The sequence below is a fragment of the Cynoglossus semilaevis genome, chromosome 9, assembly GCF_000523025.1.
Source record: "Cynoglossus semilaevis isolate Cse_v1.0 chromosome 9, Cse_v1.0, whole genome shotgun sequence".
Classification (NCBI taxonomy): Eukaryota; Metazoa; Chordata; class Actinopteri; order Pleuronectiformes; family Cynoglossidae; genus Cynoglossus; species Cynoglossus semilaevis.
Genome location: NC_024315.1, coordinates 15,054,618 through 15,126,706, shown reverse-complemented (window position 1 = coordinate 15,126,706; position 72,089 = coordinate 15,054,618). Strand labels below are relative to the sequence as shown.

The 72,089-nt window shown below is 40.6% G+C and overlaps 1 protein-coding gene across 5 annotated transcripts; it reads right to left on the bottom strand.

The window, feature by feature from the left end:
• Nucleotides 1-13,441: 13,441 nt before the first annotated feature.
• add3a (adducin 3 (gamma) a) lies at nt 13,442-69,928 on the bottom strand. Of its 5 annotated transcripts, none has more exons than XM_025058237.1 (16): nt 69,810-69,928; nt 62,952-62,986; nt 36,093-36,340; nt 28,807-28,945; nt 28,192-28,343; nt 28,011-28,091; nt 25,747-25,896; nt 25,396-25,539; nt 24,919-25,017; nt 24,584-24,760; nt 23,322-23,579; nt 22,536-22,640; nt 22,337-22,423; nt 20,708-20,831; nt 17,879-17,971; nt 13,442-16,133 (listed from the first exon to the last, which is right to left on the bottom strand). In XM_025058237.1, exons 3-16 carry the CDS (start codon nt 36,288-36,290, stop codon nt 15,883-15,885), a joined length of 2,058 nt encoding a protein of 685 aa, XP_024914005.1. In that variant the 5' UTR covers nt 36,291-36,340; nt 62,952-62,986; nt 69,810-69,928; the 3' UTR covers nt 13,442-15,882. The 5 variants fall into 5 exon arrangements, with proteins under 5 accessions (XP_024914005.1, XP_024914003.1, XP_016890854.1 ...); XM_025058235.1 differs by having other exon boundaries at nt 62,946-62,986; nt 69,810-69,927; XM_017035365.2 differs by lacking the exons at nt 62,952-62,986; nt 69,810-69,928 and adding an exon at nt 58,319-58,643.
• Nucleotides 69,929-72,089: the final 2,161 nt, after the last annotated feature.

The following is a 72,089-nucleotide window of genomic DNA, read 5'->3' as shown; positions in this document are numbered from 1 at the left end:
CCTCTTCCCCTGATCTCCTGTTGACACCACAGATAATGCTACTGTTAGTGTGTCAGTGTTCCCAGCAGTCCAAAGCTGTGCTTAGTCAGGGCTTTTCTAACGAGATAATCAACTGTCATCCACCAAGACTCTGATCTACAGAACTACAGCCTCTTCAACCACAAAGACATTTTTCTTTTGTCTTTGTTCTAAGATATATTTGTTGTTTTTTACCTTTAATAAAGTATAAAAAACACAATTGTCTAACAGAGACAAACAGTCTTCCTCGAATCACTGCTAATGTTTATACTGCTACTTTTTTTGCTTTTTGCCTCTAACCTTTCATAAAATGTACCCTCAGTGTCCTGGGATGACAACAAATACTCAAACTACTCCCAGCATTTTTTTTCTGCTGATGAAACACTAGGTTGGATGAAACATAAATCTGTTAGACGACAGACTGGTTTTGCCCCTCCTCAGGCGTTTGGCCTTTGGCTCCTGGTCACCATTGTTTGCCTCTGTTCCCAGGCACTGACATCTCATGACAATGGCCGCAGCTTGAAAGAGGAAAGTGAGAGCATACGAGCACAAATCCATGTATCCAAACATGTACACAGACATGAGAAACAAATAAATATTGGGTGTGGACCAAACTAAAACAAAGAGCAGAGGTTAACGAACCAAACACAAAATCACGGATCATACATACATACATACATACATACATATATATAAATATATATATATATATATATATACACACACACACACACCGCTCAAACCTGGGGTAAGGCAAGACTCAATGTGACTAAAGGAAACTTACTCATAAACACAATGAGAGAGAGAGCCTCATTGAATAGTCAGATTCTGACATGATTATAACAGAGTTTAAAGGCTCACACACACAGTGATGTCACACCCAGGGCCAGACCAGACATTGACACGACTGGTTCTGCATGGTCGGCCAACCTTAACATGTGACAGTGGACAAATCAGAAGGCTAGACCAAGCAAGCCTTCTGATTGGCCGATGGTGCCTATTGTCTGGTGGTAATGACCCAATTGCAGCACAATCAACAGGATACCAAGACTGACTTCAAAGGCAGGTAAAGACAGTTAAAATACAGTTAAAATAACAATCGAGGTCGTTGTGAGATACTGATCTTCTCAAAGATCTTTCAGATTGGTGATCGATGTATAGTTCAGGAGACTGTCACAACTGTTGCTAAAGCCACAGCAGTCCGTCATCAAACACAGAAATAGAGATCTGCATGATGAGAAAACAGGACAAGAAACCAACAAAGGGAACAGACAGGAAATGAGGAGGATTGAAAGTCCAGAGTTGGGACAGATGAGAGCAGAGACATTGACAAGACGTCCAACAGGTGGCAAGTGTTAGAATGTCTTGATCCACAAAAGAATAATAAGGACTTCCATCATCTTTTTTGGATACTCTACCCACCAGGGCGATCATACCAGCACCGTCTTTTTACACCCGGTCAAAGCAGGACAGAAAGGGCATGGACAGGGAGAGAAGGTCTTATACAGACAGACAGCGTGGGAAACCCTAACAAGACACAGTTGAGGAGGATCAGGTGATCACAAGGGCAGGAAACACAGGAGGGCAGGTGTGGACAGGCACATGGGCGTGGATCACAGGGGCAGGAAGACAAGGACCTGAGGGGGAAAACAGGAGAGGTGAGACAGGAATAAACCAGGAAACAGACAACTACGAACCACCAGTTTCCATCTGAAAGGAGTCCATTGTAGTAGAGTCAGACAAACTTGGGTCAATAAAATGATTAGCCTCCTCTGCCTACACTCAAGCACCAGGACAGTAGGCCATTTAGACCAGCGGTGCCCGCACTTCTGTGGCTTTGGAGCTGCTTTTTCAGATGACCAGCCTACATTGTAAACTAACTGTACCAGTATAACCTGAATGTGCTTTATATGTGCTCTATATGTTGGATGTTTCCTTGATTAAATGCATATAGCTGTATGGCTACTGATTAGCATCTACAGTAAAAAATAGAATTAAATCTATATTTTTATTTTCTATTTTTTTAATTAGTAATAATAAAAATATTTTAAAAATATATATTTTATTTATTTGACTTTCAACAGTTGGACCAGCAGTCCCTCTGTGAGTTCTTCCTGCTCTGCGGCCACCTCTGAGTTAGACATTAACTGTCCATGTACTGAGACACAGTGTGATGACTCAGAACACACTCTGTGTCTGTGTTAACCTGCCATTTATTCACAGAGGCCCGAGACGGCCGTCTCCGTGTCTGTGCAGCTTCACTGGGATCTTGACATTAACTACTCCCCTAAAACATCCAGATACGCCCTTCGCTTCCTCCCACCTGCATACTGCCACTCTTATGTTGGGAACATGGAAATTAGCACGTGGGGGTCGAGGAAGAATTATTGAAAATTAAAGAGGAGAGTCAAAGGAGACTGGGGACACAGCGGAGGGGGTGGGTGCTGCAGGGTCAGGGGCGGCTGACCTGGGAGTTGTATAGATGAAGTCAGTGCACAAACAGGACAAGAGGGAGACATGACCTCATTTTCCTTGACTTTTTAAGCGTGATCATAAGAAGGTTTAAATATTAAACATTCTACAGACAAAGTGAAGGGTTTTCATGGATCTAATATGTCTGGAAAGGAGTCTTTTACTCACTAATAATAACAACAATAATAATAACAATTGTGTTAATTATTTTTATTAATAATAATAATTACTATTACTGTGTTGTTGTTGTTTATTGTATTATTTATTTTTTTGTAATTGCTCTAATGTTTCCATCCAGTTTCAGTTGCAAAGTTTCAAAACAAAAAATAGATTTACATAGATCAACAGAGGACCAGACGACTGAACAGTGGGTAATGTCCTTGCCTTACATTTAAGTTACAAGACATTCAGCATACAATAGTAAAATAGCAATAATACATTGATACATTTTTGTGGATGCACTACTATTATTACGACTTTACTTCTGTTTAAATTAATACACACTTATTACAACCTGTTTTTGTTGTTGTTTTTCGCAGCAGACAACTATTGACGGAGACGCTGCGTTGTGAGATGTGTCCATTCAGGATGGAGAGGTTCAAAGAAGAGCCAAAGAAAAGGAGGAACAAGGAAGTAGCAAAGAGAAGAAGAACAAGAGAGGGCTGCTGAGGGATTCCCGTCTCTGCGTTCTTTTTGTTTTGTTTTCAGGCCAACTTCCTGTTGTCACTGCTCCTGTTTCCTGTCTCAGAGGAACTGTGCATGCTTTGCATGTCATTCTTTTCTTTGTTTGTGTTTATCCTATGGTCGAAGCTTGTGCACTAATTTTTAAACACGAGTGATAACATTTAGTGTATACTGTATCTAAACTTGTTTATTCTTGGTTCTAGACACACAGGCATACGGACATCATCAGTCCTTGGGATAGTTTATCCAGCAGAGATCTGAGAAGTCTGTACTTCTATAGAGCTTTTCTAGTTACGTGTGTGTTAAGTTCTAGTGAGAATTCCTTTCTTTAATTGTCTGTTTTTCCATTTTTCCCCCTAATGTTCTGTGGGTGGAACTGACCCACTCCATGTTACACTCTTAACAAACCCCTTTTCTTAAATCCCTTCTGTGCTTCTGTATTCACAGACGGGCTGAGACTGTCAGACTGATTTTGTTTTCAGCTTAGGGAGCGTTTACCTTTCTGTTGGTCTTCCACCACGGCAATCCTTTTAGGATAAGGCAGGGCATAAAAGAAAAGGGCGTGCAGCCTGGGCTGCTGTGTGTCTCGGTGTGTCTCTGTGTGTATTTTAACAACCCAAGTCAATGTGTGCCATTGTTACGTCTGAAGACCTGTAGCCATGGAGACCAAACCCAGATCCCAATGACACAAAACCCAATTTCTTAGTTTCTGGTTAAAGTGATAATAGACATGTGACAAACCACCAAAAAGACTTGGTTTTTGTCTTTCTATTATCTGTCACTGGATGGACTAAAGTGTGGTGTAATACACGGTTGTTGCGTGTTCACTCCGTGTTCCCTGTATTCACCCCTGTTGAGCTACAAACTGATTTAGAGAACCTCCTGTGGACACACTGACGTCCTGGTGGTGGAACACCTCTTGACCTCTCTGTCAGTGTGCTGGTTACAGAACCTGACCATTACATAAAACACACTTACATTTAGATGAAAATAGTCTTTAATGGACCAGGTCCAGTACAGTTGTTTCTGGGTGTCAGTGGAGTCTTCTCCAGTAACTGCTTTAAACCTTACCTAAAAAAAACCCATTTCCTTTGGTTTTTGGTGCAGTGTGGTTTGATGCTGGAGATATTACTGCATCGCTAAAATGGAAAATGATATTTTTGGTATATATAAAAATACCCAAAGTGAAAGACAAGCAGTTCTTCTTTAATGACTTTTACACACTCACCCATCTGCTGCTCTCAGCTACTGTGATGATGTGAAGCTAAAGAGTTTTTTACATTAGCAACGTTTCTTTTTGTCAGAAGATTCAAAGAAAACCCTTTGGTTCGGCTGTATTTGACCTTTGAAGCTACAGCTGCCGTTCAAAGCTGGTGGGAATCTGACCGGCTTTCAAGTCTGGAGCCCTGTAGGTTGGTTCAATAGCTGTAAGTTGGTGTTCACTGAGGCTGTGATCACTGCACAGACACTCACACCCAGACAGCACTGCAGCTCCATTACTGCCTCTCAACAGACGGTGGGGAAAAAAAAAGGGCGAAATGTCAGAAACACACACAAACACTCCACGTGTTCAAGTGTGGCTCCAGGTTAAAGAAGTTTAGTCGGTCTGAATGGAGCCAGGTGTCACTTTAGACCCCTCCGCCCCCCACCACCACCTCAAAAAGGGATGAACGCTAAATTTAAATTGGCCTGTATAGGTTAAATATTGAATGAATACAATTCTTACGGAGAAAGCAATGGAACCCCTAAAAATATTCACAGGAGTGGCTGGTGAAAATTTGAGGGTGGCACACCATCATGATCCTCCTTGTAGTTTGGTTCCAGCGTTGTGCCAGTTATACACTCCTTTACTGCCTCCTTTGCCTCCTCCCATGCCTTTCCTTTCCACCCACGGGCCTTTTCAAGTAACAAGTGAAAACAATTGATATTTTCCAGACTAGCCTGGGGGCACAACTGTGGGAAGAGCAGTATAATATGTGTCAGGACAAATTAGTCTTCAAAATCAAGTCTATTCTTTGCTGAGAGGCCTGAACTCGCTGACTCTCACAAACAAGAGATTGAGAAAGACTGGCGTTGTGATTATGAAGAATGACTAAGTGATGATGTAACACATCCTTTAATATCTCAGCTGTGGTCACCAGCCACTATATTTGTGACCAAGCTCTAATATACAAAGGTCATTTATTAATTGATCTTAATTCATCTTTGTATCAAAAAAGTAAAGATGGACACTGAAGAGTTTCACTAGTGATGAGAAGTATTTATGTCCCACAAAGAAAGAGTGCCACAGACGTTTAACTTCTACTTAATGCATAAAGAGGGCCAAACAATTTTGCACCTCGATGTGAAAGAGTACAGTGTCCTGATTGGTGTTCCAGCGAACGGAGAGGGTAAAGTGTGAAAGCTAACCGCTAACTACTGAGTAGCTAAGGCAGAGAGCTATGACCTGTTCTGGAGAATGACAGCCAAAAAATAAAAAAAAACCTCTATGCTAATGCTACATAGCATAGGTTGAAGCTAAACCTTTGTGTTTTCAGCATGCTTAAATGGTTACAAGTAACACTGACTTCCTAATCGGTTCTAAGCATTTACACATCGCGCAACAATAAAACAATGATTCTTTCCTTCGTTCCTCCTTGATTCCTTCCTTAAGGCTAACACAGACCTATCATGTCGATGATTAAATTAAAACGTACTAGCTGAAAACACTCCAGCCTTGTACGAATCTTCAGAAGTTGTCCACGTCTCAACATCTCTCTGCTCAGACAAAGGGCACAGATGGTCAGCCCTCCTCAACTTTGGGGTGGGGCAGTTTGGGCCGACGCCTGCGTCGGAGCGCCGTGCCCTCCCACGGAGTTCATTTCAGTTTCTCACTAAGAAACGGCAGACAGGGTAGCACCGCTTATAACAAGAAGGGCTTAAACCCCCCTCCAACGCCCTCACCACTGGGCCGTGACCCTTCCTCCTCACTAGGTCACATGCAGTAACAAAGGTGGGAGGAATGCCAACAGCAGAAATGGGAGAGAGAGCGAGTCAGAAAATGTTTTTTTACTTTTAACAGACAGAGAAAAACCTGATCAGGAAACCAAACAAAGAATTTCCAAGGATCTCCAACAAGAATTTATGTGACATGATGTTGAACTTTGTCGGCCATCTTTCTTTAATATCTATTGTTGACAGGGATCTTAATGGTCCTCATTAGTTTTTTGTTTAGTTCAAGTATGCACAGTCCATGACTGCCGTCCAAACCTGTCAGCATCAGACCTCGTACCTTCATCCAGGCAGTGTTTGATGATCCCTTCACTGAGGGATAATCTGCAGGTGATTATCTGAGGTTAAGAGCAGAGAGGAGCAGGGATGCACATTCATAATTTCTGTGTAATACACAGCACTTAGTGGCGTTGACCTGCTGACCCATATCCTGTCTTGTAGCAGGGGGAGCCTGTATATTGTGATAGTGAAAGGCTTACAATGGCTGATCTGGAGGGAGCTCAGGCACAGCGAGGCGCTTGTCAGCCCACTCCTCATCCAGGGGGATTTGACAATGCACAATGTGTGCGTTCTAATGGGCAGTGGGCTTTCTGTAGGCCCTCCAGCAGATGTCCCATACACTGTACGGAACGTATAGCAGTTTTGTTTGTTAATGGGGCGGGAAAAAGGGGCGAGAAGTGACGAGCAGGGTAGCATTGTGGCGCTGCTCGTCTGTAGGGGAGCTCGGACTGTGCCGTATGTTGTGTGCCTTTTCACTGCATACACATTTGTATAATCTAGGTCCTACAGAGGCGAGGCGCGAGGATGACAAGCGCATAAATATTTAGCATTTATGCAAATGAAGAGTTTTTGCAATTCTAAGTATGAACACACTCTGTGTGTGTGTGTGTGTGTGTGCATTGTTTAACAGAGTGGCAGAGATAGAGGGCAGATTGTAGTCAAGGCTGTGACGACAAAACACTATTTAAAAAGTGTGGCAGGAGAAGAGAGTTTTCTCTCTTTTTCTTTGTGCGCACGTGCGTCAAGTGTGTGTGTGTGTGTGTGTGTGTAGTCCCAGAGCGTGGCGTTACAGTGCGTAGGGGTGGCTCCCTTGTTAGTATCTAGTGAATAGAGGTCAGTGTGACTCTTGAATGGGAGGGATGAGAGAGTAAGATAGAGGATAACCTTCTCTCTCTCTCTCTCTCTCTCTCTCTCTCTCTCACACACACACACACACACATCAGCGTCCTTGTACGTAGTTGGAGAACAGTAACAGGGAGCCCATATTTACGAAAACAAACATCACAAAACACAAACTGTAAAGACCATCAGTCTATCAAGGACCAGCGAAGAGTCAAAATTAAAGCAAAACACAAATTAAAACAACTTTTAAAGTCAGTCAACGCAGCCACGTACCGTTGAATTCCTCCGGTTCCAGCACTGACTCTGTCATTTCAGGTTCGGGTTTGATTCCATCTCGATGCTAAGGATCGCTGGCCCCTGTAGAAAACAGTGAACCGCAGGACATTGTTGTTTTATGATTTTTATAGCAAGAACGTGATGAAATATTTGAAATAAATCATCTGCTAGTGATGATAGATTCTCAAAAGAAGCCAATAAAACATTTTATTTTATTATTATATTTGTTTTTGTTTTATTGTGATGTGGAATTCTTTTGCTTCCTGTCACATATTTTATGGCTGAGTAGTTCCTGGAGCCACTAACAAACAAGTTCTTCATGATTTTCTATTTAAAAAAAACATGTTGTTTCTATTTTATCTGCATTTAATCGATGACAGTCAGACAGACAGAACCTCAGCTCTGACACCAACTGACACCTGACCCAGGTCTGCTGATCCGGCCTCAGACTGTGTTCTATGTGGGTCACCTGCTGTAGGTTGATACCTGTGATCACACACTGGGTGCAGCAGGTCTGTGTGAACGTGGTTTAGGCCTCAATAATAAACAAAGAGCAAAACAGAACATTTTTCACACTCTAAAGAAACTTGTGATTGTGATTTCCCTCTTGTTATGTACATTAGCCAAAGTCGATGTTGCAATAATATTATTTTTAAACATGTACTGATTGTACAATGATTCTTAAATTAACTCCAGGATGAGAGGCTTTACAGTGGGCCTATGTATCATTTTTATAATATTAATAACAACAATAAAAGTAATTAATAATTATTATGTATCATTTTTATAATATTAACAACAATAAAAGTAATTAATAATTAATATAATTTCCTCTCCTCTCTTCTTATCTTCTCTCCTCTTCCTGTCCCTTGTGTCCTTCTCTTCCACTTGTAGCTCCCAGTTTCCTCCTTTTCTCACTTCAGCAAAGAGAGACGGCCACTTGAGAGTAACACTCCTCTCTTTCCTCCCTCCCTTCTTGAAAACTCCCCACTGTTGTTGCCCTCTAAATCTCTGCTGGCAGACAATGCAGAGAGCAAGTGGAGGCAAACAGATCTCCTCACCATCCCCCACTGGAGCTGCTGCTGTCACACCTCCAAATGATGGTTGGCAGGCTAAAGTATAAGAATTAAAAAGACTGGGAGGGAAGTGGTGGGAGAGGCAGCTCCTGAAGGCCACGGGACAAAGGAAGCGCTCGTGATAGGAGGAGAACATTTTTGGTGATCTGTCCTTAATACCAGGTTTGGGGACAGTGGCAGTGGGTGAGGAGCAGAGAGAGGAAAGACAGAGACAAAAGAGGGAGCCCAGCCAGACACACCGATCGGGGGCTCCCGTGGGGACCACTGGGTGTCTGTGTCTACTTAAAACACACCAAGTGCTGAAAATAAATAGTATTATGCAACTCAGACAGATTGTTTTGGCTTCAGAGAAACCACAGAAATAGATATGATGAATACGAGGTCCAACAGCCACAGCTCTTTAATTAGCAGCTCATTATTTCCTCTCTTTGCATTTTTTCCTCATTTGGCTCAAACTAAGACCAACAGTTTTTTATACAACATGACTCGACAGAATCAATTTTTGAGACATCACTTAGTTTTTAGGACATTAATAAACAAATTGTTACGTATCTTAAAAAGATACAGCTGACAGGTGAACACTAAGGTAGGGAGTGACAGTTTGCAACAGGAGGGGGCAGTTAGCGAGAGGCTAATTCCAGGAAGCTGGTGAGTACGATCAGGTGAGGAAGTGCAGTGAACAGTGAACACACAGTAAAAGGTGCAGGAAACGTAAAACAAGAGTTACTTAGAGAGCAAGACACACCAAGAGCTTCTTGACCACATGGACCGAGCAAACACTGACTCCTCGTGGAGCTGGGCCTTAAATCCTGATTGGGCGGACACGCCCTCAGGTGCGCTGCTCGTCAGCCCTGAAATCAACGCAGCTGTGAAATAAGAACACAGGCTGATGTTCGTGCTCACATACAAACATGTACACACAAACAAACACAAACAAAACACACACCTCCTGATCTAACTGGTAAAACTGCCAGAATATCTACATACCTGTGAACTACATAAATAAAACTGAATTATTTGGATTAATTATACAGACTTTCCTGAAGAATTATACAGACCAAGACCAGGTGAGTAAATAAAGATTGCATGAATAACAGCTAAGGTGGAGTTAAAGAGTTGGTTTTCTTCTCTTTAAAAATCGAATCAGTTCGATAAAAAGTCCCATCATTTCTTTAAGGTCACCGGCCGTCCCGTACTCCAGAGCTACATCAGTGAGGACTTGGACTAATGAGGCAGACACTGAACTTCGTGCTCAGCCATTAATCACCAGCACTTAGTGAAACTCTAGCCTCCATTAGTGTTCCATTGTAGAGAGAGTAGCTGACACAAAGGAGGAGGATCAGTCCACGAGACACAACTCACTGCAGCCTCTAAAGTCTGAGCTTCTCTACGGCAGACGCGGAGTGTGGACATCTGCCTGGACCGTGTTCAGTCAACAGGGAGGTGGAAGGAGGAACCAAAATGAGATACAGAAGAGAGGAAAGGAAAGAAGGAAGGATGAGAGATGGGACAAAGAAAGGAAGAAAGAGAGGAGGAGAGGAGAGATGAAAGAAAGGAGGGGGAGGAATAATAAGAAAAAGAAGAAGAATAGAAGGAAACACTAACACAGGAGAACATCTCAGTTGACCAATGTTCCTGGTCTTCACCGAGGAACCAGGCCAGTCCGAGGGAGCCCTGAAAACCAGCCCTGGGTGACGAAGGCAGTATCAGTCAAACATTTATCAATTGTTATAAATAAAGGAACTCAATCTTCAGGGGTCGTCAGTAATAAAAAAACATCTGGGAATTCAAACTTCAGGAAACATTTTTCATTTTTCTGGTCCTTTCAAACATGGCTGCTATAAAGAAATCCCAGCAACCCTTGCATTTCCTCTGGATTCTAAAAAATAACCCCGTGAATTTGAATTGTTGTTGGTGTTCTACTGAAGTATCCGAACAATGTGTGCTCTGAGACTTTAGTTCTGCTTCCTGTGTGTGTTTTTGTGTAAAGGAAAGTGAGGCAGGAGCCTTCTTCTTCTTCTTCTTCTTCTTCTTCTTCTTCTTCTTCTTCTTCTCGTGACCTTGACCATTGCTGGCAGCGGCAACCAAAATATAACTTCAAAACAGACTGTTGACATCCTGGTCGGCTTCACTTTGAAGTGACTTCAAGAAAGTTTCACAGGTCAATAAAACACACACACACACACACACACACACACAGACATGCACAGTTCAATCCCCCCAAAATATTTTAAAACCATTCATGTGGAGAGACACGCAGAAGTTTTTGTCCTTAATATTTTGTTTAATTCTCTCAAAGTCACGAAACTTGACTGATTCTAATTCTATTTTTATTTTATGCAGTGAGAACAACAGTTACAGTTGCTCAGTGGAGCCGCGGAGTAAATGTGTCATATTGGGGGTGTGGTGCTGCCCAACGCGGGGGTGGGGGTGGGGGGCACTACTCTCACAATGTAAGTATCAAGTACTGAACAACTGACGTGACGTCATCTTATCTGTCAGTAAACTATTTTTGGCACCAAAACCCAGTGACACACTCTCATCATCCTCCGTCTGTCCGTCACTGGACCACTGCCACTCTATAACACACTCCTGCACTATGGAAACGTACTGGAGTACTTGAAGTACTTGAAGTACAGCCATGTTGTGTAAAATACTTGAATGTCATTCCACGGACTGAAACAGTGTGTAGTATGTGACACAAACGGATCATTGTTTCTGACTGTGAGTAACTGCAGTCCTACAGTGTTTCAGTTTCAGATCAGCAGAGATTTTCTACCTTTATCTTCCACTAAATCTTTTGTTGTTGTTGTTGTTAAATATATCAGTCATTGTGTAGATCCAACAAATTAGTAATGGACAATAAAACTCAAAGATTTATCAACCAACTTTTGTTTTAACTTCAACCTCCTGGCAGATTAGAACGGTCTCAACCAAGTCTTTCAAGCTCAGTTTTACGACGGTGAGGTTTAACGACGCATGTGTCGAAGCCACAGAGCAGCACTTCAGCCTGCCTTCTCCCTTCCTGAATCCCTGGCTCGTGGCGATAAGGAGGCTGAAGAGCTGTGTGTTTGTGTGTGTGTTTGTGTGTGTGTGTAAGTGACCACAGTTCTTCCCCTCTTTTTGCTGAGAATGCCAAGGAACTCTTTTCCATCATTTACAGGGCAGTGAACTGTTCTCACTGGAGTCTGATGGGGCTACAGCCCTTACCTGGTTAGGGTTGAGGGTGCAATTCCAGGACTTTGACTTCAAATTCCAACCCAGGGTAGATGAAAACCTGACCAAGTCATTTTGAGAAACTGTATCCCAGCAGAAGAAAGAACGCAGTCCCAGAATCACTTCTAAGCTTTTATTGTTCATATCAGGAACTCTGCCAGATAAAGTGCCGTTCATCACATTCTTCAATGTCAGGGCTACAGAGATGTTAGTACCGAGTATGGATGCTACGCCAAGCTCAACACGTAAATGATTTCAGAAAAAGTAGACAGATGAAGTAGACTGAAAAAAACAACAGCAGTTCAGCATTTATTCACCCAAACAAAAAAAAAAAGGTTTCTTTTAGATTTCTGGGCGTTCATAAAACCTTATTTTCAGTCATTTTATGTTTGGCTAAAAGGTTCCATTTTGAACTAGCTGAACTGAACAGCTCTGAATCAACATCATTTTGTTGACATTTAAATGAGACATCATTAGAACAGACAGAATGTGCATTAAACTGTCTGACAGCAGCTTCTTATTATAAGGCTTTTTCTCTAAGGACAACACAAAGACAAAGTGTTGGCCAAACAGGAATAAAAATGTCAAAAATATTCGCTCATCTGTCCGACCGAGGAAGAGGGTCAGCACACACTGTCACAGCGTGTGTGTTTTGCATATTTACTTGTGTGGTGTCTGAGAATATCGGAACAGTCAAGGCACGCTGGCTGTCCACAAGGTCGCCTGCTCGGTCACTAATGTCCAGTCCACGCTCGTGGGTGAAGACAAGTAAAGTGAAGACAAGTCTTTGGTGAGAAACGACAGTCACAACAAGACGTTAGTAAATGTTAACCACGCCAAATACGTATACGTGTATGAGTGTGTGGTCACTTCAACAGCATTAGACTTTACATTTATTCATCTTTTCAGTTCAGACGGTGGGATAAGTTGACACGACTCTGTTCATGCAGTTTGGATATAGTTTGTAGCGCAGCCGTATGTGTATATTTTCATCCAAGGCCGTATTTGTTCACTGTAAACGTAAAAAACCTGTTTTTACCACGACAGTTAGAAAGTAAAAGACGAAGCACGGATGAAACCTGGACTAATAAAAAAGATGTATTGATTTACAGTTTTTTTCCCGTTCCCTAAGTTACTAATTTTTGCTCCCCAGCTGTACAACAGAACATTATGATGGTAATTTGTTCTTTTTTCCGTTCCCTAAGTTATTTCTTTGCTCCCGAGCTGTAAAACAGAACATTATGATGGTAATTTGTTCTTTAGAACTCACTTTCATTTAATTTTCTTTATTTTCTGTACAGTTTAAACCCATGTTCCTGGGCAGCATTAACACATCTTCCTGATCAAACTCTTTTTTCATGGGTGAAAACACCAAAGGCACCGACTCTGTTTCTTTTCCCTGCTCTCCAAACACCACAGTATTTTAGCAAAAGTCCGTCGACGTCAAACTGTGCGATTATGCGACGTCATAGTGAGAAAAGCAGCAGCGACTCCGATCAAACTTTTGATTCACGGCACAAATCAAACTGATGGTGCATGGATTATGCATGGAATGACGTCATGCAAAAAGATGAAAAAAAATGATCTCCCTTTCTTAAAATACAGTTTTATTTGTGAATTTACACCAATTAGTAATACATCTATAAGCAACTCCATTAGATAACCATTTATATAGGATTTTCACAGGTCACAAAGTAGCTTGGCTCACACTGGCAGGCCCAAGCAAAAGTCTTTTTAAAAAAACAAGAAGGAGGAGAAGAAAAGAAACCGATGATAGAGGCATTAGTAAAGCAAGGTGCAAAAAGTTGGAAAACAGATGAGAAGAAAATAAAAGGGAAGCGACGCACATTCAGTTTATCTGGGAGCAAATATGTTATAAAACAGTTCATTAAAAAAAAAGGCTACGTCTCTGCAGACTACAAATAATAACTCGTACTGCAATAATAATGAAGAATGAAAAAAGACAAGACAGGAAGTATGAAAAAAAAACAAAACAGTTGGTGTCATTAGAACATAGTGCTAGAGTTGGGTTGCCAGTTGGAATCTGCCCTGACTCGACCAACCCACGTATGCACCCTCCTTCCTAAACTCACACCTTTCTGCTCCCTCACTCTGCTACGTGACCTCAAATCGCCTTGAGCCAAAAGCTATCATTTGTCCACCAACCTCCCCTCACCCCTAACCCCTCACCCCTCTCTCTCTCTGAATCCAGTCGTTCACATTGTTAGCTGGGATATTGATATATGGGACTCAGCTGCGTGGAGGGGTTTCAGCTGCAGCCAATCAAACTTTGGTTTTGCCGACTTCACCTGTAGGTCATCTGACAGTTGGAATATAAAATGTGTTTAGAGGAGAAATAATATCAGAGGAGGATTAAAAACTGCTTTAGGCAGGCTCACATCTGAGAGCTCAGATAAAAACATGACCACGTTCAACTGCCAGCTACAGGCACAGCGGCTGTGAAGAAAACCACCGGAAAACAGGAGAGGATTTTCAGGAGCCTGAGGAGATTTCAGATGCAGTCACTCGGGTGATTTTACAGAAGGTTCTTCATGCCCAGGCAGGAAGATGAGAAAAACAACCCTTGTCTTATTGTTTAAAAAAATAAAATTAAAAAGTCAGGGCGGGCAGGGGTGGGGGTCATATGACTAACACACAAAAGACACCACATGAACATGTCCCGACCCATGATTCTCATTTCCGTGACTGCACCGCGATCCTGGAGTACATTTAATTATTTCTACTTCTACATTGAAGAAGTACAAAAATAAATCCTCTACAGTGTCACCAATCCAACACCCTTCATCCCGTCTTCACTCCACTCACTTACCGACCCCCCCCCCCAGAAACACTTTTCACTGTATGATTCCTGCACCACTCCAACCAAATACTTCACAATCTCCTTCGCCGTGGCAACCACCTGCAGCAAACTCAGACACATACTATGAGAAAAGTGCAGCGCAGCAAAACATGACTACATATAGTTAAAAATCTATAGCCAGCATATCCAGTTTTCACATGTCATATAGTAAATGCGTCTACTCTGAAGGATAGGATAAAACATGGGCATCTGTATAAACGCATGCATAACATCTGACTTCAGGTCAGATCTTAGGAATAAGAACTAAACAGTGGACTAACGACACACTCGTCTGCACAGACAGAGGATCAGATTTCATGAGATGACAGACCAGACGCAAACAGAGATGATTTAGAAAAAGGAAAATAGTTTCGTGTTATTATTTCTTCCAGTTTGGCAACAAACACAAAGCTTGTGAGAAAATGCTACATAAAAAAATTCATGTCGAGGGTTGGCAGCATTTTCCCCCGAGGTGATGACAGACCATCGGTTCTCTCTCTACTGTCCAGTTACATCAGCCAGTAAAAACAGTTTCAGATTCCTGCACCTCAACAATCAGCTGCGAGAACATTTCTCTTTCCAGTACGACTGATTTTCTCCTGTTACAGGTGACAGGCCTGTGGAGCCTAAAGTAGGAAACTTTTACATCGGCCTTTGGAGTTTTACAACATTCGGGTTGCCATCCAATCATTTTATAAAACTGGATTTTGAAGCAAAAAAAAACACAAACAAAATTAAAATAAAGCAAACAAAAATGCCGTGTGTTTTCAAGTTCTGTTTCAAGAGCAGCCAGTTCTGCAGGTTGTAATCAGGCTGTAAGGATGATGTCATGCCATCGCAATGCAAAGGTGAAAGGGTGTCGACACCCAACACCCCTAAGACACACCCCGTCTTCTGCAGTTTCATTGGCTGACCCCCCAAGGATCTGTTTTTTCTTCTCTTCCCGTCCTTTGACTCACTCACATTTTTGATTTCCTCTGTGCTGCCTTTTCCACATAAAGAATTTTGTTAAAAATCTCAAATAAAAAACATAATATAGAACTATGAAGACAGTGACAAAGTAAAAACACAGACAGTTAGCAGAAAGCGTGGCCAGTTGCCCCTCTTTCTTCTTAATATGCCCAGTATTTCCTGCCTGCTCTGCCCCCCCCACCTGCATGTTTAACTCTAGGCCTCCGTCTTCTCTTTCTTCTTGTTCTTCTTCAGGAAGGATGGTGTGCGGAACTTCTTCTTTTTCTTGGTGTTGGGGGACTTGGAGGGTGAGCTCTCCGGAGACAGCGTCTCCTCTATCTTATCTCCCGAGCGCACGCTTACTTCCATGCTCTCCACGCTGGTGGTCAGCTGACTGACCCGCTTGGACAGGTCCTCCTCCACATCAGTGTGGTTGTCTTTGCCGTTCATCAGGCCGGTGTGGTTCTCTGAGAGGAGGAGGACAGAACATTGGTTATATTGTGTGGTTCGTCTGGTTCTACCCGTCAGCGGAAACACTCTCCACAACCACCAGGATCTACTGCACATGACCTGCCTTATACGACAAAGAAAAAAACGTGTCTGTAAGAATAAAACCAGGGATATCTGATCATATCGACCCAGCGATGTTATTGGTCCCATGTTAGCATAATTATGTAATATCTGTAAGAATCATTGTCGTTTTTTTCTTCGATAATAAAAACGCGATAATACAATGCTTGGGTTCTGCCAAATGATGTGTGGCTTAAAAATCGTTTTGGGGAAAAACTGCAGTATATAAAAGTGAAAGTCCCTAGATGGCAGCATAGCAGCTCATTGTGTTAATCTATTTTAATAATCAGGGGATTGTATGCCAGGAACTCATACAGTGGTTTGTACAGATAAATAAAACCATAGAGTGTTAATAACAAATGGATGTAGTTTCCTTGTCTCACTGCGGCTGCATGGTGAGCCCATCATTTCGGTTTCTGCAGTAAGAGTTAGTGGACGCGTTACTGGAGTCTGTCTGATTCCCTCGCAGCTAAAGTGTGTTTCAAACAGCTGCTGACGTGGACACTCGCTGTCCCCGTGCTGCATATTTCATAACAGAGTGTGTGAAGACCCAGTGACCTGATAGCCCAGAGCCTGTCCTCCTTTCAGTTCAACAACAACAAAATAAAACGGCAAACAACACCCACCACCCTAATGGCAGCTCACACAACAGACCTACTAGTGTCATATCCCCTTTATCTGGGTCGCACAAGGAAGTTGCCCAGGGAATGAGGGCCGGTGGTTTTGTGTTACCACACTGGAAGACAAACACAGTGACAACTTCTCTTGACGACACAAAATAGATAAAAAGAGTGGCATAAAACAGAAGCCTTTAGAAGAATTGACCTGACCAGAAAATGTGGGTCGTCTGAGCCGATGTACTGTCATGTGTTAATAGTTGGGCTGTGACTCGTTGTGTTGGTTTTGTGTGTTTGTGCAAAAAGGAAGGCAGACAGGAAGTGAATCCCACTGTGACATCACTCACAGCCAACATCAGCTCTGCTGTCGTCGTCCGACTTCCTTGGCTTCAGACGTCAGCGGCAGCATCAGCACAGACGGGTGTTAATGTTGCCTGCTGTTCTTAAACCACGCTGGGACATTTAAAGTTTTTTTAAAATTGTTCTCCTGCCAAGTTCTGGAGGAGATGACTGTTATATTTTCATGTGTAACCTTCAACTGTGGACCAGCGGATGATGACCAGAGCCAGTCATCATACAGGGATTCAGACAACATTTTCTCTAGCCTCTTCGCTAACTCGCTTTTTAATAATAAATCATTTCTGAATCACTGATGTAAACTTTGAACATTTGACATTTAGGTGGTGGTAACAAAAGACATTTTTCTAATTTGCACTTTCCTAAATGAAAATTAAGTCTTTGAAAAAATTAGAACGTTTTTTTGGGAATAAAACTTACATGTGTTTGTAACATTATCCACCTGTTTTGACAAGACAATAACTAAAGCTCATTGAAGACACAGTTAGAGTCTTATAGATCATATATGTATCTGATGTCTCCACTGTTAGTGCCAAATAAGACCTAAAGCAGCAGAGAGGTTAAGTTGTTTCAGAACACCTTCATGCACACGCACACACACACACACAGACCACACACGGGGACACAGAGCAGGACACTGAGGACACGTTCAGGTGAGTTGGTGATACCTTCTTTCGCTGGAGTGCTTTGCGGAGACTGGGTGAGAGACAAAGACTGAGAGAGAGTGGAGCCGTCATCCGAGGTTAGCTCGTGATCGCCATCTGTGGGGGGAGGGAGTTGCAGGGGATGCAGGAGGAAGTGGTTGGACGACAGCGTGGTTGAGTTGGAAAAGAGGTTGGTGGGGGGAGGGAGGGGTGGAGTAGGGGGTTATGGGAGGATTTGGAGCGAGGGGTCAGAAAAGAGTGAGAGAGAAGGAGTTAAGGAGATTAGTGTTAGGACACATGTTAGAATCAGGCCATGCACAGCTGCTTTACACACACTGTTTAAGTGCCATCAGTCATCTGTCAGCTGGTTAGTGACCGCACTGATGTGCTGAGCCATGACAACCAACCAACAACATGTGACTGACGTGGACACAGGTGAGGAACCCAGAGTTTACACAGGGTCAAACTAGCCTGAGGAAGTAGTGTTCTACGACCAGGTCCTGTCCAGTTCACTTGGTTGATTTGGAGGGATTTTAAAGTACGAGAGAAAGAGAGAGAGAGAGAGAAAGAGAGAGAGAGAGAGAGAGAGAGAGAGAGCATTCTTATTTTTTGTTCTTTTTCAGTTTTTGTTCTAAATTAAGCTTGTGTTGCTGCCTGGTGTATTTCACTGACCCAGTTCTGCCTGAACACAGACTGTAAACTAAAACAGGACGTCAGCTTCCTGTTGGGAAACATCGTTGACTTCCAACGGTGGACATCCGAGTGGACAATGTGTAAAGATGATTATATGGAAAAAGCTGGTCTTTAATAGTGCTGAGTTGGCGTTTACCAAACACGTGACTGGTCGTCATTTGTTGCTGCGTTCGTCAAATCCTTCTCTGGTGTTTATGAATCAGTTGACAACACTCTCCATCTATGTGAGTTCTGTGTGTGCGTAGGTGAAGGAAGTGGGGAGGAGGAGTCATGTGACATCAAATCAACCCTCAACATTGAATAAACATTAGGGCAGGGGTATTAAACATCTGGCTCAGGGTCACTTTTGGCCCAGAAAGTCTTCACATCTGGCCCATAACCAGATGTCATTATAAATGATGTGATTTTGCTAGTAATGAAAATTATTCATTTTAAACAACAACTGTTTTTCTGAAATATCCGACTCACTTAATCTGGCCCATAACTAGACGTCATTATAAATATGATTTTGCTAGTAATGAAAATTATTCTGTTTTTCTGAAATATCCGACTCACTTCTTCAGAATGAGCCTTCAGTGTTATTCTTCATGATTTTCTTTTACTCTGTAAACAAAACTCTCATCTGAAATCCTAATAGATGTTAATGTCTGTCGTTTCAAAGGCACAGACACAAGGCTGAAACTTTGTCTCTTATTTTTTTTATACTGAATTTAGAACATTTTAATTAAGAACTAAAGAGGGATTTTCAGTTGCATTTAACTGATATTCTTGCATTAACATTGTAGATGTTAAAATCATCATTTACAGTAGGTAGCATTTACATAAAGTGGAGTGTGTGTGTCTGTGTGTGTGTGCCTGTGTGTGTGTGCCTGTGTGTGTGCCTGTGTGTGTGCCCGTGTGTGTGCCTGTGTCAGCTGAGGCATGTATCAGGACATTTCAGATGATCACCAGCTTGCATCCAGATTGGTCACCCGGGATTCATGGGGCTGTGGGGGCAAAGTGTCATAGCAACGGGCTGCACTCATGTGGCAGGTGTGAAGCCTTGCTGTCTGTGCAGACTGCCGTCTCAGTCATAGCAGCCTGGCGTTTGCTGGCAACATATATGAACGTATACCATGATCCAGTGAACAAGTATGGACCAGTGTTAATCTCACCGTACACACAAACACACTACACACTAATGTGTTTGGAGGCAGAACAACAGGTAAATAACTCTGTGTAGTCTGTGTGATGGTGGAGGCGGAGGTTCAGAGGGGCCGACAGGAATACCACCATGTGTGTCACAGCCAGGTGAGAACAGATGGAGGATGACTGTATAAAAACCCTCTACTGCAACATTATGGATGACAACCTGCATATAAATAAACAATGTGAGAGAAACCCTAGTGGCCAAGTGCGGTAGAATACCAGAGCGTCAACTGGGGACAATATTAGAGAGCAATGTTGATGAAGAACTGCCTTCACTACAACTTCACTGAGAAGATCTGTTAGTTAGGTTCAGTGTAAAGCTGTGCCAATCATCTAACTTCACTAGATTAGTCTGATAACCATAATTATTTCAATGCAAATAATTTGTCTTCAACTGTCCATGAGACATTGACAAGCAGAACAGCCAAATATACTTCCACTAGGTGGCAGCAAAAGGGTCTAAAAACTAAAAAAAAAAAAAAAAGAAACTCAGAGCTGTTAAAGGAGATATCCTGGTGTTCTGCAGATGCTACAAACCAATGTTCCACACTGAGGAAGTAACTCTTAAGTCAGCTGCAACTAGAAAATCATTATATTTGATTTCTTATACTTTTCTGACTTGTTTCTTTGGTGGTGCTCTGTGGGATTTTTCAAATGCCATTGGCTCAAAAAGTGTTAAAAGGGTATTTTTTTTAAATTGAATTAGCATCATAAATATACAACATAAAAATCTGACAGAAAAACTATCTCTTAGTCCAGATTGTAAAGAGAGAAGGTGAAAAAATGTCAAACATTAATTATTAATTTATTCCTGCAGAGCAACAGAATTTTACCATTCAAATTTTATAAATTACTTTTAATCCAGAACCACTATAGGGAACAGTGGGATTTAACCCCATGAATTTCCTGTATAGAAGACACTGATGAATCACTTGACAGTTTTGAAGTATTTCTGTACAGTGAATGTCATACCACTGAGGCCCAGTTGTCTCTTTTCCACGTTTTTATGGTACTCCTCCAGGTCTTTCTCTGACAGCTCACTGAAGGGGTTGGGAGGCAGGGGAGCCATCTGTTCCTCCGATGTGGGCACGTATGGCTGAGGGGGAGACGGGGGAGAGATGAGCACGGCAGCACACAATTACAGAAGTAAACGGTTATAATTAATATCAAGCCAATTAATTATTTGTATTTCTTTGTGTTAAATGTGATTAACCACATGCTAGCTGTGTCTTGATCACAACCATGGGATGATTTCTAATGTAAATGATGTGATGTGGTTGGGAAACATTGATTCATTCCTTAACCCCTCAAAAATATTTCATGCCAAACTGAGTGTTTCACTGCCCCCTGGCCACATCTGGACTTTTGGCCAGCCGGTCCAACTGGCACGAGGACCTAAATATTAAACTCGAGTTTACTTTGTGGCACCTTGAAGGGCTGCTTCAATTGTTATGATTTGAATTAAAACTACGTAATCAAACATCCAGAAAAATACGACAACTTTCCTGATTAACAGAGTCATAGTAATCTGCAAAACCAAAAAGATTTTTATTTACCAAACCTCTGAATAGGTAAAAACATGAAGCTGAAAAACATCTACACTGTTGTTTCTGTGTGTATTTACTGAATGACTGAATGAGACTGATGCAATTACAAACCCGAATCAAAATGTTAGATCTTTATAAATTGTAAGAACATTGTTACAGGTTAAAATCTTTAAAATTGACTGAATCTTACAATTAAATAAAAGTAACAAGCAATTCCTTTCTGCAATTTTTTTTACAAAATAATTGCATAAAAAATTGCAAGAAAATGTATATCTAGTCATGTGTTTGACGTCACATCTACTGTTTAACATATTCAAACCAGACTACCAGCCACACTCATGCAAGAATTGATCACAAAACAAAATCAAACCAATACTGGAGCTCATTGACTTAAACACAGAGAAGAAAAAACCGTGCGAAATCGACTAACAACAACAACACCACAATCGTTTCACTATCGTTTTAGTAGTGACGTCACGTGTGCAGTGTGTTTCGTGCTGAGCAGGCAACATTGTATAAATAATTATACAATAATACTACAGCACATACGAACAAAAAGTAAACATCCAAAAATATTTACCATAACTTTTATCTGCACATGATCCTTCTGGACAAGACACCAACCACAGCATTAATATGTAAAAATGACTGAAGGTGGCTCGATGACGAGCAATCACAATCACAAAATCCGTTCACTTGACTCCCTCTAGTGGTCAGACCAGTCATCACACTGGCTGTGCTCGTCAATTTTCCAAAATATCGAATTATATATATTTAAATATGTTTCAATACAATGTCACCCATATTATATAATGCAGAGATATATATTTAAATATGTTTCAATAGAATGTCACCCATATTATATAATGCAGAGACCTTAATTTATCCATAGTCCAGGGTCCGGATATATTAAATATATTTTAATATATTCATAATTTGTTAATTTACCACTACTATTTTATTTACCATTTGAACAATCACTTATTTTTCTAAATAAAAGTTCAATGTCAAAAATCACCAATTTAGAAAAGTCTTCTTGAGAAATTATTCTTGCCTTTCGTGGTTCATCAATAGGGATTCCAGCAAGGTGTTGAGAGCGTGGACCAGATGACGTCACATCAAACCGGTTCTGCTCTCTGATCTGTGGGACAGCAAAATGATGAGGTCACAACACAGGAAATGTTTCTTGTCAAACTTGTCATCATTTTCTTTACCACAGCTCCCCATTAAACGTAGAGATGACCGAGCCTCACCTTGTTCCTCTTCTCCAGAACCTCAGTGGGGTTTGTGTTGAGAGGGACAAACTGATTTGGGTCCTCGATTCTGATGGGAGTTCCTGTATCCTCTGCCTTCATCCACTGCAAAAGATGTGTAAAATAACAGTAAAGATATTATATATATAATTATATATATAAGATGGTGGGGTGTTTAATGTTTACAGAACAGGGAAAAGTTTTTAATCTTTTTAAAAACTTCCTGGTCCACTAATAGACAGATGTGACCGATTTCATGTAGTTCTCTGCTCTGCCAGTAGATGGAGATCGACTACAAGGGTCCAAAACCCACGCAGAGTCCAGTGAATACAAACTGAGGCTCTTTTTCAGTCTGGCCTAAAGCTGACTAATACGTGTTGACACTGAACTACTAGTCACACAAAAAAAATGCGTTCGTTTTCAAGAAAATTGTGACATAATTTCACTAGAAACATCGTTTTCAACAACAGCAAAGTTTCGTTTTAAATGTTTGGCAGTAATTACTCACTGGATCAGGCAGGGCCCACACTGGACGTGGCCCACAGGCCTTCAGCTTCAGACTCTAACTGCACATTAGCAAGGTTAAAATAAACAAAAGGTACGTGGACAAACTATAATTATCCAAATGTGGGCCGATCCAGACTCATCTGGAAGTAAACTTTTCAAATGTCAGGCTTTAGTGAGTCCCTCTAACCTACAGCCGACTGCTGTGACCTTACAGTCACAGCTCATTGTCAGTGTTACAATGAGGAGGTCAGGCCTCATCTGTATGAGTGTTGTGCTTACCGTGGTTGTCCGGCTGTTGTAGCGCTCTTCTCCACCCTCCACATTGACCTTGGTGTAGCTGTTGGGAGAGGTGAGCCAACGCGTCTTCTCCCTCTGCTGCCGCTGCTGTAAAAACTTATATGGCAGACGCGTGGACCCGGAGTCCATGTCTTCATCGAACATAAACGCCGTGACGGTGGCGGGGATCTCCACGTCACTTTTGTGTCGGGGCTTATCCCGGATGATGGGCTGCCTGTAGGTGTGACCTGTCCTGTAGCCCTACAGCGGAGAACCAGATCAGAAGTCATTCTGTGTTTTTATTTAAATAATATAGAGTTTGATAACGGGGGAGAATCTGACAGAAGAAGAAAACAAGAATATAACGTCATGACCCGACAAGAACTCATCAACTGAACCTCCCAGCGCTGGGATCCCGGGGCCCCCCCTACCCTGACAGCTAACCCCCCCGGCCTCCACCGACAGCCCTGGTACAGGGTGTTATATAAGCTGCTACACAGAGCTGCGGCTCAAAGAACGAGCATTTATTTTTCTGTGACATCTTCTTCCTGTGATTCCGGTGGAGCTGACAGCATCCCACCAAGTGAATGGAAAATCCGGACAGAAACAGAGCTGTGACTGCAGGGTCTCTGGCAGCACACAGGAAAAATCTGTGTGTCATTTCCTGTTTGACCCTTTCTTTGTTGCTCTTCTCCCTTCACCCCCCCTTCGCTCTTTGACACATCTTCCTCTCTCTCCCCATCCCCTCACATGGCTCCACTGTTTTTGTTTTATTTTCCACACTGACAGGCCTGGACTGCCAGCTACGTTTAACACCAACATTCAGGCCATCAGTCAAAGACTAGTAAAAAAAAAAGTATTTTAAAATACTTCAATTAAAAGGAGATTTATATTGTGGTTCAGCACTAAATTAATCACGGCCCTGAGCTGGTCCAGGGGCCAGTGGTTGGTGACCCCGATGGTAATTGACCTATGTGGACATGCTACATAAAATTCATTGATAATGTCACTGCTGGCTGATGATTGGTGCTAGCTTTCTGCAAAGATGAAGATTGTTTAATTAAAAGGTCAAGGGTCACGGACACGTTGGTAACAAACTGTGGATGTTAGTAATTTCACATCTACCATTAACACGTGTGTAACCATGTGTGCACACATCTACTGTTCATCATGAAGTCGACAGACAGGGTAAAGAACTGCTTCAGTGTTAATGTTCTGTCCACATCAAGGCTCCTGTTTAGTCAACATAATGTTTGCTGACTCACCAGGTTGTCCAGCATCCTCATCAGAGACTCAAACTCCAGCTCGCCAATCTTCCACTTGTACTGACATCCCATTCCGATATCTGCTGCCGAGCCAATATCAAAGACCCGGGATTTGAACTTCTCTGCTTCCAGTATGATCAGGTTATCCACGCTGCCAGCACATGAGATTGCATTCACCTGAACCCATAAAAACAGAGAGAGAATGAAGCACAGACAGAGCACATGGGTCACACACAGTCAGCAACACTTTCTATGACAAATGTAAATGAAAATAAAAAAAAATCTTTTGTAGAATCCCAGAACCAAATGGTCCACAGCCCAGTGGTTTAACGTACCTGGATTTCACAGGCGTACTGGGCGTTGTAGATGTGGTTAAAGGCTTCTTCAATTGTTTCTCCAAGAGCAACCACACCATGGTTCCTCAGCACCAGAACCTACACACACACACACACACACGGAACAGAGCCAGAAGATCAACTTGAATGTCACTCAACAAGTCGTTTTAAAACATTTTAATAAACATCACAGAGTTCTTGGAAACCAAGGGGTTTTGGAATTCCCTGAACTCCTGCCAAGATAAATTCTGTGGGCTGTTAATAATTATAGTTAAAGGACAATCAAAGTTACATGCTGACAGCAGGGTCTGCTGGTTGGACTGATGTCATATATCACACCTGCGTGATGACATCAGTCTTCTGTACTTCACTTCTTTACTGCTGTGTTCCAATACAATTCAAACGTTGTTTTCATTCCATCTGGTTTCTTAGAATATGACAGTGGTGCTGCTTGAGTTTTGTTTCTTGTTTTCTGACCTTCGCTGTCGGCCCCAGGGCCTTCTGCAGATCCCGGCGCTCCTCCTGGTCGTCCAGGCTGCCCTGGTAATTGTAGTAGGCGATGTCACCCAGGAGCAAGGACTCCTGGGAGATGGGGAGGATTCCACACTTCATAGATGAAACCTAAAGCATCAGAGCAGTGGAGAGAAGACCAACAGGTCACATGAGTTGGCTACAGCGCTGACACCTGGAGACAGCTGTTCACCTGAACCTCTGTAAAGTCTCTGATGACAAGCATATGTGTGCACTTCACACACCATTAACACTGATACACTTCACTCAAGTCAACCACTCCACAGCTTTTTGAAGAAAACACTCAAACAGGCTTACAGCTGCAGTGGCAGGAGTGTGCACGTGCACGATGCAGCGTATGTCGGGACGCATGGAGTAGATGGCAGCATGTGGGCTGAAACCAGCGGGGTCAATCCTCAGGTTGGTGGAGCCCTGCTCGATTACATTCCCAATGATGTTGACCTTGACCTGAGAAAAGAAAGCAGAGAGATATCGCGACTGGATTTTTTTTTTAAATGACAGTTTACACTTTCCATCAAAGATGGGAAGAATCCGCAAGTGAAAATGATTCCTGAAAATCGTGCTAGCTCTCAACTGATAATGACAACAAAAACATTTCCAAAAAGTTTTTTCTTCTCAATTCATAGTAATGCAGATATTACAAGAGGTAACCCCCCACCCCCGCCCTTAAATTATTAAGCTCCAGTCACATGATGACATTCTTTTTTTTTTCAGGAGAATTAATTAGAACATTAGCAGTCAAGCTAATTGGGTCAGAGACTGAACATGCCTCACCATGTCAACTCGATTACCATCCAGTTAGCAGTTATCAGATTACACAACGGGAGAGAAGCTAAACAGGAGGAAACAGAGAGAAAAAAAAAAACAAAACCCCAGAGGTTCTCGAAGAAGGAAAAGGACAGAGACTCTAAGACTGCAGCAGTTAAATATAGCAAGGTTCAAGATGAAAACACTGGTCTTGTTTTTGTACACTGCAAATAACATGTAAGTCAATTTTGAATTGTGTAAGAAACATTGAACATGTGTATGACAAACATGAGGATGTTGGATTCCTGCCTCCCAAGCATGAATAAATATGAATAAATAAAGACAACATCTCTGTAAGACAGCCATGCTGCTGGACCGGTACATCCAGGGCACGAGGCTCATGTATGGGTCGCGGGGATGACAGGTACCAAGAATCAGACTTAACAACCGCATAAAAATGTTTACTTTTAAATTATTCAAACTTGCCCCCGAGTAGGCCAGGGTAGCTGGATAAATGAGGGTGGAAGTGGTAAAGGGGTATATACATTCAAAGTATACAATGCTGCACCTGTAGTTGTACAAAATATTGGTATACATTTTATGTATATTGTAATTTATATTGACAGAAGTAGAAAAAGTATTCCAATAACTATAAAATAAAAATCCAATATAATTATATTTAACCAGATTCACACACAGACATTCACCTAAATAAAAAAGAGAAACACAACAACAACAACAACAACAACAACAAAATCCAATGTAAATGATGTGTGTTTATGCATGACCCTGATGACCTGTGATCAGTGACCTGCACAAACAGGTTTGGCAGCTTTTATTTGAAATAAAATTTCCCTTTATATGTTTGCCAAGATCTATGGAAAGTTAAACAGTAAAATGAGTCTGTCAACATCCTGCAGCAACACAGGTGTGTGTGTGTGTGTGTGTGTGAGTGTGTGAGTGTACCTCAGGTAATACATCAGACATGAGTTTATGGAAGTTATGGAGAGGATGATCTGCTGAACACTTTTAGCACATTTATAGGCCAAAGGATTGGAGAGAAACATACACCTGGAGTCACACAGCGATGTCACTTCCTGTTTAAAATCTTATGTCATTTTGTCACACACACATTAAAATAATAATTTAAAAACAAAAAGGAGACCGGATAAGTCTGGATTTCATTGAGGAAGTGATGAGGAAGACGTGAGACTAAAGTCAACGCTGCACGGCTGGAGCACCCACTCACTCAGAGGCAGTATTCAAATGTAATATAATATAACCTTAATATGACTTAGTAACCTTTGCATTAGAGTCTGTATTTTCACCATGATTGGACTTTGTTCTTTTTACGCTTGCATTGCCGACTAGTTGGAGAACAGGAGAGGACGATCACAGGTAGAAGCTAGCATGCTGTTGAGCCACAAAAACTCCAAGCTCCCCATATTTAACACAGGTATCCCACTTTCATTTTAAACACTGTTATCAGGCCGAACATCCACAGTTCAAAGAGGCTAACAACATTACCGGGACGTTCCTACGTCATTTTGAGCCACATTAAAATGGCCAGTAGTTTTATAACTGACCTTTGGACAGGTAGTGTTCAGTTTACTGTCTGTGCTGAGTTTAACCACTGACAGGACAGAGAACCTCTGACTGGGTGCAGTTTGTGGGAAATTATATTCACTTGTTATGAGAATAAAATGTTTACTTTTTGTAAAAAGCTGTCATTAATCAGAATCAATTAAAAAATAAAAATCCAACATAATACCACCAAAAAGTATGCATATACTTCAAATGGCTGTTTCTCCTACCAGGTTAGATGCAGATGCTTCGGCAAACGACAGTCCTTTGGGAATAATCAGGATGTGGTCCTGCTCTTTACTGACTCGGGCCTTAGTACAGAAAACATCAAGGAATGAATTCAAACTCATTTGAACATTTGATCAAAACTGTAAGAGCTCTCGCCGTCGCTGTGATGCTGCGGTTACTTACTGTGATGTAAGAGCGGGAAAATCGTGCCCAGCTGAACAGGTCAATCAGTCTGTACAGGCTGGCCAGTTTACAGCGTGTCACCTTTTCACCTTTAACCAGCGTGGTAGGTTCCACTCCATACAGGTCATTAATAGGAGTCACCATCCCCAGACCTACACAGAAAAGCAGACTTGGAGTCAAAATGTGATGCAAAAGATACAAGGAATTCTATCTGTATTTCTAGTACTATCTGTATTATACTGTGTATTTATTTGATATAGAATGGATTCATCTAGAAAGAGTTCCTCTGCAAACTAAAATAAATAGGCAGCGTTGTTTATCCAGAATTACTGCAGTTCCACATGTTCATTATCAACGTTTTTCAAAGAAGAGCTAAGCTAAACTATTACATGTTTCCTTTGACGTGTAATTTAGCATTAGCTTTGCATTCCAGCGCTCTGATTGGAAGCAGACTCCACACATGCAGAACCGCTAACGGATGGAAACCTGGAGAAAAACGCGAGGCTGTTCCTGAGTCTAAGGTTACATCTTCTAAGGGCATTTTCGCCCTTAAGAAAAGGCAAAATGTCAGAGCCTGGTTGCCGGGGCCAGTGGGAAGAGAGCGCCCACACTCACTGAGAGGGGAGGTGTTGAAACCAGCCACTGAGCTCGCCATGAAGAAGTCTGCAATCTGTCGGAGGGCAAGAAGGCCGGTGGGGTTGTTTCCTTTCAGTTGTTGCTCCTGGATCAGACTTTCCAGCTCGTCCTTGAAGGCCTGGGAAAAAGAAAAAACAAGGTTTGTAAAAACAACCTGAAAATAAAATGGACACACGTTTTTATAGCTGCAAATTTCTGGTGAGAAAACTGAAAGCATGAAACCATGGGAACATTCAAGATGACGAAAAGTACAGAAACGACCGACGGGAGAACGTGGAAGACGTGTTTATTCAGACGACACCCGCTGTGTGATTTGTGATGTGGTGGGTAAAAGTGAATAACGGCAGACTGAGAGCACAGCCAGCACTGACAGAGTCAGGACGGTGTCGACAACCCTACCGTCCATGACTATAGTCACCAGGAACAAACACAAACACACATGGGTTTTCATGAAAGAACTGGTACAAACAGGACCAGGTGATGTTTGTCACACGAAGCTCTGTTGAAAGTCACAGGCCACAGGTCACAGTGTGATCCACGGACAGTAATATGCAGGTGTTTACCAGCAATTGCACTGCCACAACTATACATCGTACATGGTACCTACTAATGTGCATCATCATGAATTATTTTCTATTTAGGAACAGAATAACAGAATAAAATACGGGAGCACATTCTGTAAAAACAAAACCAACAAAATGAAAATCTTTAACATGTCTATGAATAAATTGTTATTATTAGGAATGGCTCGATACAACTTTGTCCGATTCTGATACTGTAACCTGGAGTCTCTGCTGATACCGATTTCTCAAAGTTAGGTTAAGTATCTGATCAGATGGGATATGGTTGTTTTTTCAATGTTCGATACTGAATTTTTAACCAAAATGCTCTGATCATGAGTATTGGATCGAGCCATCTCTAAATTTTATTATTATAGTTTTTTTTTATTTATTCTTTTTACAACAGGCACAGTTGCACTGCTGCTTCTGGACTGCTTCCCGGACATCAATCAATTAGAAAATACCATTTCCTTAATGGAGTCTGTAACACAGAGCTACGAAATTAATATTGAAAGAAAAAAAAAATAACCAAGAGCTAAACAACCAGAGACAATAAAAACTGAGCAAGACAGATTGAAGGAGATGTGACCCGATGCTGCAGGAAACAAACAATATAATTCTATTAAAGCCAACAGAGTGTGTAACAAGCACAGAGCCACCACTGAACCAGCTGTAGATGCTGTGTATCTGTAAACAGAAACTCCTGTGCTGCCTGTGGATTAAATACTGTCCAAACAGCGTGTTGATTCAAACCACCTTCAACTGTTATGTGTAAATTCCTGCCCACACCTGAGCAAACTCTGTCTTCTGTTGTCAAGAGACTTATTTTATAGTACATACTGTACAATTCTGTTAGAAATGACGCAAATCCTCACCCTCTCACTAACATCACAGAACACAGTGACAACGCACTGTTCCCCCAACCAGCAGGTTCCACTGTACCACCGCGCGGACAGGCAGGGAGTGTTTGGTTGGCCTGCTCCTTATTGTTGCTGACTCATACACAGAGCTGTAGGTCAATTCTTCAACGAGTGAGTGCATGTTTCTTTTTCTTTTTTTTTTTCGGTCGGTGGTGAAACTAATGCTGCAAGGTTTTTTTTTAACAAACAACACAAAACATTTAGTTTCACCAAAAACAGCTGAAAAATGTGAAAATAATCCTCCATGAGCAATCAAAGGGAATGGTCCAACAGAACCATCACTCACAACAGCAGACATCTGTGTGTGTGTGTGTGTGTGTGTGTTCACATACAGATTACAACTGCATGGATTTGATTTCCATCTTTTAAAAAGATTAACCATGGGACCGAAGCAATAATATTTAGGCAAATAAAAATAAAAATCACATGGTGTTTCTTTTTAACAATCATAGACAGAAAGTCGGGCAACATTAAATCATTGATACAGTTTCAGCACAACAATCTGAGGTGGAACATTACTGATGTAACTCACGAAAAAAGAGGCGGGAAAAGTGCAGGAAAATATGTTCTGCTCAGAGAAATAAGACTAAGCCGTTTTTAGCTTTTTATTTTAAAATAAAGGCCAGACAACAGACAAGTCTTGTTATAGTTGTTAAATTGTTAAACGGCCACTTGTCAGCACACAGTTCTGTTTACGACGTCTTTGACCTGAAGCATTTCGTGGTTACATCACCATCTCACATTCGTTTATTATGAGAGTCTAATTCCATAATTCCAACGCACGGCGTTAAAACTAATTTTGCACGGGAACCAGTCGATGAGTGGACAAACTCGTTATCCTGCATTTCTAGTTAGTACCACATATCAGTCAAGTCAAACTAACCCCAAAAAAAAGCAATTTAATTTATAAGGTACAATTAACAAACTGCTTTTTCTGAAATCTTAGGAAAAAAAACTTTAATTGAACAGATCTGCAGAATGCCCCATAAATCACGAGAACTACATCAAAAGAAGCTGATGAGACTCTGACCACATTTTAACACCATCCAAACACTGGCTGATGAAAACGTTTATATTTTGCATCATTTGATTTTCGTCCTCCAGCGGCCAAGAGAAACTTCCTCATTCCTGTAAAACAGCTGTGGTCATCATCCTTTTGAACTTATTTTGTTTGTTGGAGAAGAGCTTGATCAAGTGTGTGTGTGTGTGTGTGTGTGTGTGTGTGTGTGCAGCTCAGATAGTTTCCTGATGTCTCCAGCATTGCCTCATAAACACATTTTGTTTGTCATCTTGTAAAGTGACCCTGCTACAGCTTCATCTGTCCCACAGCAGCAGAGCTCAATCAGCCAACACAGAGAAACAAAGCAGCAAACTTGACAGATTAGTTTGTTTATAGAAGTTGAATAAAATCCATCTTCAAATCTACTGCGAAGCAGGAGGCACTTGGTGGTAACTTCAGTCAGGGATTTCACTGTAGAGCTGCCTTATCAACCCCACGTCCCACCGAAGAGGAAGAGTCCAGTGTGTGGTTGGCTGAAAGCCCACCACTGCTATTGATTGCTTATCTATCCTCAGATTACCTGTGGTAATGTGGCCCCCTGCTGGGAACACGGTGTTTAGACAGCATCAACTTCCTGAGTCCACTGTTAGAGCCTCCACTTTGACCAACATTGACTATTGAAAATAATGCAAAATAATAACAAACCACACATGCGTTAGCGGAGGTTTCCACCTCAGGTCAGAGGATCGGCTCGTGTCAGTTCACCTTCACTGAGTCAGTCTACAGCTGATGAGCTGATCGACACAGTAGTGATCGACTGTAGACTGATTAATATTGTTGAGGACAATGACTTCACTTTGGTTTGGAACGTAACTCTCTGTATGTTCTACAATCCACCGCCAAGATGCACAATAATGACTGAACTCCACCAAGTCTATGAAGCTAGAGTTTGGAGTGAGACTATTGGAAATAGTTCTTGACATTTTTCTTTATTAGTACTGCCATCATTTGGATTAGTCACAAATTACAACAGATGTGAAACACAAACATTTAACTGCAGTTATCTGTTTTTCTTTTCCACCAATTTACCACCAATTAAAAAAATATCTTTTTCTTTCTCGTATTTAGGAATGGATAATCCACAGCTACAAATGAGGAATATGATTCATTTACAGCAGAAATATCTAGTTATAATTGCAATATGTTGACAAAATAGCAGTCTACAGTAAAATTAGAGTTTCTGTACATTTCTGTCCTCAGATTAAATATAATTTCTTCCTACCAGCAGTTATCTGTAGCCAAGTCAAAAAGCAGTAATAGAAAATAACAAAGCTACGTCATTTATCGAGTTTTGACGGCTGTGTATGGCACAACCTGCAGAACTTGCAGAAAATGTGGGTACTTTGGCAGAACCTGCAGAACTTGCAGAAAATGTGGGCTAAACCTGATGGCAGTGGAGGGACAGACACATGCAGAAAACGATCCACAAACAAAACTCACTCTCTTATAAATTTTAACAAGAATTCAGGTCAGTGCTTGGTGTCATGGAGGACTTCCTGCATGTAATGTATTTTGTATTAATTTATGTTAAAGAATTCCTATAAACACAACAGTTTCTCCAGTACATGTCAATGATAAGGATTCGTGTTTGTATGAAAGGCAGTGAAACATACGAAGAGGTTGAAACGTTCTGTAGCCGCTGCACCTTCACACGTGTTTTCTGCCATTGTCTGTTCAGGGCGTGGACACACCTTTGTTGGTGCACACATGCAGGCTACATCTGATACATTGTTTCATGTTTCATCTGGTTCAGTTGGTGTTAGCCCTACAGGACTAAACAAACGTCACACGCATTTACGACCTCGTAAATTACAATTGTTCATCAGGAAGTTTTGTGCTAAATATGTTCCACGATATGTTTTGTTTTATGTGTTTGATTTCAAATATTATATTTAATTGGCAGAATAAAATGTTCCTCTGTTGGTACTGCTTCGTGAGAAGGTCCAACTGTAGGTGATCCAAGTGTCTGTGTGTTGTTTTTGAAATAAAACGAAAGATCGGCGTAGGTGATCATTAACCTTCTCAACAAACAGTTGTTTCCCAATCTGTGGATGAAACCAAGCAGTCCACAGCTGCCTGGAGTCCACACCACTGCGGTCACAGCAGAGTTGTGGACATGGCAGTTTATTTTCTGTGCTTATAGACAGATTACGTTAAGAGGCACAGAGATAAAAACAGACATGACAGAAGATGAATTCGCCCGTGTATTAATGTACAGTCTGTGACACGTGCTCTGAGTTGTTATTGAAGTTGAATACGAGTGAATCACTGCTCCGAGGACAAGTGTCCTGATAAACCATCTGTAGGCCACAGGCTACCGGCTGGTACTGGGAACTAAAGACGTTTGGCCCCAGTTCAAAACCACATTAAATATGAATTACATACTTGACACAGTGTGACAGTGGGTAAAGCAAGGGCAGAACAACAAGCATGTTAGGTCAACGAATCATTTTTCAATTTTCTATATTAATATATATATATTAATAATATATTAACAGAGCTAGTGTCCCATTAGATTGCATTCCTAGGTCTGTTCCTGTAAGTCAAAGACTTGATCAGATTCTCAGGATCAGTATTGGTTTAAGGTTGGTCAAAATTTCCAGATTAGCCCTTTGTATTTTTTTTCCTCATTTTTAAAAACACTGCTGCAGTAACAGCAGCCCGTGCCATTTGTTTGCACTACATACTTTAACAAAGCTTTTAAAAACAATGCTGCTGCGTCATGTGTCGTGTGTGTAAACAGTACTTTGGACAAGAGTGACATTCCGTTATTCCAGTGCTGTTATCACTGCCTGGAAACGAGAAGTCAAGCAGCCATCTGCAGCTTGTGCAATTCTAATGTCTCTAAGGACGGCAGCCACACTAGAAATTTCAACACACCAAGTGATGACAATGTACACTGTTGCACAAGAAATATTCTAGTCAAATCATTATTATTTTGATGAAAAGTTATTTTTACATATATTTGGTTTACATTGTATATTTTTTTAAATGTCATCCAAAAAGTTCCAGGTCACAAACACAGGCTAACAGGCAGACAGGTACCAAACAGGAAGTGAGCCGGTGTGAAACAACTTTCTCATACAACTGCCTGTGCTTTAATTCAGCTAGCCAAGTGAGGACAAACTGAAGCCAGCTGTGCCAGACTGACACACCGCAAAACATACCAGTGATGGTTGGACCCAGACGGCAGGGAGGACTTGGCAGAGTCTGCAGTCTGTGTTGAGAACGGTCCTTAGAGCTGCTCCTTCATTTAGTCCCCTCTAACTGCACCGGTCGGAGCTAATCACTCGCACAGACGAGGACAGGCTAACGCACGTATGCACGGAGACACACCGTATCAAGTGAAAACCTGCATCAGCAGCACTGTGCTCCTGCCCTTCCAGACATCTGGGACAAAACATTGTGTGCCAAGAAAACCACAGTGGGCATGTGCAGAATGTGGATCACATTTAAAACTAAAAAAAGAAAAGGGCCAAACCACAGAGCAACCACTGCCTAGTATCAATCACAGACAGAAACACATCCAGACTTGGAATACTGTACATTTGAGGAACATTCATTCATAATGTCCGCTGCCTTGGCAGAATCCAACATCCTTTGACTGTAACTGTCAACTTCACAGTATTCCATACAGTGCTTTAAAACACACTGTTTTATTTTTTAAAAATAAAGTGTTTGGAAGGACGTTTTAAATTGTTTGCTGAAATTTTACCTCAGCTTACAAAGTTGTTTACTTCAGCAGAATCTAAACCAGCAACAGAATGACTGGTGTGGAGGGCACAGAATCTGAGCCAGGGCGTGGTAGCTGGTGGTTATATTAGGGTGTTAGAGGGCAGCTGCCTCTGGGGATTCTGTGGTCAGTGTCACAACATCAACACGGGCAGAAAAACACAGCAGTTCATGTGATGCACTCACTGTTGTGGTTTTTTTTTTTTAAGTAATCGCTCACTTGCAGAATAATAACTGATGAAAAAGGAAAGTGGGAACCAACTCCACTAACTCAGTCAGTAAGGTGAAAAGTTCACCAAGTGTTTAGTGGGTTAGAATTCAACTCTAACTGAACTTCACACCAACGCTCCAGTTATAGTGGACATATATCATACTATTGATTTTTTCTCTTATAACCTTAATAATGATGTACTTCCTGTTCTGTAGTGACTGTGTAGTGAAGACGGCGTAATGATATGGTCAGACTGACATGAATAGTCAGGTGGGTTTTTAAAAAGGTATAATATAACACAAATACACAGCTAGTATCTGAGATACAGTGCCTGTATATATGGGATTGCTCGATAAAACTTTTTCAGGTCCGATACTGAAACTTGGAGTATCTGCTGATTCTGATATCAATTTAATACTATTTTCTTTCCTCCAGTATGCTGCATTAAAACTATTTTCTTTCCTCCAGTATGCTGCAGCCTTCTGTTGCTAAGGTGAAATTGCTGCTGTTCACTGCATGTTGCACAAAATTACGTTGCATATTTGGGTTTAGAGTATAGGATCGAGACATATGGTGGCTAAAAAGTACCAACACAAACAACTTTCCTCATGAAAGTTCATGTTCAATGTTCTATAGATATTTAGCTTATCAGCTCCTTGAGCTGACTAATCAATATTGTTGTCAATCGGCCTATTGACTAACACATCATGGTCCTGGTGAATTAGTCCCACTCACACACCTTTGAAACTATAATGTGATAAATAAGAGAAAGGAAAACTTACAGGACTCTGGAGTATCTGTGTAACACGTTTCTTCTGTTCCAGAACATTGAAGTCCTGTCGAAGGTCAGGTGACATGTTCCTGTTCCTTATGTACTCAGGATCATTAACATTGACCCGGTCAAAGTAGCGCTCCTTGGTGCTTCCTCCAGGTGAAAAGGGAGGGGTCACCGCCACCCCCTGATGGTTGTTTGCACTCATGGCGGTTTGTCCTCACGTGATCACTCTCCGTTTGCTGCTCTAATTATCACCTAAGAAAAACAAATCCAGAGAGGCAGGCAGTCAGTTTGAAGGTCATGTCACTGGAGGAAAAACCCCAATAAAACTCTTCAATATTTATATGCTAATAAACAGCACAAAATGTTTACAAAGGAGTCAAAGGATATTTTAATGTACCTATCAATGACGCAGCTGTAATATAAACTACAAGGCCTCAGTGCTCCGAGGCCAGAAAGACTCTCCTGTGATCAAGGTCAACAACAAAGGTCAGTAGGTGAAACCATCACAGTTGGATCGATTGAATGACTGGCTCCTGCAGTATCCCAGCTTCAGAGTTCCTTCCACAGACACTTGTCACAGTCACACAATGGCATAAACTTGGCCACTGTGACCAAACAGAACAGGGCGGAGAAGCTTGACAGGAGCGGTAACAAACGTTTTCTTTTCAGGACAGGCTGTAGACATGTGTTACAGTAAATATGTAATAAACTCCTTGTTCTTACGCCAAGGAGTGCAGCCAGTACCAAGAGAAAGCAAATAAATGTATCAATATGTCCATGCTAAAGCTTGTGTAATGGCACAATCAGTGATTAAAGACATCTTTGAACAAAGTAACCTTGTATTACAAAGTAAGGCAGATAAATATTCACTTCTTGTTTTGCCACTGGTATAAGGTTTCCAAAGTTTTTTTAAAATCTTTTAAAAACAAACAGCAAACTCATGACACGCACAGTTCTTTAAATGAAGAAAATCTCCAGGACAATAAATATCATATTGTACCGGATCATGTGTAGTGGAGTGGAAGCAGGGGACAATAGGCTTGTGGTGTATTAGTAGAGGTGGGACTTATGGGATTTCTACCAGATGGTGTCTCTTTAAGGAATCAAAGAGGAGCAAAGACAGCATAAAAGAATTCTAGAAAGGTCTCCTGCTGGTCTGAGCAGACATGACTGCCAATCACTGACCTCCTGCTGCCTTTGAACTGTTTGAGCCCTTTGCATTGTGTTGGCCAGCAAAGTTTCCGAGGTCAGACGGTGTGATGTATGCAGCTAAGCTACACATTGACTTCAAATGCCACTAGTAGAAGATGGCCAAGACTAGTGGAGTTCTACAAACCAGAGGACATCTTGGAAACAAACAAACATAGAACATGTTTAGAGGCCCTAAATGAATCCTCACCTTGGATTGGCTGAAGTTTAAATGCCTCAACTTAAACATTCATTTCTTCATTGAATATTTGAAATTCATGATGACATCATGAGGTTTCACAGTAACTGACCTGTAACACGGCTGTGAAATGTTCAGACCACAGTTTTGCAACTAACTAACTTTAGGACACACCGTTGACTTCTTCTACAGACTTCTTGTAAAGTTCTTGAATACACTGGTAACCCTGGTCCTGACTGGACATATAAATGACGGGGTAGACCACAAAACCTTCCTGTTGCCGACCTGTTCTTCATTCCAGAGCTGTGTTTTGTTTTGATGAGATGAACAAACCCCCCAAAAAATGCTCTTTATTTGAAGACAGATGGACAGCACAGAATTATGTAACATGATATTGAACCAATCCCCGTGCTTCACCGCACTACTTTGCCAACAGAGTAGCAACCAGAGACCAAACTGCAATCCACCAGATAATTTTGCTGTAAAAAAAAAAAAACATGATTAAAATGTCCTTTTTTGGCATTTATTTGCTGATCAATGCAGAGCTATTGTTTTATTCTTAATGTATTTCTAAGTATTCAAGGCTTAAATGACTGGCATGAAATAATAGAAAAGGAAAACTTTACAGCAGTTGCAAGTGAAAGCTGAAGCTCATGCCTGAAATTTTCTGAATGAATGAAATTGTGCGTAGCCAGCTTTAGTTGCACAAAAATAAAGTCACACACGCGCTTTCAATCTCCAGGCCACGCCTTTCAGTTTAATATCCAACCGGAGCTTTGTCAGAGAACACATAACTTTAGCAGCCCCCACCATGTGTCCCCATCAACTCTGTCCTGGCCAATTTATCATACACTCTTCTCATGCAGCCATGAAAAGAAAGGTCAACGGTGGGAAGGGTTAAAAGGTTGATTTAAATGGTATAAGACACATTTTACTACACCGACCGGAGGACTCAACTGAGTGCAGTGACTGCATGGAAAATGTCAGCACCAGTTGCCCTTCAGAGTTGTGCTTTAAAAGGAGAGTGCTGCTGTGTTGTCATTGAGTTTAGAACCATTATTCTGTGTCAGATAATGAATTCACGGTGCATTCAGTGGAGATAATCGACTGGGAATATTGCTTAAGGCAAGGTGGGCCTAACCTCCTAACCTTTGACCTCCCTCCCCTCATTTCTCCCAGCTCTGCAGACAGGAGCCAGTTTTCAACGTGGGGAAGCTGTCAGTGAAAACTTTTTCCTCAATAAACACATTTTTTTAGAGAGCACCGTAAAACCACAATCACAGCAATAAACCAATAGGTCTTTAACGTGGTTTGGGTCCCTGGGGGTTCCTGACGAGGACTTTAAGAGAATCATTGATGATTAAATAAAATACAATATACTTTTCTTTACAATTAGAGAACTGGTTTAATGACATTATTTCTTTCTTAAATGTTCCATTTTTACATTTGTTATCATCTTGTCAGAAATGACAAGAATATGTCAGGTCCTTTACCTTATCATCACAGGATGGACACACTAAATGGACATCAGCTCAGGAGACAACCAGCTTTCCCTCTTCTCCTGACTGATCCGGAAAACCATGTTATGCTCATGCACCTGTTGCTGCATTAACTCCTGTATGATTCCTCATCAGCCTACGTTTCTTTCACTTACAAAGTGTTTTCATCAGAACAAGCAAACATTTCAAAACAGGCCAAACAAAAAAGGTCATTCATGCTAATTAAGACAGCAAATGAATGACGGCACCTGAGGAGCCACCCACCAACCTGCGACAGCCAACCCTTCAAACACATACTTGACCTTAGGAAGTTGCAAAGTGTGGACGCTTGAATCTCTATAAACCGCCTTCCCTAAAAATAGGCAAACATCTTTTTAGGTTGTATTTCAACCACCATCACCAACAATACCAGGAAAGAATGTGTATGAGGTCTAATTATATCCACATAAATACACATGCACACACCGTCACTGGCAGCCTGAGCACACATGCACAAATCCAGTGTACAGCCTGAGAGAGCGACTCAGGCACAAACACCAGGAGTGGTTGTGTACGTGTCCAAACATGACTGCATGACAGATCTAAGAGTGAAATAGGAGCCAAATGCTTAGCAGATTACAGATGATCCAGTGGCTTTACTGTCAGACTGGAAAAGACTTATTCTCCTGGGGCTCAGCAAATTTCCAAAGACTACGGTTGGTCTGTTACTGACTCGTAGAATCATCTGATTAAGGTCTCTGGGGTTTGTTGTGTAGCTCTGTGTCAGAGCAGCAGCTGGTTCCTGTACAGGTTACAGCAAAAAAACAAACAAAAAAACCCTTATCTGAACATACCTCTCACTGCACACTGCAGCTTCTACTCCTGGATCTCACACATATCTGGCCCTACACACAGCCGATAGAGTTGTGTACATTAGAGATAATAGCCACAGCTAATCTTCTGCGCAGCTCACACACGGCACTGTTACTGCCGAGGGTGTTTACAGGGCAAGAGTGTGTGTGAGTGAGTGTGTGTGCTTGCGGTGGACAACTCACTCATGGAATTCCCCAAAGAGAACATCCCAATTTTCAGGATTACAGTCCATTGTTACATTTTTTAAAAATGCGGAAATTGATTAAAAAATCTTTTTCAATAAATAAGAATCTGTCTTCTGAAATGAAGAAAAAATATCTCAATTAAACCTTATCATGAGAATCAAATTTCCAAAAGATGCTCTGCAGTAAAGAAGCAACATAAACACAAGACATACAAAATATAAAAATAATGAAGCAATGTCCAACCAACCTGGTGTTGTATCCTCCTTGGTCAGTGAATGAGAGAGAGAACGCAGTAGTAGTAGGTAAATGAGGAAGAACACATGTCTCTGTTACTCTGTAGGTCTGCCCACTGCTGTCCCAAATTCCAACTGTGACTCTCAGAGAGGAGCCGGGGAAAACAAGGCAGTCAGAGCGCAGGACACCAAAGAAACACAATGAGAGTCAGGCAGTAATCACAGAGAACCAGTCCATCTACTTGTTTGTCCAGATTCTCCAGGAGACACTGGATTCCTTCGTGCTTCTTTTCTTGACTGCTCCAGTGTTCAACGGCGAGAGAAGTAGCAACAGCTGTGAGTGTATACAGTTTGCAAGGAAGTGTGTGTATTTGTGTGCTGTGTGAGAGAGCGCTCACACCGAATGACAGTGTGTGTGTGTGTGTGTGTGTGTGTGTGTGTTGTTGAGAAGCTAAAGGGACCACGTGACACAGCCTTAATCCCCCGCCCCTTAGCTAGGAGCACACACACACACGCACACAGAGACACAGGCTGCTGGACCAATCAGAGGAAAGGCTCACACACTAATCCCTCCTCCTCCCTGCCTATTCCTTCCCTCGTTCCCTCTCTTTTTCACTCTACCTTTTGGCTCATTCCCATTAGCTCCTCTCATTCATTCACTTTCTACTCACTCTCTCCCACATTCCACAGTCCTCTCTTCTCATTTTATGTTTCTGGTCCACACCCCCCTTGCCTTGCTGGTATCCCCTCAGGGTGACTGTAGTAAAGGTCAGTGCTTATTAGTTTGGCTGGCAGCCATGTAACTGCATCCAGTCTGTCCACGCAGCCAGAGTTCAGCCACTCAGAATGAGAGCTGTCATGCTCTGGGATGAACTCTAATATCACATGCTCTCAATACCAGACGACACTGATGGAATGAGTTTCAAATCGAAATGTCATAATTCAACGGTCAGCCTCACTCCTGCTGGGCCGTCACTGAGTCAATGAAACCCATAATAAACAACCAACAAACGGGTTAGAACTAACTAAAAATTAGGAAAGGAAGACAGATTTTAAAAAGAGGGAACACTAAAAATGCTATGGTTTTACAGCTTATCAACCAGGCTTACAACAACACAACGTCATGCTAACACAAAAGTGGACGATGGACAGATGGCCTCATCAAATCTGTGTAATGTATTTAGGTGGTTTGATAATGTCTTAAAAAAATACTTTTTTTCCTTCAGTAACAATTCTTTGCCACCAGAAATGCAACATTAGCTACTTTGTTTTTGGTAGCATAAACATAATAGAACAGCAACATTTTTAAACATTTCCCACAAACTGCAACTCACAGGTTCTCTCTTCATTTCAACAACTTTCAAATAAAACCTTGTGCAATCGGTATAATCTGCATCTATCAACTGAGCGCTGAAACGGGTTGCGTTACTTGTCTAAACGTTGTAAAACATGTACTGGATGACGGTGTTTCAAATGCTGTTCTGAAGGAGTTTGTGGCTGATACTGTATGTTAACTTCACCTTGTGAGTGTGGCTTCCTCTCCTGATCTCAACCTCAGGTACAAAATGGTTGGCTATAAAACCAGGAGAATGTGTGCTGACTGCCTGTTCAGGTTCAGTCACACAGTCATTAAACTGTCTAGATAAATATTAACATTCAAACCGTGTATTAAAAGTGTTAACAATTAACCTTTAATTTATACGAGATTATACACTGGTTTTAACTGACGAGGACTTTAAGCCAGAAAGCACAGATCAGTTCGGTTTTAATCGACATAAAGAACGTTAACACACCTGTGTGTGATCTGCACTGGAGTGAAGTTGTTCAAAGTGAAACTTTAACATGAAGTGACTTTCAAAACGAAAGCTCTTTTTTACCCTAGAGCTAAAGCTTTGAAACAGTAGTGAATGTTTTCTTGTTCTGTTATGATGTTGATGTGTTACACCTGTTCAGGCAGGTAGTGCAATCATGTCATGAGAATACAGGACAAGAATGTTTGGTTTAGATACTGACTTGCCTACAGAACCAGACGACTTCATCTTTATCAGCATATGCTGTGTGTATATGATAACAGGTAGAATGAACAGTTAGTGTGCAGCCTAAAGCTGTACAACAGGAACCCAGGCATATGTACACACTAGTGGCCAAAGGTTAGGAAGCAAAACGGTACCAGAAACAGATTATAGATAAACACTGCAATTAAATAAATGTGATTTTTATATAAACGCAGTCACAAACAAACGCACTCTGAATTGACCTAATGCTGCTGGAGATGTTAAAAATGGAGAAGGCAGTGGAAAAGTAACACCACATGTATCTGGAGGAAATGATAGCCAGAGGAACGATCCTGAAAATGATCAAATCTGTGGAATCACTATATCCATACTCACATGAGTATTGATTGAGTATCGATTACTCTCATAAAGTATTGATACGATTTGATAAATTACAAAAAAAAAAAACCCACAGATGTCACTTCTATATCTTTTAGGGTAATTTATTACGTACGTGCTTTTCTGCTGCAACTTCCCCGAATATGTTGATAAATTGCCAAGAAAAATCACCAGTCTCTGGTTTGGAGGTCACTGATGTTACAGTGTATGTTAAGGACTATGTCTTCTTTACTTCTGAAGCCTAAAGGAAACATCACGTCACCGGGTGTAAACACACACATACACACACACACACACACACAGAGAGACATGCTGCACACGCCCACTGAACATAAAACTGCCACTCCACGGCTCGTCTGCCTCTTAACAGCCGTCTCGTTTTATGCCTGCATGGAAGTGATTCTTTGTGGCCACTAATCCGTGTTTGACAACAGCTAATGTTTAACACAGTCAGGCGCATCCAGGTTGACTTCCTAAGTCTCTCACTGGGAATTATGCTGCCACAGACAAAAATCAAGTCAAGTGTGACCAAGAAAGTCTGCCTTGGCTTCAAGATTAAGGTGGAAAAAAAGGAAAAGAAAACCAGCAGGGTTGTGTGTGTGTGTGTGTGTGTGTGTATATATCTGCATGTTGTGTATGTATTTTAAGAAGTTATTATTACTCCATTTCCTCTGCTAGAGCAGATGAAACAACACCTAGGGGCACTGAAGGGAAGTTGCCACCCAGTTGTGACCTGGGTCAGATGTGCTATTTCAGGTCATGTTGAACTTAGCTTAAAGAACGTATTCATAATAATCACTGTGTTTTTATGGTGGGAATTTAGGTTCTGGTGGAAAAGAGACTTCCTCTGTTCAAAGAGGTTTATTCAGGATTTCATAAGAAAATATAGTTATTCCTTTTAACAATAACCAGGGACAATGTTCACTAATCTTTACAAACATCAGATGCAAAGTAACTGCATCTGGTGTTGCTTCAGACTTACAGTGAAAATTGCATTAGGTCGTGCCGTAGAAAGAGAACTCCGATGTAATACATTTTAGACAATATAAGACAGGGGTCATCTACGAATAGGCTCCAATCCTCATGTTTGAGCATAGACACACCAACCTGAAATGCTATGACGTTAGCAGTCCTTAACTTCTTGTGGGAATTGCATTGTGAATGCAGTATAAAGCATTCCACAGAAGGTTTAGTATTAACATTTTTATAAAGTTCTTTACGTTTCCTCTGTGTTATATCAAAGAGTAAAGGGTTAAAAGACAGGGGATACAGAGGGGTGCACATTTTCCTGGACTTGTTAATAAATGTGTGATGTCTGTTTATATTGACTGGGCTGCTTACAGGTTTACAGGTGGTACACCACATCCTCTCTAAATGGGAACAGACAATACCTGTGCAGCATGGTCACACCCACCGCAATCCCACATATCAGATAACATCATGTGCAAACACTTGCATACACCTTTTGACAATCCCTGCTCACAGCAGAATCCGCCCCACACCTTCAGTAAACATGAGCGAAAAACAATAACGAGAAACATGGCCTCAAAAAAAGAAGAACTGACCTGAAGTTCAGTATTGGCTGGACGGAGAATCCTGGTCTGTTGTCATTTAGTAGTGCTTCGCAAGTTCTTCACTTACTAAGGTTGTATGGTTTTGAGTGAATAAGAAGTTCTTTGACTCGGGATCAGCTGCTCTACATGGGAACGCTGATTTGAAAGCAAATGCACTGAGACTCACGCAAAAGTGTAGGAGACAAAAAGGCTCTTTGTAGCTGTGAGTCCAAGGCCAATGCTCCTGAAATGAAGCTGTGAAGGGGAGATCACTCACTTTCATCTGAGAGCTACTCTACGTGTAACTTAAAAGCTGCCGCTGATCTTCACGCACAGCGAATGTGAGACGTCACCGACTTCACACAGGTTCTACTACTTCAATTAACACGGAATGACGCACCTGACAAGGGCCAGAGTAATGCAGTAATATTCAACAAGTAACACAAACTGTTGACAATTACTGTCATCAGTCCTAATGAAAGGAAATTGGTAAAACACTTAAAAATACTTTACATATTTGGTCAATTTTAATCATTTTTTAAAAAAGTCACAACAGCTGGTGAAATAAAGCCAAAACTAGTCAATGGCAGCTGACCACTCTTGCTGTTGTACACTGCTGTAAGCAGCTCTCACCAGCAGGACAAAGCAAGGCAGCAGTCGAAACCAAAGAGTTGAACCTGGAAGAGTGAACCAGTGATAACCACTGGTATATAAAATATATTTTACTGCAAAAAAAAAAAAAAATCATTTAACATCCAACCTCTATGACTGTGGCCTTTGGTGGCCTCGATGCAGAGGTTATTATCGGTTATTATCTACCTTTAAGACAATAATAAAAATGTTCAAACACTGAGCACAAACAGTTTCAAGAATCGTGGACATGTTTTGTGTATTTTAGTGAAACAATCATATTTGTTCAGAATGTGTTCTCGTTTGAATACTTATGTCACTGTTTGGGGAGAAATGGTGACCACCCTGGAGCACACGTTACACTACAGCCTGCAGTTGCTTAGATGACTCACAGAAAACAGTTACAACAACTATTACAACACAGTGTTCACGCAGTACTGTCAGCAGGATGAGTTTGTTTACTTTTTTCACAATAGAGCAGCTTGTATATGGAAACACCTTAGGGGTTTCACAACAACATGCACATAAATCCACTGCATAGGCTGAATATAAGTCTTTTTGACAGTAGATGCACAGTATGCACGCACACACAACTGTTGCTTATCACCTATCAATTACACCAGTAAATAATAGACACTGACAACCGTTGCATCAACTAACCAAACAACAACAATCAACTTTTGTTAGTTGCTGCTGTAACCTGCTGCTCCACGACATCACTGCCTGGCAGTTCTTTACCATTCGAAGTTACCCAGCTCAGCTTTAGAGACTAGTGTGCTGAATTGGCTTCAGGGTGAAATACCTGACGTGTTATCTCGTATCATCTCACAGCTCTGGCTGACACAAACACTGATTACTGCTGGGGGTGGATGGGGAGGGGGGGGGGGGTATGCAGATGCTCCTACATTGGCTGTTATCCCCTATGCATCTGCACACAAAGCTGCACTCACAGTCTGGATGCTTTTTTCTAAATGAATGTTAAGGGCTGGATTTAAAAGGTTGAGGATGTAAAGGTCATTTTCCAACTAAAGCCTTTAACATACTGTATTCTGTGCAGTGAACCCTGTAACACTAAGGCACACAGTGTCACTATTTCAGCAACAGGAGTGACATGTTTAATTTTCTATAAAGAGGAAAAATATTATCTAAGATGCTAAGAATACTAGCAATACTAGAAGACAATTTGTTTTCGAGGCCCCATGACTAACAAACCCAAATGGGAAACCGCACCATAAAGTAAGACTGTGGTTTTGTAAGGCTGTGTGATTCATTTCCAAGGCAAATGGTTTCCATGCCAATCTCTCCACTTCAATCTTAGTCTGCACCAGTGTGAACAGACACTTTGCATGAACTGACATGTGGAAACAAATAGGTAAATTATATCTCAGTACGTGAAGACAATCATGGGGGATTTATTGAGCAATGCAGTTGGAGTTATGCAGGGTGGTTTTAACTCCTTACTCGGCCCAGCCACCTTAAAAATGGGCTTGGACCTGTTAACGTTGGAAACGAGACAAGGAAGTAAAAGAGCTGAAAATATTTTTTACGGAAAAGGGAGTTGTAAGTGGATTTACACACAGCTTTATCTCCATTAGTTTATTATTATTTATTTTTTCTCACATTCCCTGAATGCTGCCGCGTATGTTAAACAAGCATGTGAAAACAGGTAGACAATACAGTAGTCCAAGTACAAGCGCCACCATGAAGGAGGGCAACAGTGGTAACATACACCACATTAACATACCTGTAAAATGTATTGCTTCAAAGAACTGAAACAAACAGAAAATGGTAAAGTAATTCCGCAATAAGCCAATGCACTGTAAAGCTGTTGGTCAGTTCCAATCAATAACATATTTTTCTGGACAATTAGTAAACTAATTGTAAACAAATGCTCTTGCGACATCAGGTCTACAGTTGTAACAACTGAAAGCTGCTATTTCATCTCAAAAATGACACAACAACTGGCGATCGCTGGAAATAAATTCATATTTTCAACTTTAATTAATGATTTAAAATTTGAGCATTCAAGTGAACACCCTCTGCATAAAATGGAGTTTCTCTATTGTGGATGACAAAATGGGTCCCACAGACTAGTCTTAGGTCCAGCAACAACACACAACCACTGTAGGGGCGTCAGCTACACAACTGGTGTGTGTTTGTGGACTATCCATTACACAATCCAAGGAAGCAGACGGATTCGATATGTCAAGGTCTGTGTGTGTGTGTGTGTGTGTGTGTGTGTGTGTGGATGATGTCATTATGCATGAAGCAGAACTGCAAGTCCATCGCAAGCACATGCACGGCCATGTGCACAGAAACAGTCACTCTCTTGCACAAGTTTCCATAGCAACTTCAAACAAACAGTCTGTGCATGCAGTGACCCCACCCCAGCAGAGAAGAAACAGAGAAAGCAAGACAAAAAAAAAAACAAGAGAAGAAAAAAGAACAAAGATGAAGGCGGTCATGAAGGCCATTACAGAGAATATTGGATTTGACAATCACATATGGTTTATTTTACACATGCCTCGTCGTACTGATAGTTGAGATTTGAACAGAAGGATCACAGAGACTGGAAAAAGTTTGACTTTTTTCATATGTTACTATTTAAACCCTTTATATAATTTTTGAAATCTTAAAATAATCATTGAAGCTTCAGATCACAGAGTATTTAAACTAATTAGAACTATATTTTTAAAGTTGGCGAAAAGCTTGTGAAACCACCTTGTCCTACCAGGATGCCAGAGGCCTTTTATTTTGTTTCACCACAGGTCAGGGCCTCAACCTAAAACGACCACACATCAGTCAGCCCCCCCAGAGGCCTTTTAATCACCTTAGAGCTGTAGACCCAAAGAAGAAACATACCAACAATAGCTATGTATCAGAGTGGGGCCTTCGAAGCATTACAGAGCCTTAGCAACATCCAAGATCAATCAAGGTAGAAGAGGCCCACATGTGGCCCCTAAATGGACATCAACATTAGGAAGATTTTTTTTTTAATTAAAATAAATTCTCAATGCTGGGAAATACACTTTTCCATTACTTTTCCATTATGCTGATGTTCCATTAGCCGTTGCCATCGCCCATAGACTTATTCTGCTGATGTTCCATTTGCCGTTGCCATCGCCCATAGACTTATTCTCAAAGTCACAAGATTTTGTGAAATAAATCTACTTATCTACTCTTAATAAAGCCATGTCTTGAATTTGCTAAACAAACTAAACCAAAACCCGAACTTTTTTCAACAGTTAAGCCTTTGCCGCAGTTCTGTGAAAAGAATTGTCTGTTTTGAAACTAGGATTTTTCACTGTACCTTTTTGCATCATTGCAGCTTGAGTGCAGTGAGTGTCACTAACAGCTACTGATAAGGTGCTGCACAAACATTCCCAGATGATAGGCAGGGTGAGCACAGAGAAGTAGGTCAGATACTTTTACAGACATTTGATCCCATGTGCTCTGAACTCGTATTTAGGTCCAGTATGGGCTACCAGGTCTGGCATTAAAGGCTCAACAGTAAAACACTGTCCGATCTATTAGACTCCCATAATAAAGCTGTCAGTGTTGTGCTGCTCAGTGAACAGAATGCCTTCTGGCCTCAGACTAAGCACGATCCGATGTGGCCCAAGAATCAAAAGGGTCACATTCACAAACTGGTCTTTGGCCAGGGCTCCTATGATGAGGACTTGTTGTGTTTGAAATGGAATCTCAGCATGTCTGTTCCACAACAGGATGAGAAACAGGCAGAGTTCCTCTCAAAGAGTCACTGTCACTATGCTGTGCTTTGACCTTTTCTATCGTATCTGACCACTCAACGACAAGCTGTCAGGCCAGAGGGAAAAGAGACCGTTTGGTGGGAGTGTGTTTCCGGAACCGCCGCACTGAACGGGTTGTGACAACACATGCATACAAAGCATCATGGAAAAACAGAAATCACAGCAACTGATCAGATTATCAGAAGGTCAAGCAAATGAGACTTCCTGTTTTTGGGGGGTTCTTTTTTGTTGTCAGCATTATTTGCATGGAGGCAATACAAAGTCTTCTGTGGTAAAAGATTATGTGCATTGTAAACAATTGGGAATACAAAACAGAAATTAACTACAGACCGATGGAAAGTGATGGAAACAGATGTGTTTTGTCTGTCTTTAATCAGCTTGTCTTGTTGCACGTCACAGCGTGGAGGGAAAAAGTGCCGTTATGTTAAGCCTTGTAACATAGGCAACAAGCAGAGCAAAATTACATTAGGTAGGAAGTGGACGAGAGGATAACATGGAGACCTGAGACGTCTCTTTTAACGCCTGTCCACTGAGACATCATTCAATGCTGACAAGCTCTATCACTATAAAGCTTGGGTAGCAATTTACAAACAGTGTAAATGAGTGTCTGATCTTTGACTTCAGCCGTATTACAACTGTTCTGCTTCAAAATAAACACTGTGGTTGAATTTAGGGAAAGTTAACCCACAACTGATGCTCTGTGTTGTCATCTGCCTCCTTATCACTTATTTTGTGGTCGTTTAAACACGTGAAGGAAGGAAAAGCTTCCTGCCAGGATGTGGTAACCAGCAGTGGGACAAGGGGGCTTAGAGCCAAAAAGAAAAAAAATGCTTTGTTAAAATCAAGTGTGTGACAGTTCAGTGTACTCAGTAGTGTGCGCTGTATGTTCATTATCCTGGCCACTGATCAATTGTCGGTTATTGAAAATCCTTTGGTATGAACTATGTTTAACTATGTTTGTGAAGTTTTCAATATTGAAATCCGTAAATGCATGGACCCTCGTGTATCTGCATGAGGGCAATTATCTCTATCTCTCCTGCATCAATGACGGTCAAGGGCTTCAATGGTAATTAGACCACCAAAGAAGATAACAAGGTTCCAGTTCGTCTCACAGCAAATGACCTTTCCCCTCTTTATCAAGCACTCTTTTCTAATTTACCCAAGTTTTTTTGTTTCACTCTTCATGATGGATGTGTGTAAAAAGTTTTACAAAGTATCTGCACATATTTATAGAAAGAAGAAATAATTGATTATATCATGAATCATTCTGTAATCTGATGAAGACATCGGCTTTCTCAGTATGGCTGGATTTAGTCACATGCTTAGCTCGACTGTGCTAACAAAAAGGAGAAAAAAGGAAAAGTTGGTAAGTTCAGTGCACCAGGAAACATTAGTCAGGTATTTGTTAGTGGATTGTTCTTTAAATCAAATACAGAGACAGTGTAAACTGTTATCCAGTCTCACACCTGACAGAACACACTATCTGTTTGACTTAGGTTAGAAAAACTCAGACAAATGTTCCACAAAAATAAAAGTGTAAAATGATGGAAAACAGCAGGTCTTTTCATTTTGGCAAAGAGCATGGACGAAATAGAAAGAAATGCAGACTTTTAGAGACATCTAAAAATGTGACAGCTGCCAGTATCAGAGTTACAATTCCATCCTTTTAAACAGTGTAAAAAAAATATATAAAATGCATTAGACTGGTTCATAAATCATTATCCTGGAGTGTAGTTCAGCATTTCTGGGCCAGATTTACAGCTGTGCAGCTGTAAATGACATATTTATGTTAGAACATGTCAGACACAACACACTGTATCACTTCTATGGTACCAACAAATCAACGCCTACAGTGTTAGTACCTGTACTGTGGGATAAGTTGTAATCTGAAAAGTCATAAGTTAAATGTCAAATTTATCGCTATGTGCGTTGGCATAAACTGTGGTAATTACCTCAGACTAGGGGTCACAGTGTTTGTTTACCATCAACTGGGGTATTTTCAAGTTCAGACTATTATGGTGTCTAATCAATACTACAAAAGTAGTACAAGAAAAGGTCTCAGCTGTGTATTACTCTGAAGGCCTGACGTTGGTGCTGATAGCTCACATGCTTCTGTCAGTCATATAGATACAGGTGTTGTACATAAATGAAAGAGATGAACCATCTTTTTCAACTATTTTTATTGTGTACATTTTCCAGGCAGGTCCAGCTGTTTCCTCACACATCCTTCCAGTTCCTACTGATTCACCAGAGCAAACACAAGCTGCCTATTATTCTGTTTAGTTATTGTTCCTGACAAGCAATGCTTCACTTGGCCCAGAGACACCAGCAAGGCCAAGTGATGCAATCTGTAAATCTGTAAAGGTAATTCAAGTGTCAACCACCACAGCTGAGCACTGACATTTTTGAAAACACTAAATCCACTGAACTTATTAAATGTTCTTTTTATTATATAATTTTTATGATAGGCTACATTGTTTCAACGTCTTGAGGTCATGTCTAGGACAGTTGTTGCATTGATAAGTATAGATCTGCTAAGGCTAAAATTTACGATTTTCTAGACATTTCAGAGATAGAGACAGACTTTGTGGGCAACTATCAGCAAGTATCAGCAGATAAATAGGTGTAATTTGTTTTTGAGTCTGGTGATCACAGTTGGGTTTCAGGGTCTAAGACTTGGCATACAGTGTCACTCTGTAACTTTTATTTAATATGCTCTTTGAAAGAAATATTATTTTGTGGACAAACACACATGCTAGTGCTGTTTTAGGACACATGGGATTTCACAAAGTCACTGTGAAAAGAGAGGCCTCTGCAAAGGTAGGGAAAAGAAAACAGGAAAGATTATACAACTGTGGGCAGATCATAAAGATCAAGGGATTATGTTTTCAACCTTCAGACTTGGGAAGTCTGATCTTTCCCCCCTCTGGGATAATGATTACTCCAACGTTAATTCTTCGAAAACTCCTACAGACTACTGGCTATAGGAAACTACAGCTCGTGAATCAGCATCAGCTCAGACACGATATGCACTATTGGATTTTTTCTTTATGTGGGCCAACTGTCGGCAGCAAGGCTTAAATTTTAAACAGAATTAATGAGAATCTGCTAACAAGAAAAAAACTGCTACATTTGTTGATATTCATCTTAATAAATAGTTGTTAGAGAAAACACTTCCAGGAATCTTTATTTGATAATCAATAAGCTATCATGTCTCCATTCCCCACCAGTGAGGCCCCGCCCCACACTTCAGAATCACTGAACTAGTTGATTATCATCTCAAGACAAACACAGAGGTCTGAGAGTCTATGGATTATGGACTTTGAGGCGTCTAATGGATTTCTGGTTTGTCCCATTCAGCTGCCATACAACGTTAGAATTCTTTTGTCTGTAATGTGTCGTCTCCATAAAAAGGACCACGTTCATATTTGCTTGTCTGGGAAACCACTCCACACCAATATTCCCTCCATTCTTCTTTTTCCTTCTTCTGTTAAACCAATTTAAAAAACGCCCACTGTCAAAGCAGTTCATGAAAGTAAGATACAAAAAAAAAACATGAAAGATTTTTCCACATTTTCCACAGAGGCATGAAGATTTATGTCTAGATGGTGGGCAGTCATTGTGTATTGAAAATGGAGGAATTCATTTTCCATGATGCCATCTAAAGCCTTCACATTCAGAGGAGATTCTACTTTGATGTCCTGCAGCGTCTGAGGTTTTTGTTTTAGAAATAAGCATTTTATTTTGTTTTATATTTATCTTACAATGAATCTGGACTACTAGACGTCCACTGTCACAGCTTTTCTTTAAAACTGTGATGATTATGAAACGCCTTTGTCATAATTGGCTGAGGAAATTAAATCAATCTCTGTCATTCTGTCATGTACAGCAGCCATGTGAATCCATCCATCCCTAACCCGCTGTGATGTCACAGCTGACTGAAACCTCAGCCATGACCTGTGAAACTGTGCGATCCTGGTGAATGTTGTCAGCTTCTCCAATAAAACCTAAATCCCACATTTACTTTGTTCCAACAACTTCTACTTCTGTTTCAGTCCGTTCCTCGGTTCCACCCATTTGTCTTCGGCTTCACTTCTCCCCGCCTTCTTCCCCTCAGCTGTCTCCTTCTTCTGTCACATCCTGCTTTTCTCTCACTCACCTAATGACTGAGAGGACAGTCCTGGCAGATCTCCGTCCTCTCAGCCTGGGTGGAAATATAAACAAGTGTCCACATGTTCTAAAAGTATTTTAATGACTTCCATAACTCTGCTGTTGTGCTTTACCTGCTAACTGACTCCAGACAAGCTGCACTGATGGCAGTGTGCAATGTGGATCCACTCCTTAACTGCATTATCAAAATGTCACACTTCACATCAAAATCACCCACATCAGATGGTCTTTCTATTTAAAAGAAACACTACTTTCACTTAAATAATCCAAACGTGAGGAATATTAAGTCAGAATGACGTTGGTGGGTGTTAATGCCGTGGTCACACCCGTGTGGTCGCCATGAATTCTCCTCTGGGGACACAGTGTGTAACTATTGTTAAGTACTGAGGCCTAATTCCATATCACCTTCACCCTGAGATTAACCTGGAATCCACCTAACTGTGTCCTCTGCCCTGTCTGGCAGCCAGCAGTATACCTGCTCACAGTGAATGATGGGATGTTGTGAAACTGTAGTTAGAGATCTAGGCCTCGAAGTTCAAACATCCTGCAGATATCTCCAAAAACTTTGAAAACATATGGTTGGTGATTGATGCTTCAGTCATTGTTACTAATGGTGTGTATAAACATTTTGTGTTTGTCTGTGACTCTGGGAAAACTACAATCTCAAGTAAAAGAACCCCAAGAAAGCTGGCTGGCTGTCAGGTGGGAAAATTTATGTTGGTTGCGTATTTTAGTAGGGCCATGATCCAGAGCTTTGTCAAGATGAACTCCAGTGACCTGACCTGACAGGAGCCTAGGGATTAATAGAGAACTCCGTTAAGGGCCAGGGTAGAGGAATAAATCTGAGGTCCTACCGTTGTCGTATACTTCAGAGCATCATTAACAAAAATAAGATTCCATCAATAACAGAGACAGAACTAAACAGTGAAGTACAACACATCTAACTGCATATTACATCATGGAGTTGATTTTGCCTTCACCACACCACATCACAGGAGACTGAGCCACCACATGGACTGATTTTCCCTGTCGTCCTCTTCATTGTCTTTCTGAATTATAACACTACCTGTGATTTCTCACTTGTTTGACAGCCTTTTCTCTCCACTTCAGTTCAACAGGGCTGCAGTCTTCAACCTCTCCACTTCCACTCAGTTCAACAGGGCTGCAGTCTTCAACTAATGACACTGATGCGTCATTCTATCTCGCACAAACTAAGAAAAGTCCCACACTCAAAACAGATTGTTTTCCTGAACCTTTCCCTCTTTGGACTTCTCTCATGCATAAAGAATCTGGGATGTTTCCTTTTAAAAACCCAAACCCATTATGATTTGATCATTTTGGATCATGGACATGCACATCCCACCCTCCAAGTGTTTTAGACATCCATCTGCAGCTAGTGCAACACTGTTATATAAATAATATGAATATCTCCAACGAACAGAAACAAAGATATTCAACAGTCCAGGTAGTACGTAGGCTAATTAGAGATGGCTAACAATGGTAGCTTAAGACAGCTGTCTTTATCCAGTGAATTATTAAAACTTACATTGAATACCCATGAAATATACTTCCAAATGTTCTAACCAAGCCTGTCTATGTAGCACCACAATTGAAAAAAAAAACATACTTTCTCAACGCAATTCCCAGCTCCGTCTGCAGATACACCAACGCCCGGGGCCAAATATCTATGATAGTATTAACAGATCTGAGACTATATGACATGCGCACAAAGGAACTCAAGGATAATGGAAAGTAAATTTGGTCATAGCTGCTGGGGAGTGATGTCCTTTATACCATGTCCCTGGAGACTGAGTCATTTTGTGGCTTTGGTGAATATTGCTAAATGATACATTTGGAAAACTGTATCATTTGGAAACTTTAACTCATATTCCCAAACTTTGTTCAGTCTTAGTGGATGTCCGTTGATCAAAAATATGAAGCACAGATCTGACTTTTTTTTCTCCATATATATACGGAGGATAACACGGTCAAGTCTAGACATTTTTACAAACGCTACTCAACATCTGACATGACACAGCTGACACGTTAGTCTTAAGCTCAATTGTTTTGGCGAGGGTAATTAAATTCAGACCTCCATGATTACAGATGATTATATCCAATGCATCCTAATGTTTATGTGACCAAAACATCAAATTACACTCCATTGTAATCCGTAAGGTATCTTAATTCTAGGTTAAAGTTTTGCAATGTAAATCAATAACAGGAAGGGACAGAGTGAATTTGATTGGCAAATCAGATGACAAATATATAACATATAAAATGTGTCTATTTTTAACTACATCAATCTCTGTATACAGCCTATAAGACTTCACAGTTACAGTTTGGTATAGTATTTAAGAGTGACAGAAAAAATAGTGACTATAATATTATTTCCTCCTTAAGAAGGATGTCGGCACATTGTTAAGACAAGTTCTACAAGGCTTTCCCATGAACCCTGACCTGAGCAGAGCTATCTTTAAAGGTGTTGGTAGAAGTTCAAACTCTTGTTGGTTTGACCTCAGCATACTAATGTGGACAACATGGACGTTTCCAATGACAGCTGGGCACAAAGCTCAGCAAATGAAATGTTTTACATATTACATTTTGGACTGACTATAAATATTTTTAAAAAGTCCCTAAAAATAGAGAAAAAAATGAAAAGGCCACCTGTTGAAATCTATGCAGATTGTACTCATCTAGCAGAAATCACAAAGCATTTGTACATTTGACAAATCCCCCACAGTGAAGTAATATCCTTGACCTTGTTAGATGCTTGCTGACAGGGAAATGCGAAGCAAATTGGGGAACATTTTTTGTCCATGGTAATAGTTAACAGAACTTACAGATTTGAAGTCTCAACATTATTAACAGAACTTACAGATTTGAAGTCTCTTATTTGTCCTACAATGGAGAAATTCACAGTTTGAGTCTTTGAAACCCACACAGGCTGCCACAGGAGGCGCCATTAAGTATGTGGTTCCTCTGGGGCTCAAACAGAGGACCTTCTGCGTGTAAGGCAGGTGTGATAACCGCTACACTATGAAACCACAAATAAAGTTAACATAGCTTCATAACATCAACATATTATTATGTCAATATGTTTTCATGTTGCTAGTTAGAAACCCGACCCCAGTCAGTTTGGGGCCCTGCGTTTGCACCTGTATTGGGGCTGTAATGGAAGCTGTCGTTTTAGTCAAAACTCAGATTTAAGCTGAGAGGGACCCAGCCCAAATACATTTGGTTTAACTCAAGAGCTGGACGTTGGTGTTATATGTCAGTAATGAAAGTGCACCACAAAAGGATTCAGGGCTTTTATCAGGCTGTTACTGACTACTATGATTTCCAGACTCTGTGAGCCAGCGCATGACATAGTTGTTTCTGGGGTGTAACTTTTAATGAAGACATTTAAAACAAAGAAAAGAGAGATATGTATGGTGTGGGTGCGTGGATAAAAGCACTCGCACACACACAAGCACGTCTGCACAAAACAACACACGCACACGGACCAAAGTTGGGGATAAGACGCTTGAAATTAAAATTAAATGCAGCTGTCTTGGACAGCTGGAAACCATGCTGTATGACATAATCATGGGCAGGCGAGCCAAGCTATTAAACACAAACACACACACACACAGACACACACAGAACCACATTAAATAAACTAGCATTTTTTGACACAAGTTGGAAAAAACACTTTTTTTATCAGTTTACAAGACAATTTTCTCTTTTGCCATTTTAGATATGGACTCGTAGACAGTCTGTCTTAAATGAACATGAACATGAGACAAAACTTTATTTGTTATTATGTCTTTGCCTCTTCAAACACGATCTTGCTAAGCTTTGATTCTGCCTTTGTGATCTGTATAAATACGACAAATTGAGAAACATAACTGAAGGACAGAAAATCCAGCGTGTTACTCAGTTGGTTGGGCTTTTGTAAGTGTTTTTACCTAGAATGTAGCCTGATCTCACACTCAAACTGGCTACACAATCTATCATCCCTCCTAAAGTGGAAACATAAGGAGAGGAGCTGGAGAGGTGCCTGGGTCACCAAGGTTGATTGGGACAATACTTCACCGTTAAAGAACTTTGTGTTCACCTCCCCCAGCTCAGCATGAGGGGCAAATAACTTCCTTAGGTCTGCTTTAAAATGTTATTAAATACACGTCAAAGTTGGAAGTGCATTAAGTTACAAGTAACCGAGAAAGCTTTCTTTATTTGCCATGATATATTTCAAACCTGGGCCCAGCAGCAGACATGTAGTGTCTATGTCCAGACAGCTACAAACATTTCCTTATAAAAAGAAAATCAAAGCCAGCAGGACTGCAAATGTCTTGTCCAGAGGAACCAGGAAGAGTAAAAAAAACATTCTTGAAACAAAAAACCAAACAAATATTAGATCTAGCTTTATACTATTGAAAAAAGTATTAAGAGGTGTGAGGATTTAAGCACCAAGGCCATCACCATGTCAACGAGTGTGTTTGCAGACTTCAACTTCAACCCTCGACAGGGGCAGTTGAATGTCAATCCATCTATGCTCTGCATTTTTGTTCACCATCTGTGGAGATCACTCCTTGCTGCAGGTTTAAAAGCCAAGGCAGAGTGGGAAAGACACTATAAATATAAACAGTTTTTTTCATGCATGCACGTCTGATTGTGGTTAACCAATGAATTGCAGCAGAGAAAACTACAACAAAAAACCAAAGCAGTAACACATAACAGCTCTATCTCTATCAACTAATACACATAAAAAAGTTAGTCCTTACTGACAAGTTGATTTTTGAAATACATTTCAATATCACAGTTTAATTTATGGAACTGATGTGTTTAGGTGGTAACTCCTAATGTCTCCTCGTGGTGGGGGGTGGGGGTGGGGGTCATGGGTAACAGGCATCAGCAAAAACACAGACAGTCCCACCCGTCCCTCAGGGAAGAAAAGCCAGATGTACAATCACTGCTTTATAATATATGGAGTATTTCACAAAGGTAGAAGCCAGTCACACACAAGAATGCCCCATATACATCAAACCCTGCCCCCTCCTCACCCTCCTCACCCTCCTCACCCTCCAACCCCAACAAGCATTCTGACACTTGGGAGGGTGGTACCTCTCCTCTGCACACAGAAAGACATCTCAGGACCATTCACACTCCACAGCTCTATTCAATGGCGTAGTAAAAGAACTGAATGGAGGGAAGACGGCCTCAACTATTTCAAACAGCTTGAAGCCAGCCGAGAGAGGAGGGCTGCACTTCCCTGAGCTGCTCCAAAGTTTCACATGTCGAGGGGAGTTTTGCTCACGTGAGCGCAACAGGAGTGAAAAATCACAGTGGCGCAGCACTACAACCATCAGTGAGGCCATCACCGATTCATGCTGCTTTAAATAATGCTGTCATTTCAACTGCACAGACGAAAAAGACCGCAGCCAGGCCAGATGGTGCAAACAGAGCATCTGTTATCAATGGATTGTTAGGCCAGACAGTGTTGGACACACACATACACACAGATGCAGATTATGTGCTTCATTCAACCAGCATTTTAAAGAAACAGTAATACACACCAGTGGCAGTAGTGGTCAGAGTTAGTCTGCTGCCTCTCAGTCTTCCTTCACTGCACGCTGCTGCGATCCACCTGCAGTGCAGCAAGTCCTCTGTCGGTGCGAGTCAGTATCCCTCTCTCTCCCTCTCTCTCTCTCTCTCTCTCTCTCTAACATGCCTCTGCCATTGAAGCAGAAGAAAACTGTTGCTACCCTCTTTCCCCACGCTCCTCCTTCTCTATCTCCCTGTTTTTTCTTTACCGATTCCTCTATCCCCTCCAAACCAGGAGCCACTGAGCTTTATCTCAGCCTGAGTGCAACACTGGGAGAATCCACAACTTATCAGCAGCTGCAGCTACAAAGGATGAGCTGGGCAGCGAGAGAGGGTGAAACCAAATTCCGAGGGGACTGATAGTGGAGAGTTTGAAGAGGATGGGGGAGGGGTGGACCTGATTTAAATTCACATATGGGAGGAAGATGATGGCCCCAAGAGGGATTCCAATGAATTTTTGTGAAAAATTCCAAAGGACTGTTTAAATTGTCATCCATCTGGCCAAATAAAAAATAAAGTCTGATATTTTTTGTTTGCAACCAAACTTGAATAAGTTTTTTTGTGTCCAATTTGAGAGTTATTTCACATAATATATTGCTCCAGGAAGACCTGGGATAATTCCCAGAAGGAATCTTTATGTAAACATTAAGACATACATTTTTTCAATGTCAAAGTTTCAGAATAAATACTGAACCAGCACATGACAGATCAATCACTGCTAAAGTGATTCATAATATGTCGTCCTGTTATTTAAATATTTATAAGAGAAGCATTAGCTGTGGTTGCATTATAATGTCAATACTTTCAATGATAGTGTTGGGTCAATTAAGTTCAATCTATTCTAAACACAAAAACACATTCACTCTGATTTTTGTATTAATGCTAAAATAAAACTACAAAAAATGTTTTTGTTTTTTGTTTTCAAAAGAAAATTAAAAACATTGGTACACTACCTAACATGAAAGCAAAGGTGAAAGACAATAAATATTTTTCTTGCTTTTACTGCACAACTTTTTTGTGAGACATTCAAGAGAATACAAGCCTTTTGCTGTCAATCACACGTTTTAACAAAATCTGGATCTTCTCTACATACATCACACTGGAATAAACAGGACCTTTGTTGTGCTAAGGAATAATCTGATTTTCCTACAAGCCCAAACCAGACCAGTCACCTTGGTATGGAGACCATAGCACGAAGGCATTTTTGATGTAAACAACTACTCACAAAACAAATTTAATAAACAGCATCAGCAGAATACCACATGTCTCCCACTCACACGTAACTGCCCTAAAATAAAACCTCACCATTTGCCCGCCTGCAGCATAGCCTGGCCTAACATAGCACATACTTCAGTGAAATGTATAGGGGCTATGGACACTATGTATAACTACTGAGTAATGCAGCAAGCAAGCGCCTTCCTTACAAATCCTTACATACTATTTTTCATGTCAAAATCTTGCGTTACGTCAAGTTATCTGATGGGTCTGTCACAGCCAACGTAATCACACCATATAATTCAGGTGACAATGTAAATGCAGCAAATACTTACCTTTCTACTTTATTGTCTCTAGTGATAATTCTGTGTGTGTGTGTGACCTTAGGGCTTTACAACAGCTCAAAGCTGACGTGAGTCATTTTCCTGTCTATGTCAATTTCTCAGATGCGAGACCAGCATTTTTTTTAAGATAATAACCTGCTGAGTTGCTTTTCTCGGGAAAAAAGTTAACCACAATTGTCATTTGACTGCAATAGTGAAGAAACTGTATCCACTTTGATTTGTTTTCTGCCAGATATTAAGCAACAGCAGATGTTTCGTTGTTGTTGTTGTTGTGTTAATGTAATACTATGCTTTGCTCTTGAGAAAGTCTCACACAGTTTATAACCAAATAAAGTGCATCTGCTTAATGCTAGAGTGGACGCAGACCAAATAAAGCTAAGCTAAGCTACTCACAGTAAATACATGATCAAAGAAAAAAGACGTAGCTGCTGATGTCAGCTAAAATCCCCTGCACCGTATAAACAACAACTGCGGAGGATTTGGACACTTAATATTCTAACTGAATGATTTTGTAATTCATAACTTTGAATATTAATGTGCAATCACATGCCTTCCCTTGTGCTGCATTGACCTGATACTAGCCTGAAGCATTTGGACAGACAAAGCAGAGTTTCTGGTTCAAGTTTCTTGGTTTATTCCAAAAAATCAGCTGACTTTTAACCGGAGCCAAATTCCCTGTAGGGATGAGTGTCAAAATGTACAACCTATGTGGTCTAGTGGCATGCCTGAATTCCCCTCGCTGTCTCTGGAACCATGTGACATAACAGTTCAAGCTAATGAGGCCGTGTTTGGCACAAGGTCAGGAGGCACTCATTAAAGTCAAAATGCTCACCGTGACAGCGATCTGCAACATGTTTCCAAGGTTAACTCAAATGTAATAATCCATGATGCTGAAACGGTGGCTGGGGCATGTTGTTTCAAGTTTAGCTACAGCTGAACACGTACCTTGTGGAGCAGAAAAACAACTCAAACTCAACACACAACTTTCAGGAATGATGTCAGTTTTAGTGGCAATAGAACACATCTACCTACAGCGTGAATAAATCAGAGTGAAGGTCAGTTGCGAGTAGTTAAAACATAAAGCAGATCCAAAAGGGTGGAGTACAGGCTGAGGGACTGGGGCATGGGAGCACCTCAACAACACCAGGCTCAGGCTTTACTGTAAGTCTTGCTGACTCCATTGGAGACGAGAGATTCAGACAAACAAAGTTTGCTGCCAAGCATCGTTACTCACCCACCCACTCCACTCCTCTCCATTCTAACACACATTTCCATTGCTAGCAGCCAATGTCAGTAAAAACAATATAAGATTTTCTTTAAAAAAAGCTGAAACTTTTTTAAAAAATTAAGATTTTTCTTTACATTAAATTTGCAACATACTGTACACTACACAAATGACTCATATACAGTAGTGGTGTGTATTTAGAAAATTATAGTACAGTATGTCATGGTAATAAAGCAGTACCGTGTACAAGCCACACCCCAGTACTTTTTTTTTTTTTTTTTTTCAGGTTCGACCAGCTGCCAAGTTACCTGAGCAAGGCACTGTCCCCACACACTGCTCCCCAGACACTTAAAGCTGCCCACTGTTCACTTTGGTGATGGGTTAAAAGCAGAGGTCACATTTGGTTGTGTGCAGTGGTGAGCTGTGTCACAATGACCAGTAGTTCACTTACCTAAAATACTGCACTGAACTGAATTAACTCAGGAACTCACCTTTGAAAAAGCAACTGCTACGATTCTACAGATGTTTAGCTGTGACATGCTGTCTACTCTGTACACACACCTGATCGTCTGAGTCAAGCTGCAGAGGAGTATAAAACACATTTGAGTATTTATGCACTCATGGTTTGTAAAGTCAGGACAGGATATAAGCTGCATTTTTATTCACGTCAAATATTTTTTTTTTGTTTTGTTTTTTTTTTTTGCTTTATTCAACAATCTCCGTCTCCTTATTTTGTTATATATTCCAATCCATCGTTCTCCATTGGTGTGTTTAGAAGGCTAAAATGAATCACTCTATTGATGCAGGATGAACTCTGCACTGTCCCAGTGTGTGTCCGTGCATCCATGTGCTTGTGTGTGTGTGTTGTGGTTCAACTTTCCCACCATCCCTGCATACAAAGCAATGCATTGTGTTGCTTTTTAGCACTACAGAGCCTCACAGACCACCAGAGCTGAAATTTTTAATGTAACATGCTTCTGTTTAACCGATTATGAACAGACTACTTTATGTCTGTGATTATATTTAGCAAGGCTCGGAAAATAACTTTGGTTATTTGGTGCAAAGTAGTGTTATGTAATGACAAATGACAAGAAAAGAAGAAAAATGAAAAATGACAGATTTAAATAACTTTTGGTTAAAAAATGACAGATTTAAATAACTTTTGGGATTTTTTGGGAAAATTTTAAAATGTTTTAGTAAATGGTAATATTATTTTAAAATGTTAAAAGAAGGGCTTGGGCTTTAGCAAGTTAATTCCAATTAATTTTCAATAATAATAATAATAATGAATTCAATCACACCTTTCACCATTGCCAAGTATCTTGAAGCCCCACTGTATTTACTTTGGCTGTCAAATGATAGCATTCCGTTATGTGAGCTATAAAAACACTGAAAATCCCTATGTTTTGTATAGATCTGGTTTTGGGGAATGTGTAATATAAATGTAAAATTTTAAGTCCTAGAGGCTTGAATATTAAAACTTGAATAATAAATTGTTTCTGTTAAATATTTCTGATTCCTCTCCCAGGGTTACACTTTACCACAACGCCCAGTGTGTATGGCAGTAGCCCGGGTAGACATGGCGTTTGCTGACCTGCATGCAAATGCACTGAAATCCAGCTGAACTCACCAGAAAGTGGAGCCGAGCAGATCAATGTCTACATGGACTGTCAAAGGCTGAGACACTTAATGTGTACAAATTCCCATGATGTTCTTGATTTTTATATAAAACAGTAACATGCGAGAATAACAGTTACAATTCAATACATGGCCAAGTGTTTAACAGACATGTCAGCAAGATGTAATTCCACTCACCCTGACCTTGCAGGCTCTGGACCATTAGGACGTCTGCCAAACTAGGAGAGATAGGACAAGAGACAAGAGAGGCGCAGCATCAGTGTCTGACAGAAACCAAGGTAGGTCCACTGGACCTTAGATAACACTTGAAATGACACTGACAAGAGACAACGGACTAAACCATGTTCAGCTAACAAGACAAGACAATTACAAGAACATTTGTAGATTAAAGTTTTTAAAGCTGATAATGGTGCTAAATTCTGCATGGTTATTCCAAAGGACCGTTGAAATCAAACATGGTCCAGCTTAAAACACCTGTTTATCGAAACACAACCAGCAGCCAAAGAATAGATTCTAAATAGGTCGCAATCGAAGACAACAGTTTTGAATGTTTGATGCTTTCTGTGTGAAATTCAAGGTATTTTCAACATCTCCTTATTATGACAATTCGAAGGTGACACAAACTCTACAACCACACTACGAAGTCATGTTTTAACAGAGAAATCTAGACAACCTCGTCAAACAGAATCACAAAACAAACTTTGTTTCCATGAGATACAAATGATCAATATTACCTCAAGGCTCATGACAAACTTAATGCAATGCAGCTCTGGTAGTTTCTCACTGTTTGTCAATGTGGTATTATACAGGTAAATAATGTAAAAGTTTTAATACAGAAAACGTGCTATTTAACATGACCAGTAAATGTTCTAAGACTTATTATAAGTCATTTAAGTTTTATCCTATGATATTTCATGATGTGAGGAACTGTAGCCGTTTATAGTGGGTGTTGGTGCGATGAAACACGTGCTGCCATTTATATGATCCTGGTGATAAGTTGGGCTGCGGCTCTCTACTGCTGTGACAGCTACACAAGGTGGAAAGCTGTCTGCCCTTGACTACCAGTTATACCATGTGGACAAATACCAACTGTGTCAACAACAGGGAGCTATTAATAGAACGAGAGATATGTTATAGTGTAGGTGCTACACCTGCATTCCCGTCTATAAAATACAGTATGTGTTGGGACTGGTTGAAAATAATACTTGAATAGAATGTTTGTCAAAAAAAAGAAGAAAACTGGCCCAACCACAGGATCAAGGACCTGCAACAAACCATAGGTCATTTGGTACTGGTCTGCACAGAAATAACAAGAATGATTTTTTTAGATGTATTTATTTAGCTTTGGTAGTTGTTTAAGGGGTTGATGAAAAGCTGTTTTTCAAGTTTGAAGACAGTAGAAGAATTGTACTTTGTCGAGATGAAGGATTTTATTGTCTTTAACCTGAGAACTAAATTTCTCATACAGAAAGAGAAGCTCTTCACTAAGTCAACGACAGGCAGAAACTCACTCCTGTATTTAGCATGTTACAAAAAAGGCCGCAGGTTCTCCCGAACTGTCTGCTTCACCTCACACTGGCCTGAAGGCACAGGACTCACTGTTTGGATAAATTACAGAGAGCGAGGAAAACCCATAGCAACTACATAGAAACTCGTGTTTACTCAGTAAACAGGTGTATCTAGTCTGTGCTCCTGCAATGTGACCTTAAAAAAACTTGTGGTTGATATTCTGACTAGAATTTGATGTGTTTCAAAACTCTTGTGTAGTGGTCATCACGTCTGTTTACACGGCGCCTCCAAAGGACAGATCTGTTGTAAACACAACAATCTCCCTGATGTGGGAGCAATGAAGTTCCAATTATTATTATATTATCCAATATAAATACAAAAGAGACAACCATAGTTCATAAAATGACCAAGTTAGTACTGCGCAATGCTATGACAACTCCCCACGTTGGATGAGGAGCTGAGGGAGAGAAGCTCAACACCTGAGTCTGAGTCTGACATGAAATCAACAGCTACTTTTGACACGCAAACCTCACAGAAGGGAATGTCTTTTATCAACGAACTGTAGAAGAATCGGTATTTTGAAATGTTAATCTAAATGTTTTTGTCACGCAACCAGAGTTTGTTTTGTTTTTTTATTTTCTTCACACTTAAACACAGTAAAGTCAGTAAAGAATTAGATGATTCTCGGAACAAAATCTTTGAAAAAAGAAAAAAAATCCCTTATAACTACTTTCAGTTGTGGGAAAACAAACTTATTTCTCTAATAGTCCAAGAAAATAGCTAAACATAAATGACAAATCAACAAACCAACCAGAAGTGTTTACAAACCGTCAGATTAAATCAAAAGACTTTTTTAACATGACGTAATTTACTGAGTAACTAATCAGCCTGAGTGTTTTTAAAACACTTGGTGAAAGCTGGAAAACCTAGTGGAAACCTATAAACACAGAACCATAAAAGAGCAAACACTGAAACACTCCTGCTGCAAGGCATCAGCTGTAGACAACAGCGCGCGTCACTGCATGTCAAGAAACGCTACAGTCTGTTCAAAGTTCTACTTTTAAAGTCTCTCGTTCATTTTTTTTATTTATCTTAAAAGAAAATCAATAAACAGGTATGGGAGTTCTAAGGACTATTATTAAGTGTTCTTTCACCCTGAAATGGATCACTTTCACATCTCGCATTTTTCCACTGTCTACAAAGATTTATCAAAAGATCACCCAGGCAGCTGTATTAACAGGAAGAGAGCTTCATTGATGGAGGAGTTCAGAGTGAGTGCATGACACAACTGGCCTGGATACAGTCACATTAACACTGTGTTTGCTGGGTGTTTTTAATTACTATGGCACTTAAAAATATGACATGTTGATTGCAGCAGACCTATAGTTTCAGACTGGACTTTAATGCAGCAGCAACAGAAACACTCCTTGTTAATGTAACAGATGTCAACAATGACCAAATATGGCAGCATTGTAGCATGTAATTATACTGTGCAAAAGTTGAAGTTTTTTTTATTACAACAAAATCCAAGTCCAATCACAATTGCCCCAAAAGTCAGTAATTTTGTACAGATATGGTCAGGAGCAACACTTCAGGAGCAATCTTGAAAGAACAAGTTGTGATGTGGTGTGCAGTCAGTGGTGACAAGGAATTTGACAGATGAGGTCAGGCAGTCAGCTCAATGGACCATAATAGCTTTAGATGGCATCACAAACTCATCAGAGCGGGAAGGAGGTTGAGAAGAGGCTGAGGTCTGCATGAGACTATCAAAACCAACAACAGTGCTAAACCAAGGCAAAGAAGATTAGGGATGGGGTAGATAGCTAAGAATTGCCCCAAAAATCAAGGTTCCACTGTATATGGATTAGTCGTTAGTCATAACCTTTGGAATTTTCTAACATTGGTGGCTAAGTTAGAGCTGACAGAGCTGAGGAAACTGCCAAGTAAAAACAGAACTTGTTCATGTGTAATCCCAATCAGACACCATGACCATGACAATTTCGATACCTCTGTATGTTCTGTACATGTGAAGGTATTGACAATAAAGCTGACCTTGACCTTGACCTTGACAACTTAAATATCAAACTTATATCATTTACAAATTGAGAAAATCATAAATATTTTGACGTTTTCTTCTGTAATCACCGTCAAAGCTGGGCTCATATTCATGACATCATCACACAACACACTACCACTTCACTTTAAGAAAACAATGACATCACTTGTCACTGTATGCAATTGTTCTTGAAGGACTGCAATGTGTCACTGGCCCTGTACATTCACAGAAGAGGAAAGACTAACTTCCGACTTTTGAATCACTGACTGTCCTGGGACGACAAAACATGACAAGAGTCCTGTTGAGTGATTTCCTTTTCTGAAATACAAGGAAATACACTCATTTCATACTTCCCACCCTATAGTTTGTTTTTGAGACTGTACACATCTGTCAGTGTTTCACCTAACTTTGACCCGTCCACTATGGTAACACTTTGGTGTTTCCACAATGACGCCCAGTCGTAGTTTTACCAAAATCCATCAGATTTAATGACATTTCACTGTTGTTTTCTTTCTCCTATTTTATAAACAAGATCCTTTGAAAAGAGTGCTGTATTGTATACCATTTCATATGTGCATTTCATTTCGCTCTATAACAAATCAAGACCAAACACAGTATCCATTCAGTGTTCAATGTATATAAGAAGCACATTGAATCCATTTCTGGAGGCAAGAAATAACAAACATAAAAATATTTGCTAGCTGTAGACAAGTAGTACCTATTGTTACTACTTGTTAACAAGCTGACACATTTTGAGACCACAGAGGAACACAGCACAGTAAATCTACACACTGGCATATGGATTTAGCAGCCAACACATGTGATGCGTGTGTGTATTTTATATACAGGAACTGAGACATGGGTGTGTCTGCGAAAGCCATAGCAGATGGTGTAGTAAATGTAAATGTTTGGTTAGAGAGGCAATAAAGCACATTTCCTGGACACTGGTCCACCTACTGGTGTTCATATCCATAAAGAGACACATTTGAATTTCATTAGAATTCAACATTCAACTGTGGGTCAGTGCTTTTCTTTATTAAGAAATCACTCAAATAACCATCCAAACAAAAGTTTGTTTTTGCCTTTTTCAACCTACATTATTAATGTATCTCATAGAGTTTGGACTTATCCAGCCTCAGAGACTTGATCTTTTTAAGGTGCACTTGACAGATTACGGATTAGACACTTTAATAGGCAATGACCACAGGGATCACATTGGCCTCTGAATGTTCAGCACTGTTACTACTCCAATGGTGAGAGGCTTAACAAATTGCCATGGTTACAGAATTCTAGTATTAGTGCAAGTTCTCACTGCAGGGGGAAGACCCATGCTGGCAGAACCTGAGTCTGAGCTAGAGAAGCTGTCTATGAATGTATGAATGTACACACACAGAAACAGCAATATAATACACACAAGGAAGTACATCCTTACCAAATCTCAGTGGTTATGATACACCATGTAACAATATATACAGTACTAAGGTTATTATACCAGTGATTTCTCTTTCATCCTCACATTTTTAAATATTATTTTGTGGAGTAAGTCTATAAGCCTTTGAAGAAACAATATCAATATAACATCAAGTGTAGTCTTCAGTCTCAGTTTCAGTTACAACATTAAAGACAACTGTAATTTATGACAGCGTAACAACGTGGTACACAAACCATTTCTCCCGTTGTGTCTCATCTGTTTTCATTCGGTGTACTTGACCCGTTTAGCGAGCTCAAAGACTCAGGCGCAGAGTACAACTGTTTCCAACTTAAAAGATCCTTAGCTTTGTCTAACCAAACCCAGAGCTGCACGCTGAGACAAATCAAATGGATAACAGAAAGACCAGAAAACCCAACAAACTAAAGAGAAGTGTGTTCGTGAGCACACACACAAAGATCGTTCTCTAAGAGAGGAAAAACATTTAACACCAAGACTTAGTGAAGGTCCAGTGTGCAAAAGAGGGAAATCACATGCTTTTGATAAGTTCTCTAGCAGAGAAGGATGAGGTCATGATGAAGTCATTGTTGCCCTCCGTACAGACTCAAACTCCCTCAGCCATGTGCATTTGTGATGACTCTATGCTCACCACCACACACTTGGTGGTGCATCTGGTGAAAGAGTTGCTGTAAAAATTGCCTTTAGTTGTTCGGAAACTGTGCAAAGCTGTGTCTTTCTCACAACAGACCATTAGCAGTGAATAAGGACGGAAAAGCTTCATTAGTGCTTCGTATTCAACAGTCAGTGCACATGGCACGCACCCAACTGGTCACTGTAATGAGACTTTAAATCCATTGGCCCACCAAAATACTTCCTCTGTCTCAGCATGAATCCTGAAGTTCACTGAGCGCAACTGTGACCCAGGTTACAACAACACGGTTCCCTGGGGAGGGGGAAAATGGATGAGACAAGAGACATCTGCAGATGTGAAGGACCCACAGATTTGCCTCGGCTCAGGCGTAACTGTATGGAAGTCTGTGAGCAGAGTCAATGTCAACAGCAATCTACTACCAATACATATCAATAGTGGAGGAAAGTAAGTTGGTTGACTGCATGCTTAAACACTCAAGGCTGTTCTAAACAAACACAGATAGTAAATTGACATAGTACTACCATGGTTGTCTGTGTGCTAAGACAGGATACACCTCTGAAGAATGCAGTAAACAAATCTGTCTTATCAATATACTGAAAATCAGATTTCCATAGTTTTGAACCATGAATCTGTTCATTCCAGAATGTCATTTATTCTGGCTTATTCTGGAGTTTTCTTGACAGAAGACAGTTGGACTTGAGTGCTCACAGCATCTCCAGAAATCTTCTAATTTCAAACGGGGAGACACAATATGTGTCCTTATTGTAAGCTAAGTATTTTTTTGTCTACTGTTGTACTTTTACAGATGCAAATCTTGAAGACAGTCAAAATACTGTACGTAACATAGCTTTATGGTGTCGTGTAGCTGTGCTAAGTCTTGTTAGAGTTTGTGGCATGACACCAAGGTGGCCACAAATATGACTACTCAGGGTCCTATAAAAACACACTGAAAGACGTTCTATTACTTTAAATAGTCCTTTGACAAATACTTTACCATTGGCATTATTATAAATATATACAAATTACTGTAATTTACTGCATAATAAGCAATAAGCTATGTTTGCTTGAAATACAAATAGAACTATAATTTATATACAATACTATGTATATATATATATATATATGTGTATATATATACATATATATAGTGATTATAATTTCAGACCAACGGGGACACGTAGTCGACTGGACTTTTTACCTACGTACACAGTGTATGTCAGCTAAATCATTATGTGTATATGCATAAATGTATGTGTATGGTTATATACTGAATGTTCATAGATAAGTGTTGCATAAACATTATGTATATATTATATGACTGACATGTTTCATTTATGCTCAATCGTTGACAGGACAGTTAATTATGAAAAACGTCAGCATGCATCAGCAAAGTACCTGCTGTGACGCGAGCCTAGGTCAGTGAGAGATAGTCACACGGCCGTGAACCTTCATATCCACTCTTCGGACATTAGCGTTTAAACTCAACACTTCCGTTCACAGGCGACGTGTGGAGCTCCTCACTGACATTAAGTCGATAGGATGCAGCTGACTCAGTGTCTGCCTCTGGTCACAGCCACGACACATGCTCTATAGATCTACGCAACGGAGAGAAACGGGTGGGTCACAATTTGGCAGGAACTGTAGTCCACATTACGTAAGCTGTGGCTCACTTTATTGCAAATTCATTGCCGTAAAACGACGACACACGTGATTTCCAGCAGTTCAGTTTCTTATATTATTAATGTATGTCCTATTACTGCCACGACTCTGATAGGCTCCAATTTAACCGAACCATTTCTTCTTCTTTTTCTTTGGAATATATTTACAAGAACATATTTTACATATAACTGTGTTTAAATGAATATGCTCATTCTAATAAACCTTACATGTTGTGCATTATCTATCAAGGTGTAAGTTCTCAAACATATAAACAACATATGGATAAATGTGATATACTTTACTTGTCAATGATGTACGTCATCGTTTGTCCAAAGCAAAAATATTTAGCACGTGGCTCGAACACATATGATGCCATGTCTCCATCTAGTGGCCATCAGGGTACTTTATATGTACATCAAGGTTACTGCCTTAAAACTGTCTAAAATTATTTTTAAAATTATTAGTTACATAAGCTTTAATTATTGGTTTGTCAGAGTAAAAAATAACACAAAATGCACTGAATGCTCAATGATTAAATTCTGTTGTTTGTTTTGAGTGACACCCAACCTCACACAGCAGGGAGTAGAGGATTCACAGGAGGTCGATCATTTGACCTGTTACAGCACCATGGCCTGTGGACAGATACAGAAAAACAACACTCTCTCTGTGGCACAATAGAATTAACTTCCTCTATTGGTGAAACTATTCTAACTAAAGACAACAAATTATTATCCCAGGATTTATTCATTTTCAAATCTGCCAGTAAGGTCCAAATGTCCACAGTGTGTCCATGTTTTTTCATTGTCCCAACAATATATAAACATGATATACTGTATTCTATATATTGAGATGGTATTTCAAGCACACAGTTAAATCTTTCTTGAAATGTGCAAATAAATAATAGGATGGTGAAGTTTTCGAATGTACAGGTTTTCTACAGTACATTATTCTACCAGAGTAAAATGCATTTACATTTTTAATCTCTGTGATTGACAGGTTAAATTTGGTGTGTCCAGGATCAGACTGGGTCATGTGAAGAGATATACTTGCCACACTCTGTTTCTTCTTGCTTTGTCTTTCACTCAACACTGCAGAGTCAAATCATGATTCCCGCTCCTGCTTCAATCAGTGGGCTAAACAAGCCAGATGAAGGACCTGACCCACTTCACTGCTCCTCCACTATGTGTAAATAGCAGCCTGATGGCCAACCTCCGCAAACAGCTCACAATGATGGATGCTATTTTTGAAATGGGTTACTATTTCTAACCACCCAGCTCACCCAAAACCATCACAAGGACAGCTGAGTGATATTCTGAGGAAGAAAATAGGCAAGGGCAATATGGTGGGGTCAAATGAGAGCAGTTCCACAGTCATGTTCATAAAGATCATCCATTAAAAAAAAGACACAAATAATTGACCCCCTATTCTGAACATCTGTTCTTCCCAAGAATTTCAAACTGTTATTGGTCTGCTGCCAATCACCCTCATGCCATATATGTTTTATTCAACCATTCGTGTATGAACTGTAGTATAAACAACAACATATTTACACAAATAAAAATAAGGGGAGGAGGTGTAGTTCTGATTACAAGTGACTGACTTGGAGCTCGGACTTTCTGACATATGAGTGCAACTTGAACACACCGTTAGCTGTAGCACACAAAAATGTCCCAAATAAAACAGTCCTCCTCTGTTTTTTTGGCGATGTTTGTCGTCTTATGCAGTGACGCCCCCATGCCTATAAACACGGTTTATAGTCCAGTAAATTGATATTATAATATAATGTGCATTTGTTCACAACAGGAAAACTTTGCCCGTGACTAATAACCAATGGCCTTTTAAATTATATCAGGAATATAATCCTGTTATAAATGTTGACATTTCCAATGTTATTAATTTTGTACATTTTACACATAAGTATCACCTTTATTAGGTGATACTTATGTGTGATATATAAATAGAATGTATTTTATTATAATTATAGAGATAATTAAGAGCCTAGAGTGACCTGGAGCC

What these genes read in the sequence shown, in the direction of transcription:
- add3a (XM_025058237.1), bottom strand. Translation starts at nt 36,290, where the DNA reads ATGAGTGCAAACAACCATCAGGGGGTGGCGGTGACCCCTCCCTTTTCA. An exon ending in TTTCAACACCTCCCCTCTCA is followed by an intron (nt 28,344 to 28,806) that starts GTGAGTGTGGGC and finishes TTTTCTGTGTAG; the next exon opens with GTCTGGGGATGGTGACTCCT. An exon ending in ACACTCCTGCCACTGCAGCT is followed by an intron (nt 25,540 to 25,746) that starts GTAAGCCTGTTT and finishes CTGATGCTTTAG; the next exon opens with GTTTCATCTATGAAGTGTGG.